This window comes from Gopherus evgoodei, unplaced genomic scaffold, assembly GCF_007399415.2.
Source record: "Gopherus evgoodei ecotype Sinaloan lineage unplaced genomic scaffold, rGopEvg1_v1.p scaffold_32_arrow_ctg1, whole genome shotgun sequence".
In the NCBI taxonomy this organism is placed as follows: Eukaryota; Metazoa; Chordata; order Testudines; family Testudinidae; genus Gopherus; species Gopherus evgoodei.
In genome coordinates this window covers 5921364-5974770 of record NW_022059994.1, presented here as the reverse complement: position 1 = coordinate 5974770, position 53407 = coordinate 5921364, and the positions used below count along the sequence as shown (strand labels likewise).

General features: G+C 51.1%; 1 protein-coding gene and 1 pseudogene across 1 annotated transcript; both read right to left on the bottom strand.

The window, feature by feature from the left end:
• Window positions 1–4208: 4208 nt before the first annotated feature.
• Window positions 4209–37248, bottom strand: LOC115640862 (annotated as a pseudogene).
• LOC115640870 (killer cell lectin-like receptor subfamily B member 1B allele C) lies at window positions 26481–32311 on the bottom strand. Its single transcript, XM_030543948.1, has 5 exons — window positions 31936–32311; window positions 31091–31231; window positions 28838–28992; window positions 27532–27644; window positions 26481–26807 (listed from the first exon to the last, which is right to left on the bottom strand). Exons 1-5 carry the CDS (start codon window positions 32060–32062, stop codon window positions 26684–26686), a joined length of 660 nt encoding a protein of 219 aa, XP_030399808.1. The 5' UTR covers window positions 32063–32311; the 3' UTR covers window positions 26481–26683.
• Window positions 37249–53407: the final 16159 nt, after the last annotated feature.

Sequence of the window (53407 nt, the reverse complement as noted above, 5' to 3'; positions counted from 1 at the left end):
CCCGGCTGCTTTGCTGATTCTGCTAGTGAGCTCAGCGTCAAGATCTACATGGCTGGTAACAGTAGCCAACGTAGCAAAACTGGTCCTCACCATCCAGACGAATACCCCCTAAGGTGATATCTGGAACTGGCTCTGGGGCGTGATAATTGTCTTCTTCAAGCTCTTTGCTAGCCCTGAGATTTTGCATGAATCAGAGCACTTCGTAATAAGATGTTGCAGGACATCAACACGGTGAGCCACACGGGCTGCATCTTCTGCAAACAGCAGGTCCCTTCTGATGATCTCCTTCACCTTCATCTGAGCTCTGCCCCGTGCAGTGTTAAACCCCCCTCCCTCCTGTCTGGAACAATGAGAGGATATTGTTGCAGGACTTTCATTCTAACTGTCCAAGCCAGTGGTTTCATGTGCTCTGCGGACCCTGGGGATCCACAGACCATGTCTAAGATTTACTAAAGGGTCCGCACCTCCATTTGAAATGCCGTAGGACTCTGCAAATGAAGAAAGGTTGCAAACCAATGGTTTAAGCCAGGGGCTCTCAAACTGGGGGTTGGGACCCCTCAAGGGGTTGCAAGGTTATTACATGGGGGGTTGTGAGCTGTCAGTCTCCATCCCAAACCCCACTGCCAGCGTTTATAATGTGCTAAATATATAAACAGGTGTTTTTAATTCATAAGGGGGGGGGTCACACTCAGTGGCTTGCTGTGTGGATGGGGTCACCAGTACAAAAGTTTGAGAATCACTGGTCTAAACCATGGGGCTTAGGGCATTTGCATCTTATTATTTCTGTTTCACAGTGACTAGAGCACCCTTTCGTTCTGCTTCTTTTTTCTAGGTGACCCCTGGACTGTCCCGCGGTAGACGCACAGTGTGATCCAGGGACCCCTTAATGTCACCTGGCAAAAGGGCCAGCGAGGGTGCCTGGGGTGTGAGGTCTCACGTTCAAGTGCATGTCACACTGGTCACTAATGTCATTGTGAAACACACGTACGACTGGTGTGCAAGCAGTTCTGTGTAAACACCGACCATCATGGTCCCAGTGTCTGTGTCTGGGAGGGTGGTCACCAGCAAATGTGTGAACCAGGTTTTCTGTCAGACAAAGGATGTTTCTCTCTCTCTCTGGCTGTTTACAGGTAAATTAAATGTCAGATGGTTCACCATGGGGCTCCTGTCTCGCATCTGAACCAAATGCGGGGGGAACCACACAGAGAGAAAAGTAACAGGATGGAACAGTGTCAGTTACGCTGCTTCTACCTCCATTTATAACTGGAAATTAAACCTCGTTGCTGTATCAGGACCATAAATGACCTGTTGCTACTGCAGTCCCTGGGTGTGTAGAAATTGGTCCCAGCTTCTGAGTAAATTCTCTGAGTGATGACATTTGGTCTGTAATAACGTGTATGTACCGTGTCTGTCTCACTTGTGCCTGAATTCTGTTTATATTTATATGTAATATATTAACTGACCTTTTTTTGGGGGGGAGGGGTGTTAAGTAGCATGGGGGAAACTCTTTTTGTCTTGTAGGATTTGCAGGATCTAAGGTTTTCCTGAATCTACCTCACCCTCACCCAACAAATGTGCTGTTTTTTCAGATGCTACTTGGTAGTGTGCGAATCCTCACCTGACTCCTGGAGATGTGCCTGTCCTGCAGCAGTCCCTGCATTCAGAGCTGTGTGTTTATTGCCGCTGAGTGTCCCAGTGGAGGTGTGACAGCTGCTGTCTCGGCTGACGCTCCAGGAGTTGAGCCGGGGAATGTACAGAACAAGACACATGAGTTGCCCTGGGCTGGAGCTGCAGGGCCAGGCGTTGTAGCGACGGGTGTAACAGATGTAGATCCTCTGTGGAGCAGATGCAGGCAGCGATCTGTGACCCGCACTGACCAATGGGTTACAGAGTCACTAATGGATCTGGGCAGAAATTTTTCAATTGGCCGTTTTTCCTGTCGGGAAAATGGTGATTCATCAAAATCAAGACATTCTGCAGGGAGATGTCTATTTTGACAAAAGTTTGGATGGAAACGTACCTGGTTGCCAGCCTTCCTGATTCCTCAGCAGCCCACCTGATGGCCTTCTTAGGAGCCTGAGTTGTCAGACTCCCAGGTCCTCAGTATCCTTACAGATGGGGAACTGGGTCTCCCAGTGCTTCCTATCTGTTTGCAAGTTTGCCCCCAGTGCTATGCCAGGGAGCTGGAGAGGTGGGACTAGAAGTTTTTGCAAAATTCTTCCAAAATTGAATTTTTTTAAAACAATCCCTCTCATGGAAAGTATTGCATAGCCGGCCATTAATTCCTATTTTGAACACACACACACACACACACACACACACACACACACACACACACACACACACACACACACACACACACACACACACACACACACACATTCTCTCTCTCTCTCTCTCTCTCTCTCTCTCTCTCTCTCTCTCTCTCTCTGCAGGAAATGTTTATGCTACCATGGCCAGTGTGGAGCTGGCATAAGGGCACTGCACGTACCCTGTTTCCAGCCCCATGGTGTAGGGCCTGGATTGAGGACGTGGCCGGAATGCACTGTGCTCCACCTATTCTGTGCTACCTAAGGCCAATAGAGAACAGACTGTAGGTTAGAGCAGCCTTGAAGCTGCTCCGATCTACACCAGGCAGAGCTCTGCACAGACCCAGAATAGGGGAAGCAGAAAGGGGGCTTAAAACTACTTAAATCTCAGCCTGAGCTGAGGAACATGGTAACCGGGGCTCAAGCCCTGTATCTCCAAAGGGGAGGTGTCGACGCATCCAGATGTGTTTACAAATCATGGTACAATACTGACTATGTGCTGTGGTGCAGACAGCAGAGGGAGCCAGAGTTCACTTCACTGTCACCAGCTCCCCAGCTGCAGTAAATCGGCCAAATCTCCAGCTGGTAGGAGCCAAAGGAGCTGGGTCAGTTAATGGTGGCTGGGGCTAGGGCAGAGGTCCCTAAACTTTTTCAGTCATGCCCCCCTTCCCCGCTCCTTACCTGGTCCCTGCCCCGCTGGGATTGGGGCTGCAGCCAGGAGCAGAGCTGGGGCCGGGAGCCAGTGGCGAGGGCGGGGCTGGGGGTGAGGAGAGCTGGGGGCAGAGTGGGGCTGGGTCGCACTCACACTCTGCACCACATGGGGGCTGGCCAGGCCCCCCTAAATGTTCCTCTGTGCCCCCCTTAGGGGGGCCCACCGCACAGTTTGGGGAGCACTGGGCTATGACTTGGTAATTGTAACTATAATGAGCATTGAAGAGATGCATTTCACACATGCAGTGGAATTGTGCCAGGTGTCTTTTATCGCCTGAGGAAAGCGATAGCCGCTCTTTTGTGGTCAGCTGCGCTCCAGAGGTGTCGAAGATCAACTGCTAACTTAGAATCACACTTTAAGATGAGGGAGGTTTATTTTAACCTACTACCTCAGGTGGTCAGAGCTGTCTCTCCTTACAAAGATGTTGAAGAAATTGCAGCTTTTTCAGAGAACTACAAGGAAGATTTGGGCTCTTCTGTCATACATGCTAGGCAGTGGGTGATATTAGAGAGGTCGTCCTACTTCGCTTATCACCCACAAGGTTCAGGGGAGACCTGTTCACAATCTGCGCGGGAAGAGGATTCTAGTCGAGATCTCGAGTTGGACAAACTGAGCCAGAAGATGATCCCCTGGCTGGAAGCTGGAGCAAGACAAATTCAGACTGCAAATACGCTGCCCCCTTTTTAACAGCGAGTGGAGCCACTTAATGAAGGATGTGGCGAATTCGCCATCAGGTGAGTGGTTTGACTCAACGAGTGGATTGGCCTAAGAGTTGTCGCTCAGCCACACGGATTGGGCTCTGGGCTGGCATCACCAGAGGAGAGTCTCTGGCCTGTGTTACGCAGGAGATCAGACGAAATCATCGGAACGGTCCTTTCTGGCCTAAAAAATATACGTTTTTTTTCCTTCCGTTTCTGGAATTTATATTTATTTTGGTTACTTTGCTCAACTGCACTTTGTATAATGGACAAAATCTGCACCATAGTCCAATGCTCCTGTTTGTTCTCATCACAGCATATGAAGGATGCACAATCATTTTTTAAAAACACAAAAAGTGATAGAGGACTTAGGTATGACACTGGTTTCCTCATTTCCCTGGGGATGCTCAATCTGTAGTGTAGATGCACCCTCTGTTTTACACTCCTGTTGTAATCACTTGGCCTCAGTTCCCCCATTTATTAAATGTAGAATGTTTGCTCTATCCATGTAGGCTTTGATTTTCAGAGGAGCCTAAGAGTTGAATTTCATTGGGATTTGAACACCTGACACTCTTAGGGTCCTTGGAATCTCAGACTATGATTGTAAATTCTCTGGGGCAGGGAGTGTCTCACACTGTATCTGTGCAGCGCCCAGCACAACGGGGCCCTGATCTCAGCTGGGGCAGGGACTGTCTCTCCCTGTGTGTCTATGCAGCACCCGGCAGAAGGGAGCCCTGGTCAGAGCGCTGCCATAATGCATATAACGTCATCCCAGGAATCAAATTATTTTTATACACTGAAAACAATTTTAGAAGCGAAATGATTTTATAATTTTGTAAATCCAGAACCCTTCCAAAGGGCCTGATCCCCAGCTGGTATAAATCAGGAGAAGCTCCACTGGAGTCAATGGGGCCAGAGCCCAGCTGGTTGATATCAGCCATAGCTCCATTTGAATCAGTGGGCCCAGACCCCCGGCTGGTGTGAATCAGTCTTGCCCCGCTGACTTTACTGGAGCGGCCCAGATTTCCCCCAGCTGGGAATTTGTTAGTGGTAATAAAGACAGACACACTCGATGTTATACATTCCACCTGTTCAAACAGAGGCCACCAATCCAGCCAGTTAAATGAGCACAGCTTCCTTTTGGCAAATCCATTTATAGTCAATGTTGCAGATTTCAGACTTGATCTGAGTCTTCTTGACTGCAGCACAGCTGTTCTCTTCTGCAGGACCCGATACCGCGAATCTAAGGAGCGAAGAAGACAGTCACTATCAGTGTGTTCAGAGGTGGGGCAGAGCAGCTTTTCTCCTTCCTTCCAGCGTGCTTGGGTTCCAGCCATCGTCTCTCGTCTTTCCCTAGCTAGGCTAATACGTAGAGCAAGTTGTTATGTTTTGGAGAGATGTACATGGTACAGAAACGTGCGGGGAAGTGTTTAACGAAGGTGCTCCTTCAGAAAGGCCAACCTTTAGAGCCCTGCAAATCTTCCGCTTTTGAAACGTACATGAAAAGTTGAGTCAGTTTCAAATTTCAGTTAAAAAATGGGGAAGTTTTGATGAAATTTGTGTGGCTTTTTTTCCTAGGATTAGGGGGTTTGACCCACTATTAAGGTAATTGAAACTTTCTCAGTTTTGAAACTGATCAGATTTTGAATTCTGAAATCTCAAATGTTGATTTAAAAAACAAGAAAAGATTTTAAAAATGGTTTCCTCTGTTGTAAGCAGTTCCACAGGCGCCATGGGTGCTCCGGGGCTGTAGCACCTATGGAAAAAAAATAGTGGGTGCTCAGCACCCACCCACCACCCTCCAATCAGCTGTTCAGCGCCAGGCAGGAGATGCTGTGGGGAGAGGGCGAAGCGTGGGCAGGAAGAGGCAGAGTGAGGGTGGGGCCATGGGGGGAGGGGCAGAGTGGGGGCAAGGCCTCGGGGTGCAGCAAGGGTGGAACACCCACTCAGAAAGAAGAAAGTCGGCACCTGTGACCAGGTCTGCCAAGGACTGATGAGCCTAGTGTTGCCAACCCTCCAGGAACTGAAGTTTAATCTTTAATTATAGATGATGTCATGTGAGTAAACCTCCAGGAATTCATCTAACCAAAGTTGGCAACTCTAAATGAGCCTGTGCAAACAGAGACCTTAATGCGTTTATGTATTTGCTTAGCTTTCCTCCTCTGGGTACTGCCATTCACTCCAATAAAAAGAACAGGAGGACTTGTGGCACCTTAGAGACTAACATTTATTTGAGCATAAGTTTTCGTGGGCTACAGCCCACTTCATCGGACGCATAGAATGGAACATATAGTAAGGAGATATATAAACGTACAGAGAACATGAAAAGGTGGGAGTTGCCCAACCAACTCTAAGAGGCTAATTAATTAAGATGAACTATTGTCAGCAGGAGGAAAAAAAGCTTTTGTAGTGATAATCAAGGTGGCCATTTAAGACAGTTTGACAAGAAGCTGTGAGGATACTTAACATGGGGGGAATAGATTCAGTGTGTGTAATGGCTTAGCCATTCCCAGTCTCTATTTAAGCCTAAATTGATAGTATCTAGTTTGCAAATCAGTTCAAGATCAGCAGTTTCTAATTGGAGTCTGGTTTTGAAGTTTTCTGTTGCAAAATTGCCACGTTTAGGTCTGTTACTGAGAGGCCAGAGAGACTGAAGTGTTTGCCTACCGGTTTTTGAATGTTATGATTCCTGATGTCAGATTTGTGTCCGTTTATTCTTTTGCATAGAGACTGTCCGGTTTGGCCAATGTACATGGCAGAGGGGCGGTGCTGGCACATGATGGCATATATCACGTTGGTAGATGTGCAGGTGAATGAGCCCCTGATGGCGTGGCTGATGTGATTAGGTCCTATGATGGTGTCACTTGAATAGAGATGTGGACAGATTTGGTATTGGGCTTTGTTGCAAGGATAGGTTCCTGGGTTAGTGTTTTTGTTCTGTGGTGTGTGATTACTGGTCAGTATTTGCTTCAGGTTGGGGGGCTGTCTGTAAGCGAGGACTGGTCTGTCTCCCAAGATCTGGGAGAGTGAGGGATCACTCCAATGAGACTTAAAGTTAAACCCATGTGTGTTTGCAAGATTGACTTTTATACTGTAAAATTAATGGATGAAATCCTTCAACAGCAGATTTACCATTGACTTTAATGAGGATTTCATTCTATATACTTATTGCAGACTGATGTCAAATACTAATCAGGAATCACTCACAGCGTTTGATTTAATGGGGAACCATCCACCCAGGTCCACTTCCTCCCTGGGGTCCAATCCACACCAGATTTTGATTTCCTGGAATATTCTGTATGAACTCCTGTGAAATGGACACGAGATCAGAGAGAACAGAACATGCAAATGAGACCTGATCTCTAGTTTGGGTTTTGATCATTAATATCAGTGACAAATCAGGACTAGCTGAAACAAAGAGGCAAAGTAAGAAAAACACTGGTTGAGACGTTAGCATTTGATTTAAGGATTCTTACTTTTGTGTATTCTGATGTTACAAAACTTGACCTTTCTGAATCTCAACATTTACCATCAAATAATTATGGTCGGACCTCCCTGACCAGTATCTGTCCCCGCCCCATGATTTCCCACAACCATGGAAATGTTAAGCAACAAAAATGGTGGGGAAAGTACTTATAAGCCATAATTCTGCACCCCTAAACATTTACATTGATAGAAATCTTAAATTATTAAAAATAAATGGAGACTATTTCACTTTAAAATTTTCCAGTGAAAAATAGAAACATTGTGAATGAAAATGTTGCTTTCAAAAGTCTGACAGAAAAATAAAAAGAGGGCATCTTGACCTGCGCTCATTAACGAGGACACAACTATGGTGAAGTTTAGCACGTTCCTTACCAGCTCCCCTCGGTCCTGGATCACGAGCAGGTGAGATCCCCTCCGTGAGCAGTCATCACGGCCCCAGCTCCAGTACTGATTCTCTTCCGACAGCCAGTAGCACTTGTCCCTGTGCAGTGCCCAGTGCCTGGGGCAGAGTTTGCACCTGGAGCCCTCTGAGGGGGGAAATGGAACAGTTCTCAATAACGGGTCTGATCATGCCACCAGCTCTGACCGGCTTCCCCCGTAGAGCCGCATGGAGCCTTCCCACCCAGTGTGTTAGTGAGACAACGTGCAGCGCATTGGCACAGCTCCGGGGAGCGTGGCAACATCATAACAGCATTGGGTGCTCTGTGTCAATGCTGACCCCAATACCTCTGTGTAGTGCAGGTTAGTGGAACGGGGGGCTCAGGAGGGGGCACTCTCCCTTCACAGCCATTAGTGGCTCCAATGCCCTGTCGTGGAAATTGACCACCAGTCAGTGGAGTTGATCAGACAGCCTGAGGCTCCTTTATTGATTAATCATAGATTACAAGCATATATGCAGGGAGAGACGACAGGACCTCTAGCAAGAGGGAAGTCGCTCTACCTTACAGCAATAATACCTGGGTTTATAAAGCTTAAAACTGCAAATTACCATATGAGCTTATACATCCGAGGATACCATATTTGGTTAATACAATGACATTTTTTAACCATCTGCAAAAACTTTTACCATTACTATACCGGTTATGAGCTAATTTGCAAGCCTGCTTTTTGCAACTTCCCCTTTATACGGGTTTTTGTTAATGTCAGGACTTTGACACCTGGTTTTCGCCTACTTGCAGTGTCAGCAGCTATGTTCCTAAGCAAATTTGAGGAACTTGGGCCCAAAATGCACATTTGGCCAAGTTTATTAGAGGTTATTTTTCTGTGTGCACAAGCTGCTTGATAAACTATAGTAGCCTAGCAATTGTTAATTCATTTTGGCAGTGATGGATGGGGTTTTTAAGGGACTTTATGTCAGTTTAACCCCTTATAGCAGCATTCTGTGATTTAGCAGCATTAAGTAACATAATAGTAGCGTATAATACAGTGAAATCAGAAAGTGAGCCTCAGGAGGGTTAGTATAAAATCAATGTTTTTACTTTGCTATATGTTAGTGTGATTGAGGCCTAAGGCCTTGATATGATTATTAACTTGATTAAGACCCAGCCTTGGGGCCTGGGGTCGGCTTTCTTTATCAGCCCCAGTGTGGCACTGGGGGGCGCTGTGTTAGGTGATCAGAGGCTCAATAGGGGGCACTCTCCCCTTGCAGGCACTGCTGACCCCACTGCACCAGTGCAGTGCTAGGGGGCGCTGTGCTGCAGGGCTCAGTACGGAGTATGCTAATGTCAGTCACTGCTGGCCCTGATCTCAGCTGGGGCAGGGCCTGCCTCTCCCTGTGTGTCTGTGCAGCGCCAGGCACAACAGGGCCCTGATCTCAGCTGGGGCAGGGCCTGCCTCTCCCTGTGTGTCAGTGCAGCGCCCGGCACACGGGGCCCTGATCTCAGCTGGGGCAGGGACTGTCTCTCCCTGTGTGTCTGTGCAGCACCTGGCACAACGGGGCCCTGATCTCAGCTGGGGCAGGGACTGTCTCTCCCTGTGTGTCTGTGCAGCGCCCGGCACAACGGGGCCCTGATCGCAGCTGGGGCAGGGCCTGCCTCTCCCTGTGTGTCTGTGCAGCGCCCGGCACAATGGGACCCTGATCTTAGCTGGGGCAGGGACTGTCTCTCACTGTGTGTCTGTGCAGCACCTGGCACAATGGAGCCCTGATCTCAGCTGGGGCAGGGCCTGCCTCTCCCTGTCTGTCTGTGCAGCGCCCGGCACAATGGGACCCTGATCTTAGCTGGGGCAGGGACTGTCTCTCGCTGTGTGTCTGTGCAGCGCCTGGCACAACAGGGCCCTGATCTCAGCTGGGGCAGGGCCTGTCTCTCGCTGTGTGTCTGTGCAGTGCCTGGCACAACGGGGCCCTGATCTCAGCTATGGCAGGGCCTGCCTCTCCCTGTGTGTCTGTGCAGCGCCCGGCACAACGGGGCCCTGATCTCATCTTGGGCAGGGCCTGTCTCGCTGTGTGTCTGTGCAGCGCCTGGCACAACGGGGCCCTGATCTCAGCTGGGGCAGGGCCTGCCTCTTGCTGTGTGTCTGTGCAGCGCCCGGGACAACGGGGCCCTGATCTCATCTGGGGCAAGGCGTGGCTCTCGCTGTGTGTCTGTGCAGCACCTGGCACAACGGGGCCCTGATCTCAGCTGGGGCAGGGACTGTCTCTTGCTGTGTGTCTGTGCAGCGCCCGGCACAACGGGGCCCTGATCTCAGCTGGGGCAGGACCTGTCTCTCGCTGTGTGTCCGTGCAGCGCCCGGCACAACAGGGTCCTGATCTCAGCTGGGGCAGGGCCTGCCTCTCGCTGTGTGTCTGTGCAGCCCCCGGCACAATGGGGCCCTGATCTCAGCTGGGGCAGGGCCTGTTTCTTGCTGTGTGTCTGTGCAGTGCCTGGCACAACGGGGCCCTGATCTCAGCTGGGGCAGGGCCTGCCTCTTGCTGTGTGTCTGTGCAGCACCCGGCACAACAGGGCCCTGATCTCAGCTGGGGCAGGACCTGTCTCTCCCTGTGTGTCTGTGCAGTGCCTGGCACAATGGGGCCCTGATCTCAGCTGGGGCAGGGCCTGTCTCTCGCTGTGTGTCTGTGCAGTGCCTGGCACAACGGGGCCCTGATCTCAGCTATGGCAGTGCCTGCCTCTCCCTGTGTGTCTGTGCAGCGCCCGGCACAATGGGGCCCTGATCTCATCTGGGGCAGGGCCTGTCTCTCGCTGTGTGTCTGTGCAGCGCCTGGCACAACGGGGCCCTGATCTCAGCTGGGGCAGGGCCTGCCTCTTGCTGTGTGTCTGTGCAGCGCCCGGGACAACGGGGCCCTGATCTCATCTGGGGCAAGGCGTGGCTCTCGCTGTGTGTCTGTGCAGCACCTGGCACAACGGGGCCCTGATCTCAGCTGGGGCAGGGACTGTCTCTTGCTGTGTGTCTGTGCAGCGCCCGGCACAACGGGGCCCTGATCTCAGCTGGGGCAGGGCCTGCCTCTTGCTGTGTGTCTGTGCAGCGCCCGGCACAATGGGACCCTGATCTTAGCTGGGGCAGGGACTGTCTCTCGCTGTGTGTCTGTGCAGCGCCTGGCACAACAGGGCCCTGATCTCAGCTGGGGCAGGGCCTGTCTCTCGCTGTGTGTCTGTGCAGTGCCTGGCACAACGGGGCCCTGATCTCAGCTATGGCAGGGCCTGCCTCTCCCTGTGTGTCTTTGCAGCGCCCGGCACAACGGGGCCCTGATCTCATCTGGGGCAGGGCCTGTCTCTCGCTGTGTGTCTGTGCAGCGCCTGGCACAACGGGCCCCTGATCTCAGCTGGGGCAGGGCCTGCCTCTTGCTGTGTGTCTGTGCAGCGCCCGGCACAACGGGGCCCTGATCTCATCTTGGGCAGGGCCTGTCTCGCTGTGTGTCTGTGCAGCGCGTGGCACAACGGGGCCCTGATCTCAGCTGGGGCAGGGCCTGCCTCTTGCTGTGTGTCTGTGCAGCGCCCGGGACAACGGGGCCCTGATCTCATCTGGGGCAAGGCGTGGCTCTCGCTGTGTGTCTGTGCAGCACCTGGCACAACGGGGCCCTGATCTCAGCTGGGGCAGGGACTGTCTCTTGCTGTGTGTCTGTGCAGCGCCCGGCACAACGGGGCCCTGATCTCAGCTGGGGCAGGACCTGTCTCTCGCTGTGTGTCCGTGCAGCGCCCGGCACAACAGGGTCCTGATCTCAGCTGGGGCAGGGCCTGCCTCTCGCTGTGTGTCTGTGCAGCCCCCGGCACAATGGGGCCCTGATCTCAGCTGGGGCAGGGCCTGTTTCTTGCTGTGTGTCTGTGCAGTGCCTGGCACAACGGGGCCCTGATCTCAGCTGGGGCAGGGCCTGCCTCTTGCTGTGTGTCTGTGCAGCACCCGGCACAACAGGGCCCTGATCTCAGCTGGGGCAGGACCTGTCTCTCCCTGTGTGTCTGTGCAGTGCCTGGCACAATGGGGCCCTGATCTCAGCTGGGGCAGGGCCTGTCTCTCGCTGTGTGTCTGTGCAGTGCCTGGCACAACGGGGCCCTGATCTCAGCTATGGCAGTGCCTGCCTCTCCCTGTGTGTCTGTGCAGCGCCCGGCACAATGGGGCCCTGATCTCATCTGGGGCAGGGCCTGTCTCTCGCTGTGTGTCTGTGCAGCGCCTGGCACAACGGGGCCCTGATCTCAGCTGGGGCAGGGCCTGCCTCTTGCTGTGTGTCTGTGCAGCGCCCGGGACAACGGGGCCCTGATCTCATCTGGGGCAAGGCGTGGCTCTCGCTGTGTGTCTGTGCAGCACCTGGCACAACGGGGCCCTGATCTCAGCTGGGGCAGGGACTGTCTCTTGCTGTGTGTCTGTGCAGCGCCCGGCACAACGGGGCCCTGATCTCAGCTGGGGCAGGGCCTGCCTCTTGCTGTGTGTCTGTGCAGCGCCCGGCACAATGGGACCCTGATCTTAGCTGGGGCAGGGACTGTCTCTCGCTGTGTGTCTGTGCAGCGCCTGGCACAACAGGGCCCTGATCTCAGCTGGGGCAGGGCCTGTCTCTCGCTGTGTGTCTGTGCAGTGCCTGGCACAACGGGGCCCTGATCTCAGCTATGGCAGGGCCTGCCTCTCCCTGTGTGTCTGTGCAGCGCCCGGCACAACGGGGCCCTGATCTCATCTGGGGCAGGGCCTGTCTCTTGCTGTGTGTCTGTGCAGCGCCCGGCACAACGGGGCCCTGATCTCATCTGGGGCAGGGCCTGTCTCTCGCTGTGTGTCTGTGCAGCGCCTGGCACAACGGGCCCCTGATCTCAGCTGGGGCAGGGCCTGCCTCTTGCTGTGTGTCTGTGCAGCGCCCGGGACAACGGGGCCCTGATCTCATCTGGGGCAAGGCGTGGCTCTCGCTGTGTGTCTGTGCAGCACCTGGCACAACGGGGCCCTGATCTCAGCTGGGGCAGGGACTGTCTCTTGCTGTGTGTCTCTGCAGCGCCCGGCACAACGGGGCCCTGATCTCAGCTGGGGCAGGGCCTGCCTCTTGCTGTGTGTCTGTGCAGCGCCCGGCACAATGGGACCCTGATCTTAGCTGGGGCAGGGACTGTCTCTCGCTGTGTGTCTGTGCAGCGCCTGGCACAACAGGGCCCTGATCTCAGCTGGGGCAGGGCCTGTCTCTCGCTGTGTGTCTGTGCAGTGCCTGGCACAACGGGGCCCTGATCTCAGCTATGGCAGGGCCTGCCTCTCCCTGTGTGTCTGTGCAGCGCCCGGCACAACGGGGCCCTGATCTCATCTGGGGCAGGGCCTGTCTCTTGCTGTGTGTCTGTGCAGCACCCGGCACAACAGGGCCCTGATCTCAGCTGGGGCAGGACCTGTCTCTCCCTGTGTGTCTGTGCAGTGCCTGGCACAATGGGGCCCTGATCTCAGCTGGGGCAGGGCCTGTCTCTCGCTGTGTGTCTGTGCAGTGCCTGGCACAACGGGGCCCTGATCTCAGCTGGGGCAGGGACTGTCTCTTGCTGTGTGTCTGTGCAGCGCCCGGCACAACAGGGTCCTGATCTCAGCTGGGGCAGGACCTGTCTCTCGCTGTGTGTCCGTGCAGCGCCCGGCACAACAGGGTCCTGATCTCAGCTGGGGCAGGGCCTGCCTCTCGCTGTGTGTCTGTGCAGCCCCCGGCACAATGGGGCCCTGATCTCAGCTGGGGCAGGGCCTGTTTCTTGCTGTGTGTCTGTGCAGCACCCGGCACAACAGGGCCCTGATCTCAGCTGGGGCAGGACCTGTCTCTCCCTGTGTGTCTGTGCAGTGCCTGGCACAATGGGGCCCTGATCTCAGCTGGGGCAGGGCCTGTCTCTCGCTGTGTGTCTGTGCAGCGCCGGGGACAACGGGGCCCTGATCTCAGCTGGGGCAAGGCGTGGCTCTCGCTGTGTGTCTGTGCAACACCTGGCACAACGGGGCCCTGATCTCAGCTGGGGCAGGGCCTGTCTCTCGCTGTGTGTCTGTGCAGCGCCTGGCACAACGGGGCCCTGATCTCAGCTGGGGCAGGGCCTGCCTCTCGCTGTGTGTCTGTGCAGCGCCGGGGACAACGGGGCCCTGATCTCAGCTGGGGCAGGGCCTGTCTCTCGCTGTGTGTCTGTGCAGCGCCCGGCACAACGGGGCCCTGATCTCAGCTGGGGCAGGACCTGTCTCTCCCTGTGTGTCTGTGCAACACCTGGCACAACGGGGCCCTGATCTCAGCTGGGGCAGGGCCTGTCTCTCGCTGTGTGTCTGTGCAGCGCCGGGGACAACGGGGCCCTGATCTCAGCTGGGGCAGGGCCTGCCTCTTGCTGTGTGTCTGTGCAGTGCCTGGCACAACGGGGCCCTGATCTCAGCTGGGGCAGGGCCTGCCTCTTGCTGTGTGTCTGTGCAGTGCCTGGCACAACGGGGCCCTGATCTCAGCTATGGCAGGGCCTGCCTCTCCCTGTGTGTCTGTGCAGCGCCCGGCACAACGGGGCCCTGATCTCATCTGGGGCAGGGCCTGTCTCTCGCTGTGTGTCTGTGCAGTGCCTGGCACATCGGGGCCCTGATCTCAGCTGGGGCAGGGCCTGCCTCTTGCTGTGTGTCTGTGCAGTGCCTGGCACAACGGGGCCCTGATCTCAGCTATGGCAGGGCCTGCCTCTCCCTGTGTGTCTGTGCAGCGCCCGGCACAACGGGGCCCTGATCTCATCTGGGGCAGGGCCTGTCTCTCGCTGTGTGTCTGTGCAGCGCCTGGCACAACGGGGCCCTGATCTCAGCTGGGGCAGGGCCTGCCTCTTGCTGTGTGTCTGTGCAGCGCCGGGGACAACGGGGCCCTGATCTCATCTGGGGCAAGGCGTGGCTCTCGCTGTGTGTCTGTGCAGCACCTGGCACAACGGGGCCCTGATCTCAGCTGGGGCAGGGACTGTCTCTCCCTGTGTGTCTGTGCAGCGCCTGGCACAACAGGGCCCTGATCTCAGCTGGGGCAGGGCCTGTCTCTCGCTGTGTGTCTGTGCAGCGCCTGGCACAACGGGGCCCTGATCTCAGCTGGGGCAGGGACTGTCTCTCCCTGTGTGTCTGTGCAGCGCCTGGCACAACAGGGCCCTGATCTCAGCTGGGGCAGGGCCTGTCTCTCGCTGTGTGTCTGTGCAGTGCCTGGCACAACGGGGCCCTGATCTCAGCTATGGCAGGGCCTGCCTCTCCCTGTGTGTCTGTGCAGCGCCCGGCACAACGGGGCCCTGATCTCATCTGGGGCAGGGCCTGTCTCTCGCTGTGTGTCTGTGCAGCGCCTGGCACAACGGGGCCCTGATCTCAGCTGGGGCAGGGCCTGCCTCTTGCTGTGTGTCTGTGCAGCGCCCGGGACAACGGGGCCCTGATCTCATCTGGGGCAAGGCGTGGCTCTCGCTGTGTGTCTGTGCAGCACCTGGCACAACGGGGCCCTGATCTCAGCTGGGGCAGGGACTGTCTCTTGCTGTGTGTCTGTGCAGCGCCCGGCACAACGGGGCCCTGATCTCAGCTGGGGCAGGGCCTGTCTCTCGCTGTGTGTCTGTGCAGCGCCTGGCACAACGGGGCCCTGATCTCAGCTGGGGCAGGGCCTGCCTCTTGCTGTGTGTCTGTGCAGCGCCCGGCACAATGGGGCCCTGATCTCAGCTGGGGCAGGGCCTGCCTCTCGCTGTGTGTCTGTGCAGCGCCCGGCACAATGGGGCCCTGATCTCAGCTGGGGCAGGGCCTGTTTCTTGCTGTGTGTCTGTGCAGTGCCTGGCACAACGGGGCCCTGATCTCAGCTGGGGCATGGCCTGCCTCTTGCTGTGTGTCTGTGCAGCACCCGGCACAACAGGGCCCTGATCTCAGCTGGGGCAGGGACTGTCTCTCCCTGTGTGTCTGTGCAGTGCCCGCCACAAGGGCGCCCTGATCTCAGCTGGGGCAGGGACTGTCTCTCCTTGTGTGTCTGTGCAGTGCCTGGCACAATGGGGCCCTGATCTCTCTCGCTGTGTGTCTGTGCAGTGCCTGGCACAGTGTGACCCTGATCTCAGTTAGTGCCTCTAGGTGCTACGCATGTAATACACCTATCAATCAAAGAACTATAAAATCTTATTATGCTATTATGGCTCCAGCTGCCTATACAGGGCTCTGACCACCCTGACTGGCCATGAGCTGTCACAGCTGAGGCTGTAGATTCGTAGCAATATTATAGACAGGGGTTGGCAACCTTTCAGAAGTGCTGTGCCGAGTCTTCATTTATTCACTCTAACTTAAGGTTTCACATGCCAGTAATACATTTTAATGTTTGCAGAAGGTCTCTTTCTAAAAGTCTATAACATAGAATTAAATTATTGTATGTAAAGTAAATAAGGTTTTAAAAATGTTTAAGAAGGTTCATTTAAAATTAAATTAAAATGCAGAGCCCCTCGGACCGGTGGCCAGGACCCAGGCAGGGTGAGTGCCACTGAAAATCAGCTCGCGTGCCGCCTTCAGCACACGTGCCATAGGTTGCCTACCCCTGTTATAGAGGCTCATGAAAGGAGGGATGGGATAGAGAGGATGTGGGAATGAAGGTGTCTTGGCTTTATGTAAACGTCCGGGTATGTAACAGTGAGGGTGAGTGATGGGTTGGATACAGGATGCGTGGGGTTACCTGCTGAGCTGTTTTCCACCCCACACAAATTTCGCTTCAGGCAAGATCGGAAACCCTCCAATGTACGTTTGCATGCTGGTGTGTTTTGATTTATCTGCTGGATGGCTGCTGTCGGGTGAGTCTGGGATGGGCACTGGACAACTTAAAGATAAATAGAAGCGAAAAATTGGAAAAGACAAGGCCAGATTCCAGCTGGGGTAGATCAGCCGTAACTCCACCCACAGGCGCTGATTTCTGGTTTTCCCAGTGGATGCTTCACCCCCGCTCTGTCCTGAGCCCCCGCCCTTGCTCCGCCTCTCCCCGAGGCCCTGCCCTCATCCCGACTCTCCCCCCCGAGGCCCCGTCCTTGCTACGCTCTTCTTGCCCCTGCTTCACTCCATTCTCCATCCTCTCTCCCTTCCTTGCCCCATTGTCCCCTGCCCCAGCCCCCTTCCCCTGCCCTCCAAACAGCTGATTGGGAGCCATACCAAACCACTATGGCTGGTGGGTGCTGAGCACCCCCTATTTTTTTTCTGTCTGCTTGAGGCCCGGAGCACCCCTGGCATAGGCGCCTATGGCTCTATTGGTGTCAGTGGGCCGGATCCCAGCTGGTGTGACTTGGCCATAGCACCGTTGGAGTTGATGGGCAGATCCCCAGGCAATGTAAATCAATGACACTAAGGCAATTTATAGCAACTGAGAATCTGGCACAGTTGTCCCAGAATCACAACTTTCAAGGCTAGAAGAGACCATTAGGATCATCTAGTCTGACCTCCTGTATCACCCAGGCCAGAGGCCGCCGCTCAGCGATTCTCGCATTAAGCCCCAACAAGCTGTTTTGAGTTCCCGGTGCGTTGCTGGGCCGCAGCCCAAAACCCATAGCCAGGGGCTACTCACCCAGGACAGCCAACATTATCACAGCTCCCAGCAGGACGATGTTCCCGGCCCAGCCCACCCGATGCCAAAACGGGCACTGTGGACAAGCTGCAAGAATCAAGGGGGGAAAGGCAGAGCCGGTTTGCATGCACCGGGGAGATAACTGCCTGTGGTGCACCCACACCCATTGACATCTGCAAGGCGACATCTCTGCCCTTTAACGCTCTGGCCTGGCCTGTTTGCAGTTCTCACCTGTCAGTGGAAAGAAGCCCCCTTGTTTGACTGTGGCTAGCTGAGCAAATTGCATGCAAAAGTCTCTGAGAAGGAGGTGGATCTGACACTGCTCTTCTCAGCTCAACAGATCAGGAAACCCACTGCCGGAAGTGTGTGTGAGGTGGGAGGTAAAAGTGTTATAATGCATCTGATGAAGTGGGCTATAGCCCACGAAAGCTTGTACCCAAGGAATAATACTAGAAGGAACTAGAGTCGGTAATAGAATTCTGTCCTCCTAAGGAACTCACCTGGCTCTGTTTCTGTAGCAGCCGAGTGCCTCATCATAACCCGGGAAATATTTACCCTCCCTGCGCTGCTCTGAGACACAGCAGCGCAGTTATCCCCACCTTGTGTAGATACCAAGGCCAGAAGGAACCTTTGTGTTCCATCTAGTCTGACCCCTAGGATAGCACAGGTCAGATACCTGCCTCAAAGTAATACCTGCAGTGGTGCTGTCAGAAAAACATCTCAGCTTGAGTGAAAACCGGTCAGTGATGGAGAATCCCCCGTGACCCTTTGTAAATTGTTCCACAGGTTAACTACTCTCCCTGTTGTAAATGTACCCGTATTTCCAGCCTGAATTTCTCTAGCTTCAAGTTCCAGCCATTGGGTTGTGTTAGACCTTGGCTGGACTGCAGAGCCCGTCATCAAATATTTGTACTGACAGCCTGGGATCAAGTTACCCCGTCTCCTTCTCTTTGTTAAGCTGACGAGATGGAGTTCCTGGAGTCTCTCACTGTAACGCAGGTTTTCTAACCATTTAATCGTTCTCGTGGCTCTTACCTGACCCCTCTCTAGTTCATTAACCTCCTTCGTGATCTGTGCGCGCCAGCACTGGCCGCAGAGCCCAGCAGCGGTTGTATCGCTGACAGATACAGAGGTAACAGAACTCTGCCCTGTCTCTCTACGCCTGGTTTACAGGTGGGAAACTGAGGCAGCGAGTGATGGAGGGCCAGCTTTCCTAAGGTATTTAGGCACCTAAAAACCAGGCTGGGGTGTGATTTTTTTTTAAAAGCCTCTAAGTTCCACTGAAGCCAACACGTTCAGCTCCACTACCTGTGGAAGTCTGACCCTACGCGCCTAGCTCAAGGCAACACGGGGAGTGTGCAAAAAAGGACCTAACCCCAGGTCCTCCGAGTTCTGGGCAAGTGTCCTTCCCCCCGTCCCCCAGGCCTCAGTGACCCTGTTCCAAATCCGGAGTGACTCCACTGCAATGAATTGTATCAGGGCTGGATTCTAATCTCAGTGACCAGAGGTAAAGCCAGAGCAACCCCACTGAAGTCAATGGAGTTAGGACCAAATTCTGATCTCTGTGACCCTGATGTAAATCTGGGGTTAATGCACTGAAGCCAGTGAAGCTGTGCCCGCCTACACCTGGTGCATTGCTAGACCTGCTATTTATCAACATTATAGTAGTAAAAATGGAATCCCAGCCTCCCAAAATCCACCCCCCTGATAAACCGCCACAAAGTGAAGTGCACTCACTGCAATGCTGAGCCAAGGCTGACGTGTCGCTGGGCGGGGAACCTGCCAGCCAGTTTACATAATCATAGACTTCTCCATCAGCCATGGCCAGCAAAGGCAAGAGCTGTGTGTGAAGGCAGCGTCCTAGCTGTGTGTGAGCTAAGACCAACACGCCTCCACCAGGAAATACTGGATCTGTTGAAGTCTGCCACCTTCTGACCATTGCATGGGCATTGACGAATGGCTGAATAATTTGTACCTTCTGCCCTAGTTGCTCTTTTCAAAAATGCCAGGAGAGTTGAGTGCTCGACTTGACTCCGACCCAATGCAGATCCTAACTCAGTTAGGCAGCAAATTCCAATCTGGAGCCATGCAGAGCCAGAGCAAGCGGTCCTGTGTGTAGATCCTGCCCCTCTGCTTTTGTCTGTGCTCGGAGAATAAATGGTCTTTGAGGGGGCTGCCCACGGTGGTTAACTGTCAAAAGCCTTTGTAGCTATTTTAGCTGAAGAGGAGGAAATGAGCTCGAAAAGAGAGTGGGTGGGGCAGTTTTCCATCACAAAGTTTCACTAACATGATTTTTCGGTTTGTTTCGTTTTGGTTTTTCTGTTTTGTTTTGGCAGAAAGCAGCTGCTTTCCTCCAAAAGTTTGGAATGTTCGTCCCCCAACTAACAATCCCCCACAGGGAAAGAAAAGGTTGCAATTGGGGGGTGGAGCTGTGGGTGGTAAAAGATTTTGTGTGGGGAGGATGCAGAAGAAGCAGAAAGTTTCCACTGAAAATGTTGATTAAAATGGTAACACAAAAACCACTTCCCATCAACATTTTTTGTGGGGGGAAAAACCAGCATTTCCCGATGTTTGAAATCCAGCTTCTCTGGCCTGGTTTAACTGTGTAGTCCAAGGGGAGGAAGTTGGTGTTTTTATTATTAATTATTTGCCTTGGGGCAGTTGTTTCATTCTATGTGTAGCTAGACAGACTTGCCCTCCCTTAGCACCCTAAAAATAGAAGCGTGGGTGTTGTCTCAGGCTCCCAGCTCATGGCCAGGCCCGCCTGCCTTCCCCCTGGTCTGAGCTCAAGGCACTAGCCCAAGTCACAGCACCGTCCCAGCCACCCTGCCAGTTTTTGTATGCTAGCGCCTGTGACTCTAGCCCGAATCTTTTCACAAGTAGCCCTGCTACGTGGGAGCAGAGCATGGCAATGACCTGCTCTGAATGCACGTGCTCCCCAACTGGCCTTCAAACCTCCCTGCTCATTGACTGGCTGGAAAAGTCACCCCCCTGTCACTGAAGTGCAGAAGACCTTTCCACAGCAGAAGACCTTTCCAGCCCACCCCACTGCTCTGAAGGTGATGCTACGCCCCGGTGACCTAGAGCGAGGTTTAGAACCTAGCATGAAAACATCTGGAGAACATGGCTGTGTAGAATGATTAATCGTTCCACAGATTTGAAGCTTATTAGGTCATCTTGTCTAACATCCATAATGCAGGCCAGAGATTATCTGTAATGCCACAGCAAGTCCATGGCAGCTGTTTGAGACAGGTGTCTTTTAGGAAGATGCCTTAATTTGATGATACTTGACAATGCTTTCCTCCAGAGTGAATAGATACAGCCCCCAACGACAGGCCTCTATAGATCTGTGTGAAAGTGTAAAACATTTTGGGGTTGAAAAAAAGAGCCTTTTCAAAACCAGACATTTTTACCCCAAAATGTTCTTTTGATGGGTTTTTTAAAAAAACAAAATATTGAATTATTTGCCATTTTTCCTTTCCCTCCTGTGACAAAATTGGGGATTTTCTTAGTGTTTCACAGGAATACGGTGCGTGCCTCAGTTTCCCCTGTGTTCTTCATGTTTAACGAGGTGATGGGAGAGGGTTTGTTGGTGCAGAGGACCCTCCAAGTGTGACCTCGCCTAGAAGCGAGGACTCCGGACAGCGGCCTGGAGATGGGGTACCCTAGCAACTGGTGACCTGGAGCACAAGTTCTGTGAGTCCATGACACCCACCTTTTCTCCTCCTTTTTTCTCCAGTGGCAAAAGGGAAAAGATCAGGGGGAGGGTGGAAAGAGGAAATAACCCACAAACACACAACCCCCCCGAAAAATGGGGAAAAATGAAAAAGTTCTAAAAGAAAATTCTGATGAAAATTTCCAAACACACAAAAAATTAAATAAATGAAACATTTAAAAACTTTAAAAATAAAAGATCCGTAGAGTCTAAGGCCAGAATAGACTACTGTGATCATAGTCCTGGGGTAGTCAATTATTTCTTGTCAAAGTCCCAATTTCTTGGTCAAGGTCTAGTCCATGTCCAGACGCCAGAGAAAAGAATAAAATAAATAATAATAATAAATTAAGTAAATAAAAAGATGTCAACGTTCATTCAAAAGCATCTGGTGGTCCGGCTCTGGCCTGTGGTCGGTTGTTGACTATCCCAATTTAGTCTGACCATATAACGCGAGCCAGTGAACTCCACGGAGTTCATGCCTCTTTGAACTATAGCCGGGCTTTCAGAAAAAGATCCAATCTTGAGTCAAGAATTTGGAAACTTTTGTCCATTTTTTCACAACCAGCCGTAAGCCCTTAACATGCAAACTGAACCTGGTCCCATTGCATTGTGGGTCACTTTTGCTCAGGATTGTGGGAGAAATCTGTCCAATTTGGGGAATTGTGGGAAGAGGGAATAATCCACGTGGCTGCAGGGAGGATTCCCAACGGGATTTATTCTTATGTTACCGTAGCACTGCCCCAACCCTAAGCCATTGCTGCTCTACGTACAAATGGTCAGTATTTAGCGTGGGCAGAGTTGCCTAGCCAAGCGATGGCATCTTCAGTGGCGCGATGCAGTTCTAGGCCACCGCTAACCTAGTCGTCAGGCATTCATCAACAACGTGTGTCATCGGCTGTGTCGCACCGCAGCTACACAAAGGGCTGTCACGAAGGCCCCAATGACACTGGTTGGCTGCACAGAGACCTTGCCCTGGAATCTGCTCAACAGGGACCATTGGCGACAGGGCAGGTCAAACCCAGGTGGGCAGATTGTGGGGTCGGCGATGAGGGCCTGGTTGGGGATTATAACAGATCCATTCCTCTCGCCAGAGTGTTTCCACCCTAACATCCTGCCATGGCAGATGAGACCATAATGGGCGACGTGACGGTTTTTAAAGGTCATTGTGCAGCGGCAGGCTTGGGCTGGCGCGTACTTTCTCCAGCAACTTGCGAGTGGTGACCTCTCATCTGATATGAGGCGGAGCGATATTGTTCAGGACTGAGAGCCACGGGAGTGGAGTCGGACGGAGGGTGCTGGAGCTGAGGCACAAGGCGGCAGGTAACTGCGTATCCACCAGTTTGGTGCATTATGATCGACTCCATACTGTTGTGCCGCACTCCGCCACCGAATACGAGGGGGCAAGATCCTGGTAAGTGGCTTTCTGTCAATGTTTTCAGCCTGCGCCCTGCCCAATCAGCACACGGCTGTGGCCCATGTGACATCCTCAGGGTCATACAGGAGGTATATATAGTGTGTGGACGCAGCCCACATAACACATAGGGGAGCTGCATATGCAGCCCACAGTGGTAGCTAGGTTGAGCACCTGCTTCTGTCCCAAAGAGCTTCCAACGAAAAGGCCAGACAGAGAGTGGGAGAGGAAACAGAGGTGAACTGACTTGCCGAAAGTCACCCAGATGGCCAAGGTGGGACACAAATCTAGGTCTACTGAATCCCAGTCCGGTGCTGCCCGACCCACTGGACCACACTGCCGCTATGCGATGAGTGTGTGTCTCTGTGAGGCAGAAGCATAGAGCCAGGAGTACCTCAGCGCCCATCACACGGCATCATCTCACACTGCAGCACAAGGATCTTTCTGCAGCCGGCCGAGCAGTGATTCAGGGACGCAGAGGAAGACCTCCGGTCCTGGAAGAGATCCGTGGACCAAGAAAGACGGAGGACTGGTCTGCATGGAAAACTTCTGGCAGGATAGCAGTGTCTCTCAGGGGTGTGGGAAAGGAGACAGTGCTAGGTCGATGGAAGAATTCTTCCACATCCCTATGTGTCACCTCTCTGGAGGATCTCTCCCATTCCTGTCCACGCTGCAATGCTGCAGCCGTGCCGCCGTAGCATTGTAAGTGTAGCCCTCGCCAGGCAGCGTGACTGTCACATTGTTACTTAAACAGACAAAACGGGGGCTGCTAGAACTCGCCCCAGCAGCATCAGGGTTTGCAAACTGAGCTGCAGCACGTCACACCTCCACGAGCGGCCTCAGTGTCTGGGGGCCTTGCAGGAAACTGTCTTCAGGCAAGAATGTCTTTGCTAGGTGAGCAGCTTCCAGCAGTCCTTTGCACCCACATGTTATCAGCTCTGGCTCGTCAGTCCACCCCTGTTCTCCCCCTGCTGTGTCCCACTTCCTCAGGTTCTTCTCGGTGTATCTCAGAACAGGGCTTCCTGCTGTTGGAGGCTGGGGGCTGCAGACCGGTTTCATGGAGATGTGTCCTTGTTTTGGGCCACACGGGACCACTAGGTCATCTAGCCTAAAATCCGGTATAATGCAATTTCCAGAGACCTGCCGATAGTGGGGGGAGCAGAGAGAGGGCGGCGGCTTTGGCAGGCGTTACTGAGCATGCTCAGTCATCAGATCATAAGAATGGCCATAGTGGGTCAGACTAAAGGTCCATCTAGCCCAGTGTCCCGTCTTCCAACAGTGGCCAATGCCAGGTGCTTCAGAGGAAAAGAACGGAACCGGTAATCATCCAGTGATCCAGCCCCTGTCTGTGTGAGCATACTCAGTACAAACCAAGCAGCAAATCTGGGGATGAGGGCACGTAACCCTGCATGCTCCCTCCCACCCCCCCATGCATCACCTCTGGTAATATCTTTTATTGGATCTGTTGGAGAGAGAGAGACAAGCCTTTGAGGTCCACCGAGCTCTGCTGCCTGTCTGGGAAAGGTCCTCAGAGTGTCACAGCTCAAAACAAGGTGGAAGAGATGGAGAAGCATAAGGAGTTACCAAGAAACCACTCCAAATAACACAAGCCAGAGAATCTCACGATGTTACCCCTGTACTAAGCCCAGTGACTTGTGTCTGACTAAAAGCCTCTTCCTGAAAGGCATCAAGAGATGGAGCATCCACCACTTCCCTGGGGGTTTCTTCCAATGATTAATCACCCTCACATGTGCCATGTTTTTAACTGGGATTTGGCTCTTGTTCTGCCTTTCTTGGCTACATTAAAGCACCTTCAATACCCAGTATTTTATCCCCATAAAGATATTCATTTAGTATCTATTTAATGCCAGGTACAGCCTGTTAGAGCCAGTCAGGAAACGGAGGAGGAAGGGTTCCGAGGAATAATTTTGACAACAATGGAAAAAAAAATCTTTTGACAGAGTTTTTAAAGGAAAACTGAAGACTGGTTTTCCTAGCGCAAAACTGAAACTTTCAAGAAATGTGACCATTTAAAAAACGTTGGCATAACGATGACACCATAGCCTCATACCTTAGTTGCAACATATGCCAATGCATGGAGTTTTCCATTGTCGGAACTCCACACCGTGAGGTTAGCTACACTGATGGATGCATTATTCCGTGTCTTCACTACGTCTGCAATGAGCGTTCGGTTGGAATAGCTGTGTCAGTCAGCGATGTGTGCTCTTCAGAAGAACGGCCACACTGGGTCAGACCAAAGGTCCATCTAGCCTCAGTATCCTGTCTTCTGACAGGGCCCAGTGCCAGATGCTTCAGAGGGAATGAACAGAACAGGGCAATTTAGTGACTGATCCATCCCGTCGTCCAGTCCCAGCTTCTGGCAGTCAGAGCCAGGGACACTCAGAGCATGGGGTTGCATCCTGGACCATCTTGGCTAACAGTCATGGAGAGACCCATCCATCATCCATCTAGGGAAGTTGTGGAATCTCCATCTCTAGGGAAGTTGTGGAATCTCCATCTCTGGAGATATTTAAGAGTAGGTTAGATAAATGTCTATTAGGGATGGTCTAGACAATATTTGGTCCTGCCATGAGGGCAGGGGACTGGAATCGATGACCTCCCGAGGTCCCTTCCAGTCCTGGAGTCTATGAGTCTATGAGTCTATCATGAGATTCTCATTCTATTTTTTCACACCTCTTAACTGATATAGCTACACCAGCCTGAATTTACAAGCTAGTCTACACTAGTGGGTTCGAGTGGAGGTGGGGATAGAAATCAGGATAGAAATTTCCCCATTGCTAAATCCTATGTAAAGTGCTTTGAGCCCTATAGCCTGAAATTACCCTGAAATGCAAGGATATGACTGTCCAATGGTGGTGTTCTTAAATCGCTCTCTCCGTGAACAAAAGAGGCGTCTAACTGGGACTAGTGACCAGATGCTGGCTTAAGGAGTTCCAGTCATTGCACAGACTAAAAGGGTTAAATACATCATAGCTGTTTCTATTTACACACCAGTATGGTTGTGTATTTTATTACAACACTGGCCACGGTTCCTCCACTGGTGCACAGGTAGACCTTGCCCCCTGGAGGTGACAAGCAGATAAAACAGTGACTGAATCCTGCAATAATTCTCTCCAGTGGAGGTAAAGCTGAATTGTCCTGCTCTGAGTTTTGTGCTATACAACGTGATTAGTGAATTTTCTTGTCACTTTAGTGCACTGCTGGGGAGGTGGGTAGGGGATGGAGAAATGGAACCAAATTCACTGGGGTTTGAAATGACATGGCTATAAATAGTAAGACATCATTTTCTGAAAATGTTTGGCCTACATTTTTTTTCTAGAGTAGAACAACTTTTCAACCAAATCAAACATGTTTCCAGCAAATTTTTGCTTTGGTCAAATTTTTCTGGCTTTTTCCTTGAAACAACAGAAAACAAAAGCCAGTTTCCCACAAAAATTGTGTATGTGGGGGGGTTCTTTGAAAAAGTGGAAATCAGACATTTTTGAGGTGAAACTTTTTTCCATTTTCAATAAAAATGTTCCATTTTCAGTTACAAAAAAGTTCAGATTTTGAAAACTGAAGAGGAGAATCAAAATTTTTTTTCTGAAAATGGAAAACATTTTTACAGAAAAAAAAATCTGTTCCTGAGCAGGGACTGTCTCTCGCTGTGTGTCTGTGCAGCGCCCAGCACCACGGGGCCCTGATCTCAGCTGGGGCAGGGACTGTCTCTCCCTGTGTGTCTGTGCAGCGCCCGGCACAATGAGGCCCTGATCTCAGCTGGGGCAGGGACTGTCTCTCGCTGTGTGTGTGTGCAGCACCCAGCACAACAGGGCCCTGATCTCAGATGGGGCAGGGACTGTCTCTCCCTGTGTGTCTGTGCAGCGCCCGGCACAATGGGGCCCTGATCTCAGCTGGAGCAGGACTGTCTCTCCCTTTGTGTCTGTGCAGCGCCCGGCACAACGGGGCCCTGATCTCAGCTGGGGTAGGGCCTGCCTCTCCCTGTGTGTCTGTGCAGCATCCAGCACTACGGGGCCCTGATCTCAGCTGGGGCAGGGACTGTCTCTCGCTGTGTGTCTGTGCAGTGCCCGGTACAATGGAGCCCTGATCTCAGCTGGGGCCTCTAGGCATGACCATCATGTTTACAATAATGTCACAGGAATCTTTTAATACTCTGAAGACAGTATTAGAAGCACTGTGTGAAAAAATTATACATTTATTTATTTTTTAAATAATCAAAGGGCCAGATTCCCAGCGGGTGTGAACTAGCCGTAACTCCATTGGAGTCAAAGGGCCAAGACCCCCAATGGATGTAAAAAATCAGCATTGCGCCATTCACTTTATCGGCGTTACCCAGATTTACGCTGCCTGAGGCTTTGTTAGCTGAAATAGAGATGAGGACACAGGATGTTCTGCATTCCATATATGCAGACAGAGGCCAATCCATCCATTTAAATGAGCACAGCTTCCTTTTGGCAAATCCATTTATAGTGAGTGTTGCAGATTTCAGACTTGATCTGAGTCTTCTTTACTGCAGCACAGCTGTTCTCTTCCGCAGGACCCGATACCGTGAACCTGTGAAAGGAGTGAAGGAGACAGTCACAAGCAGTGGGTTCAGAAATGGGGAAGAGGATCTATCCAGCATGCTGGGGTACCAGCCATCATCTCTAGTCTTTCCCTAGATAGGCTAATAGATGAAAGGAGTTGATACGTTACGTCCAGACCTGGTGGAGAGGTGATTAATCAGAGTGCTAGTGCAGAGAAGACAATCTTTAGAACCATGCAAATGTTCCTCTTTTGAAACATACATGAAAAGTTGAGTCAATTTCAAATTTCAGTGAAAAAACAGGAAGTTTTGATAAATTTTGAGCAGGTTTTTGACCTAGTTTTTGGACCAACTGTGCAGGCAGTTGGGACTTTCTCAGTTTTGAAATTGATCAGCTTTTGAATTTTGAAATCTCCGATGTTGACCAAAAGATTAGATTGAAAAAATCCTGTTTCTCCCCATTTTGTAACTAGTTCTGCCCAGGAGTGTGGGACGATGCAAACAGAGACCCGGATCCTGCAAACATTTATGCACTTGTTTTGATTTCCTCCCATGCATACTGCCATTCACTTCTGAGACTTAACCCCAGATGTGTTTGCAGGATTGAGGCCCTGACACTGTAAGATGTAATGGATGAAATCTTTGCCCCATGGAGGTCAACAGCAGATTTTCCATTGACTTTAATGGGGCCCAGGGTTTTACACTATGTATTTATTGCAGACTGATGTCAAATACTAATCAAGAATCACTCACAGCATTTGATTTAACGGGGAACCATCCACCCAGGTCCACATCCTCCCTGAGGAGGTGATGCTGAGTCCAATCCACACCGGATTTTGATTTCCTGTAAGATTCTGTGCGAACTCCTGTGAAATGGACACAGGGTCAGAGAGAACTGAACATTGTAGAATTCTCTGGCTCCTTTGCTCACGATGCAAATGAGACCTGATCTCTAGTATTTGAGTTTTGATCATTAATACTGGTGACAAGTCAGAACCAGATGAAAGTCCGATTAGAAGTAAACATAACAAACAATGTATAGCATTAATTAATAACTGAATCAGTCCTGTTCCCCTCCACCAAGATTTTGATGATTTTTGGTTATCATTTTCGGTGAACATCAGTAAACATTCTCCATTTTTTTTAATGACAATTTTTAAAATTTTGTGTTGTTTTTTTTTAAACACAGCTCTAATGAATAATTAATAGCATTTCAACCCTGGGCAAACATGTCAGCTGTTACCCGCCCACTGCACCCCCTTTCCATATAGGATTCTGTACTGAGTGAACAAACCCTGTGCAACGTTGTTATACAGCTGTTACCCAACTGCACCACGCCAGAAGTAGCCGCATCCCGGTGATAGCTGAACAATCCCTGTCTCCAGTTTGTACCTAATCATTTTAACATGGTAAAATGTTTTTGGATCTACTATTAATGTATTTATTTATATAAAAATTTAATTGTTCCAAGCCTAAATATATAGGCTTGGGACGATTCGATTTTTATCGGCAAATGTTGACTTCACCGTACACACACAAACTGATGAAAAATATTTCCACTGACAATAATTAAAATTTACAGAGAGGCAAAGAAAGAAAAATGTTATTTGAGAACTTAGCATTTGATTTAAGGATTCTTACTTTGTATATGTTGACTGTTACAAAACTGAACCTCTTTGAATCTCAACATCTACTGTCATTAATTAATTATGGTCTGACCTCGCTTCCCAGTGTCTGACCCCGCCCCATGATTTCCAACAACTGAAAATTTACAGCAATAAAAATTGATTAAAAAATACTTCAAATCCATAATTCTGCACAACTGAAAATGTAAATTGTTTAAAAAAACGATTAAAAATAAATGGAGAATATCTGTCGAAATTCTGAAAAAAACTAACATTTTTTCACAGGAAAAATTTAAAGTGAAATGAACAGAAAAATTGTGAATGAAAATTTTACTTTCAAAAGTTTGTTGCTGGAAAAATAAAAGAGGGCTTCATGACCTGCTCTCATTGACAAGGACACAAATATGTTAGGTGAAGTGTAACACATTCTTTACCAGCTCCTCCCGGTCCTGGATCACTAGAAGGTCAGATCCCCTCTGTGAGCAGTCATCACGGCTCAAGCGCCAGTATTTATTCTCTTTAGAAACCCAGTAGCACTTGTCCATGTGTAGCACCCAGTGCCTGGGGCAGAGTTTGCACTCGGAGCCCTCTGGACGGGGAAATGGAACAGTTATTAAAATAATGGATCTGATTGTTCTAACCTGCTCCACCAGCAGAGACACACAGAGCCTTCACACTCAATGTTTTAGTGAGACGAAGTGCAGCACATTGGCAGAACTCTGGGGGGCGCGGTAAGACCATAACACCATGGGGTGCTCAGAGTAAGTGCTGGTTCCAATACCCCAGTGTGATGCAAGGGGTCACTGTGCTACAAGTTAGCAGAGCAGAAGGATCAGCAGGGCGCGCTGTCCCTGCACAATCAGTGCTGGCCCCAATGCCCCTTTGTGGCGCTGTGGGGGCAGGCGGGGGGCTGTGTTCAGTTATCAGGGTAGAGGCTCAATAATGTGCTCTCACCTTGCAGTAGGGTGACCAGATGTCCCGATTTTATAGGGACAGGCCCGATATTTGGGGCTTTTTCTTATATAGGCTCCTATTACCCCCTACTCCCATCCCGATTTCTCATGCTCGCTATCTGATCAGCCTACCTTGCAGCCACTGCTGACCCCAGTGCACCAGTGCAGTGCTGGGGACGCTGTGCTGCAGGACTCAGTAGGGAGTATGCTAATGTCAGTCAATGCTGGCCCTGATCTCAGCTGGGGCAGGGCCTGCCTCTCGCTGTGTGTCTGTGCAACGCCTGGCACAACGGGGCCCTGATCTCAGCTGGGGCAGGGATTGTCTCTCCCTGTGTGTCTGCACAGCGCCCGGTACAACGGGGCCCTGATCTCAGCTGGGGCAGGGACTGTCTGTCGCTGTGTTTCTGTGCAGCACCCGGCACAACGGGGCCCTGATCTCAGCTGGGGCAGGGCCTGCCTCTCCCTGTGTGTCTGTGCAGCGCCTGGCACAACGGGGCCCTGATCTCAGCTGGGGCAGGGCCTGCCTCTCGCTGTGTGTCTGTGCAGCGCCTGGCACAACGGGGCCCTGATCTCAGCTGGGGAAGGGCCTGCCTCTCGCTGTGTGTCTGTGCAGCGCCTGGCAGAACGGGGCCCTGATCTCAGCTGGGGCAGGGCCTGCTCTCCCTGTGTGTCTGTGCAGCACCTGGCACAACGGGGCCCTGATCTCAGCTGGGGCAGGGACTGTCTCTCGCTGTGTGTCTGTGCAGCACCCAGCACAACGGGGGCCTGATCTCAGCTGGGGCAGGGCCTGTCTCTCCTTGTGTGTCTGTGCAGCGCCCAGCACAACAGGGCCCTGATCTCAGCTGGGGCAGGGACTGTCTCTCGCTGTGTGTCTGTGCAGCACCTGGCACAACGGGGCCCTGATCTCAGCTGGGGCAGGGCCTGTCTCTCCTTGTGTGTCTGTGCAGCGCCCAGCACAATGGGGCCTTGATCTCAGCTGGAGCAGGGCCTGCCTCTCGCTGTGTTTCTGTGCAGCGCCTGGCACAACGGGGCCCTGATCTCAGCTGGGGCAGGGCCTGTCTCTCCTTGTGTGTCTGTGCAGCACCCAGCACAACGGGGCCCTGATCTCAGCTGGGGAAGGGACTGTCTCTCCCTGTGTGTCTGTGCCGCACCTGGCACAACGGGGCCCTGATCTCAGCTGGGGAAGGGCCTGTCTCTCCCTGTGTGTCTGTGCAGCACCTGGCACAATGGAGCCCTGATCTCAGCTGGGGCAGGGCCTGCCTCTCCCTGTGTGTCTGTGCAGCACCCGGCACAATGGGGCCCTGATCTTAGCCGGGGCAGGGCCTGCCTCTCGCTGTGTGTCTGTGCAGCGCCCGGCACAACGGGGCCCTGATCTCAGCTGGGGCAGGGCCTGTCTCTCGCTGTGTGTCTGTGCAGCGCCTGGCACAACGGGACCCTGATCTCAGTGCCTCTAGATGCTACACATGTAATACACATATCAGCTAAAGAACTATAAAATCGTAATGCACTATTATCGCGAAAGCTGCCTGTATCTTTCAAAGCTCAGATCACCCTGGCTGGCTGGTAGCAGTCACTGTTGAGGCTGTAGTTTCCTGGCGATATTAAAGAGGCTCATGAAAGGAGGGATGGGATAGAAGAGGTGGGAACAAAGGTGTCTCGGCTTTATGTAAACATCCGGGTATGTAACAGTGAGGGTGAGTGATGGGTTGGATACAGGATGCGTGGGGGGGTTACCTGCTGAGCTGTTTTCCACCACACACAAATTTCGTTTCAGGCAAGATCGGAAACCCTCCAATGTACGGTTGCACGCTGGTGTGTTTTCATTTTTCTGCGGGACGGCTGCCGTCGGGCGAGTCTGGGATGGGCACTGGCCAACTTCAAGATAAATAGAAACAAACAATTGGAAAAGACAAGGCCAGATTCCAGCTGGGGTAGATCAGCCGTAACTCCATCCACAGATGCTGATTTTTGGTTTTCCCAGAGGGTGATACACCCCTGCTCTGTCCTGAGGCCCCATCCTTGCTCCGCCTCTCCCCCGAGGCCCTGCCCTCTCTATGCCTCTTCATGCCCCTGCTTCACCCCCTTCTCCATCCCCTCTCCCTTCCTCGCCCCACTGTCCCCTGCCCCATCCCCCTTCTCCTGCCCTCCAAACAGCTGATCAGCAGCCAGCCCTGGGGCCACGCCAAACCACTGTGGCTGGTGGGTGCTGAGCACCCCCAATTTTTTCTTTCTTTCTATGCTTGAGGTCTGGAGCACCCCTGACGTTAGTGCCTCTGGCTCCATTGGTGTCATTGGGCCAGAACCCAGCTAGTGTGACTCAGCCATAGTGCCGTTGGAGTCGATGGGCAGATCAATGACACTAAGGCAATTTATAGCAACTGAGAATCTGGCACAGTTGTCCCAGAATCACAACTTTCAAGGCTAGAAGAGACCATTAGGATCATCTAGTCTGACCTCCTGTATCACCCAGGCCAGAGGCCGCCGCTCGGCGATTCTCGCATAGAGCCCCAACAAGGTGTGTTGAGTTCCCGGTGTGTTGCTGGGCCGCAGCCCAAAACCCACTGCCGGGGGCTACTCACCCAGGACAGCCAACACTATCACAGCTCCCAGCAGGACGATGTTCCCGGCCCAGCCCACCCGATGCCAAAGCGGGCACTGTGGACAAGCTGCAAGAATCAAGGGGGGAAATGCAGAGCCGGTTTGCATGCACCAGGGGAGATAACTGCCTGTGGTGCACCCACACCCATTGACATCTGCAAGGCGACATCTCTGCCCTTTAACACACTGGCCTGGCCTGTTTGCAGTTCTCACTCCTCAGTGGAAAGAAGCCCCCTTGTTTGACTGTGGCTAGCTGAGCAAATTGCATGCAAAAGTCTCTGAGAAGGAGGTGGATCTGACACTGCTCTTCTCAGCTCAGCAGATCAGGAAACCCGCTGCTGGAAGTGTGTGTGTGTGTGGGGGGAGATGAACGTGTGTTAATGATCATACAGAGATACAGTAAGCTGGTGTAAACCATCAGCTCTGAGTGGATCTCTAAACTGAGGCTGGCCGGGACGATACCAATCATCTCAACTCATCTCCTGCAACAGACGGGGCTGGGAATTTCACCCAGGATTTCCAGCCCCCAGCCCAGCAATACGTGGTGGGATGAAAGCGAGACACAGAACACATCGCTCAGTGACACACCTTGCAGAAGGTGTCATCTCTTAGGGATCCCTTTGTGCTGCCCGATTTAGAGAGGGGGAGGAGCTGTCAGACCCAGTGCAGAGAGACCAACGCTCGCCTTGGTTGTGAAGCCTACAAAAAAAACTTGACAATGGCTAGGCTGAGGGTGCAGCCACCACAGCTCCTCACAGCTTCCATTATGGGCTCGTCATTCTCCCTATCCGTTTGTCCGTCAGCTTCTGTCGTCTCTTGCCTTAGGCCCAGATTAGAAATGCAATAGGGCAGGGCACTGCCTTTTTATCCCAGGTTTGTGCAGCACCCAGCACAACGGCGTCCTGGTAAACGACCGGGGCTGCTAGAGGCCACGAAAATACAAATAATAATTAAGTGACTTGATCGAGGTCACACAGGGAGTCAGTGGCAGAGCCAAGAACCAAAACCAGGTTTCTCACGTGCTAGTCTGGTAGCCTAGCAACAAGGACATCGAGCCAAAAGAGGCTCTTGCACTGATAGACTGGAGTGGGACTGCCTCGGGGTGGTGACTCAGCGAAAACCCTGCTCCCTCGGTGGTTCAGAGCCACAGCTGATGGGTTTAGGCACTAAAAATTCGTTGCTGTTTTTTTATCCCCTCCAGGAGTCAGCCCGACTCTAGAAGGAACTGGAGTCGGTAACAGAAGTCTGTCCTCTTAAGAAACTCACCTGGCTCCGTTTCTGTAGTTTCTGGGTTGTGATGGTTCCTCATCATAACCCTGGAAATATTTATCCTCTCTGCACTGCTCTGAGACAGGGCAGTGCTGTTATCCCCACCTTGCGTAGATACCAAGCATAGGCACCGACTCAGTGGGTGCTCCACAGGGCTGGAGCACCCCCAGGGAAAAATTAGTGGGTGCTCTGCACCCACTGGCAGCCAAGCTTCTCTCTCCCCCCGCATGCCGCACCTCCTCCTCCACCTACCTCTCAGCTCTTCCCGCCTTGCTGCCACCAAACAGCTGTTTGGCAGCATGCTGGAAGGGAGGGGGAGGCGTGGGAATGTGGTGCGCTCAGGGGAGGAGGCGGGGAAGAGGCACAGCCGGGGTGAGGATTTGGGGAAGGGGCTGGAATGGGGGTGGGGCTGCGGTGGGAGGGGGGCTGGGACCAGGGCAAGAGAGGGGTCGAACACCCACTGGTGGAAGCAGAAATCGGTGCCTATGATACCAAGGCCAGAAGGGACCATTGTGATCATCTAGTCTGACCTCTAGGATAGCACAGGCCAGAGACCTGCCCCAGAGTAATACCTGCAGCGGTGCTGTCAGAAAAACATCCCAGCTTGAGTTAAAAAATGGTCAGTGATGGAGAATCCCCCATGACCCTTTGTAAATTGTTGCACGGGTTCACTACTCTCCCTGTTATAAATGTACCCGTATTTCCAGCCTGAATTTCTCTAGCTTCAAGTTCCAGCCATGGGGTTGTGTTAGACCTTGGCTGAACTGCAGAGCCCGTCATCAAATATTTGAACTGACAGCCTGGGATCAAGTCACCCCGTCTCCTTTTCTTTGTTACGCTGACGAGATGCAGCTCCTGGAATCTCTCACTGTAATGCAGGTTTTCTAACCGTTTAATCGTTCTCATGGCTCTTCCCTGACCCCTCTCTAGTAAATTAACCTCCTTCGTGATCTGTGCGCACCAGCATTGGCCGCAGAGCCTAGCAGCGGTTGTACCAGTGACAGATACAGAGGTAACAGAACTCTGCCCTGTCTCTCTACGCCTGCTTACAGGTGGGAAACTGAGGCAGTGAGTGATGGAGGGCCAGCTTTCCTAAGGTATTTAGGCACCTAAAAAAACAGCCAGATGTGATTTTTTTTAAAGCCTCTAAGTCCCTCTGAAGCCAACTTGCTCAGGGACCTAAGCACCTGTGGAAGTCTGACCCTACGTGCCTAGCTCAAGATGAGACAGGGAGTGTGCAAAAAAGGACCTAACTCCAGGTCCTCCAAGCTCTGAGCAAGTATTCTCCCCACCCCCCCGCACCCCGGGGCCCAATGTAATGGCACAGGAGGGCAGAGCTGTACAATATACTGTGACCAACTCGGTCTTGCTCTCACTATGCCCACGGCCTGCGTGAAATCATTTTCTGTGCCAAGTAAAGCTGCAGTCACTCAGCGCTGGGGTCAGATTTTCCTCAGTACCCCCAATCCGGGCTCGATGTCTCAGGAGACAGCTGTCCAGATGGCCCCAGTCCAACAGCAACTCCGGCTGTGAGGGTTTAGGGGCAGATTTCCAGAGATTAGCCCCCAATGCGCTGGGTTCCCCTGGAACCTAGCCACTGAGTTGGGTGCCCACTCGAAAGTCGAGAGCCCCTGCAAATTTGATCCCCGTTGCGGTGCTGAGCATTGTGGGAAAATGAATAAGTCAATCAAGGCGTAAAGGCCAGATGCTCAGCTGGTGCAAATCAGCAAAGCCCTGTAGACGGCAGTGGCATCACCATGATTTACACCAGGGGCCAACCTGGGTCTTAGACTGACCCTGGTATGTAATCATTCAGAGACACTGTCTCATTTACCCGTGCAGCAGCGAGTCAAAGCCTTACGCTGACCTTCTCCTACGGGCTAGAGCAGTGGTTCCCAAACTTTAACAACCCATGAACCCCTCTCACTAAAATGTCAAGTCTCGCGACCCCCCTCATAAAAGTGAAAATTTCCAGGGATTTTCTCCTTTACCTGAGTATAAATTACAAAAGCAGTGATCTGGGAAATATAAAATGTGTTCTTATGACATGCTTATTGCACACTTTATTAATCATTACAGTATTTTTATTACATTATGAAAATGGCAACACTCTTCCAAGACCTCCTTTCATAGCTTGTATCACTTTGACTAAGCCCGTTCTAAGACAAGGCTCCTATGTTTCATCAAGGACTATCAGATGTGAAACAGTGGGAAGGTATTTAGGAAGCCAACTCAAAGAGTTCCTCCTACACAAGCATTCACGTCTTGAGTAGTCCAGGCAAACAACACACATTACAACAAAGCTTAAACTTGTTCTTCATAATAATTTTACGAACAATACTAGCTGCCTATTTAATTTTAAAGACAGCAAAAAATATCCCCCTCTCTTTCCATTTCTTCTAAGGAGTCCTGACATTTCAATCTCCTCAGTGTGATAGAGACACTCGCTTTGATCTGCTTAGCTCTTGGAAGTCCAGGGGCTCCGGGCTGCTGGCTCTGTGCTGCCCAGGGTCCCTCGGGACAGCTCTGTGCACCATTAGGGATTTTTTTCCAGAGACCCCCTGTAACATTTCACAAAGCCCCAAGGGTTCCCAAACCCCAGTTTGGGAACCACTGGGCTAGAGGAACCTAAACCGAGACCCCCAGCTGATTCAAATCAGCTGAAATTAGAGTGACCAGACAGCAAGTGTGAAAAATCGGGACGGGGTGGGGGGGGTAATAGAACCTTTTTTAAAAGAAAAAGACCCAAAAATCAGGACTGTCCCTATAAAATCGGGACATCTGGTCACCCCAGCTGAAATGCCACCATGGAGCTGATGTGTACATGTTGATTCTCTAGCCATGCATAGTGATGCCCAGACAAAAATCTGTGTGAAGGTGGAAAGAAGGTGGCATGTAATTGGTAAAAGCTTTCCAGGGGTGTTATAATCATCCTACCACCAAGCGCTGCCCCAAAATTGAGAGTTAGGGTTACCCTGAAAAGGAATCCAGGTCTGGAAATGCACAATTAAGGCAGTGACAACTTAAATCTGCCCTGTAGTGATGCCATGAAATACAGATACAATTAGGATGAACACATTTTAGCATTTTGGATGCTGGGTTGATGAAGCTGATTTGAAAGAGACATTAGATTGTCTTCAGGTTATTTTCTTTCATAGAGTCAGGGCTGATTTCAGATCTCAGTGACCCTGTCCCAAATCTGGAGTGACTCCACTGCAATGAATTGTACCAGGGTTGGATTCAGATCTCAGTTACCTTGTTCCAAATCCAGTGACTCCACTGCAACGAATGGGATCAGGGCTGGATTTTCACCTCAGTGACCAGAGGCAAATCCAGAGCAACCCCACTGAAGTCGGTGGAGTTAGGACCAAATTCTGATCTCTGTGACCCTGGTGTAAATCCGGAGTTAATGCAGTGAAGTCATTGAAGTTGTGCCCACTTACACCAGATGGGGATCTGACCCCTGGTGCATTGCTAGACCTGCTATTTATCAACATTACAGTAGCAAAAATGGAATCCCAGCCTCCCAAAATCCACCCCCCTGAAAAAAACACCACAAAGTGAAGTGCACTCACTGTGATGATCAGCCGGGGCCGACCTGTCGCTGGGCAGGGAGCCTGCCGGGTGGGTGAGATAAGTGTAGATTACTCCCCCCTCAGCCATAGCCAGCAAAGGTGACAGGCAGGGAGCTGGGTGTGAAGGCACCGTCCTTGTGTCTGAGATAAGATGACCGACACCTCTTCTATCAGGAAATATTGTCTCTGTTGAAATATCCCCACTTCTGACCACTGCATGGGCTTTGGCGAATGGCTGAATAATTTGTACCTTCTGACCCAGCTGCTCTTCGAGGGTTGGGTGCTCGACCCTACTCAGATTCGATGGAGATTCTAACTCAGGCAGGCAGCGAATCCCACCCTGGAGCACCAGGCAGAGCCAGTGCAGACAGTCGTGTGTTTACCTCCTGCCCCTCTGCTTTTCTCTGTGCTTGGAGAATAAATGGTCTTTGAGGAGGCTGTCCACAGCAGCCACCTGTCAAAAGCCTGTGTTGCTTTCTTAGCTCAAGAGGCGGAAATGAGCTCGAAAAAAGGGTGGGTGGACAGTTTTCTAACAAAACGTTTTCTTGGGGGGTTTCACTCAAATGACATTTTTTGCAGAAAGCAGCCACTTTCCCAGAAAAGTTTGGAACGTTCGTCCCCCAACTAAACCCCCACACACACCCAAAAAGGAAAGGCTTTGGTCAGAGGGTTTGGTGGGGCGGTTGCAGAAGAAGTGGAAAGTTTCCACTGGAAATGTTGGTGAAACTGGCGGGAAAGAAAAAATCATTTCCCTCAACGTTGTCCATGGAAAAACAACCAGCATTTCCCAGTGGTTGAAATCAAACTTTCCTGGCACAGTTCAATGGCATGGTCCAAGGAGCGGGAAATTGGTGGTTTTAATATTCATTGTTTGCATAAGAACCTTGGAGCAGTTGTTTCATTATATGTGTGACGAGGCTTGCCTTTCCTTCACTGCAGCTAGCACCTTAAAAATAGCAGTGTGGATGTTGCCTCAGGCGAGCAGCTCAAGTCCAGGTCTGTCGTGTGCCTTCCCTCAGGTCTTGGCTGAGGGGACTGGCCCAAGTCACTAGCACTGTCCCAGCCACCCTGCCATTTTTTTGCATGCTAGCTCCAGGGAAGTCTTTACACAAGCAGCCCTAAGTGGATGCAGAGCCTGGCAATGAACTACTCTCCTGCACATGCCCCAAGCTGTTCCTCAAACCTCCCGGCTCATTGACTAGAAGCTGGTGAAAAAAGGTCGCGCACACACACACACACTCTCCCCGCCTCGCCCCCCCGGCAATGAAGTTTTTCTTTCCGCTGCAGAAGACCTTTCCAGCCCACCCACTGCTCTGAATGTGGTGCTACTCCCCGGTGACCTACCCTGAGGTTTAGAACCCAGCATCAAAACAGCTGGCGAATGTGGCTGTGAAAAGTGATTAATAGTTTCATAGATTTAAAGGTCATTAGAGCATCTTGTCTAACCCCAGATAACAGCAGTACTGCAGATGTCGAGTCCACAGCAGCTATTTGAGCTAGAGCAGGGGTTCTCCAACTGGGGGTTAGGCCTCCTCAGAGGGTTGCGAAGTGATTACACGGAGACGTCACGAGCTGTCAGCCTCCACCCCAAACCCAGCATTTATAATAGTGTGAATTATAAAAAGAAGTGTTTTAATTTATGAAGAGGGTCACACTCAGAGGCTTGCTGTGTGAAAGGGGTCCTCACATAACAGAGCGCTTCACTGCTCGTCCCAAAAATCAGTCAGAGACCACTTAATATGCAAGCACCAGTGCCCACCACCGTGTATATACAGTCCCTTCCAGCCAGCTCCCTGGGAGACACATAGCTTCTTCAGCCAGTTGTGCACTGCCACCACAAGCTCCTCCCTTCCTTGTCCCACCTTCTGCTTCCTTCCTGCCAGCTTTATTTAGCCTCCTGGCTAACAACACCCGCAAGTGTTTTTCCCTAAGCCCTTTGGCCAGCCACACCCAGCCAGTACCAATTAATACCCCTTAATTGGAGCTGGGCTAACAGAGGCCTGGCCCGAACCTTTTTGGCCAGCACCCTGCTACACTGGGGCGGGGGGGGGGATAGCTCAGTGATTTGAGCATTGGGCTGCTTAAACTCAGGGTTGTGAGTTCATTTCTTGAGGGGGCCATTAGGGATCTGGTGCCAAAATCAGTACTGGGTCCTGCCTAGTGAAGGCAGCAGGCTAGACCCAATGACCATTCAGGGTCCTTTCCAGTTCTAGGAGATAGAGTGTTTGTTTGTTTTTTTAAATGGAGATATCCTAACTCATTGGCTCTCAAAGTTTTACATTGGGGTGTATCTTTTCAAAAGTTTAATGATCCTTGGCAATACTTCCCTCCATGGTGTATAGATGTATTGCACAAGGACGGGCCCCTATAGACTTGTCAAAAGTGAAAGTGTTATGCATTTGGGGGTTGAAAAAAATGGCCTTTTCAAAACCAGCTCTTTTCACCCAGAAATGTACTGAGGGTTTTTTGAAAAACAAAATATTTAGTTATTTATCATTTTTCCTCTCCCCCATCCTCTTCTTTCCTCTCCTCTTGTTTTTTTTCCCATGGCAAAAGGAAAAAGATCAGGGGGATGGGGGGAAAGAAGACAAAAATCCACACAATCCTCTCCCTGAAAAATGGGGAAAAAATTGAAAATGAAAAAGTTCTAAAAAATTTCTGATGAAAATTTCCACTCACAAAAAAAAATTGAATAAATGAAACATTGAAAAACTTCCAACTGAAGCAGGGTCCATCGATTCTAAGGCCAATTGGCACCCCTGTGATCATCGAGCCCAGGGGTTGTCAATTATTTTTTGTCCACATCCCAATTTCTTGGTCACAGTCTACCCAAGGTCCAAACCCCAGAGAAAATAATTTTAAAACACCCCAACAACAATGATAATAAATAAGTAAAAAACAAAAACATTTCAGGGTCCGTTCAAAGGCATCTGGTGGTCTGGATTTGGTCTGCGGTCAGGCTACCCCTGACCTATGTAACACAAGCCATAGAACTTCCCGAGTTAGTTCCTGTTTGAACTACAGCCGGGCTTTCAGAAAAAGAACCAGCCTTGATTCAAGAACGTGGAAGCTTTCGTCCATTTTTCAACCAGCTGTAAGCCCTTATCATGCAATCCGATCCTTGCCCCCATTGCATTGTGGGTCATTTTTGCTCAGGATTGTGGGAGAAATCCCTCTGACCCGGGGAATTGTGGGAAGAGGGAATAATCCCCAAAGCTGCATGGAAGAGTCCCACCAGGATTTATTACCTTACCGTAGCACCAACATGGTCTCATTGCTGCTCTACATACAAATGCTAAGCGACCTTCTGTGAGCGGTTCTCAACCTGCGGCCTACGGGCTGCTTAGGGCCCAATCAGCACACAGCTGTGGCCCATGTGACAGCCTCAGGGCCATACATGTAGTATATATACAGTGTGGATGGGATTGCGGCCACATAACACAGAGAGCTGCGTATGCATCCACTATGGGAAATAGGTTGAGAACTGTTTCTGTCCTGAAGAGATTGCAACTAAACAAACAAGACAATGGGTGGGAGAGGAAACAGCTGAACTGACTTGCTGAAAGTCACCCAGATGGCAGAGCTAGGACACAAATCTAAGTCTGGTGAATTTGTCTGATGCTGCCATACCCATCGGACCACACTGCTGCTATATTAGGCGCTTATCCATCCATGAGACAGACGCGCAGACCAGGGAGTATTTGAGAGCCCACTGCATGGCATACGTTGTGCAGAGAAAGAGCAGAGATTTGGGGAAGCAGAGAATGTGCTCCGGCCCCGGAAGAGAGCTGTGGACCAAGAAAGAAGGCAGGCTGGTCTGCACTGAAAACTTATGGCAGCATCGCTGCATGTCTCAGGGGGGAAATCCAGGCCCCTGAGAGATGCAGCTGTACCGACCTAACCCCTAGAGTAGACCGTGCTAGGTCCACAGAAGAATTCTTCAACAGTCCTACGTACCACGTCCTGGGAGAACCCCTCCCGTTGCCATAGTGAGAGTCCAGCGTTTTAACTGTAGCCATCACAGGGCTGTGTGAATGTCCCATTGTTAGGTACTGTGAAAGACCCAGACCAGTGGGGTACAGGAGTCTGGTAGAGGGCAAATATACTGGTCACTGGATGAGTAGTTTTCTGTTCCCTGAGTGACCAGAGCAGGGGCTGTGCTAGAGTAATTAGGAACCTGCTAGAACCAATTAAGGCAGACAGGCTAATTAGATCATCTGCAGCCAATCAAGGCAGGTTAATCAGGGCACCTGGGTTTAAAAAGGAGCTCACTCCAGTCAGGGAGGGGAGAACCAGAGGAGCGAAAGTTCATGTGAGGAGCTGGAGCAAGAGACACAAGGAGCTGAGAGGGAGAGGCTGTGCTGCTGGAGGACTAAGGAGTACAAGTGTTATCAGACACCAGGAGGAAGGTCCTGTGGTGAGGACAAAGAAGGTGTTTGGAGGAGGCCATGGGGAAGTAGCCCAGGGAGTTGTAGCTGTCATGCAGCTGTTACAGGAGGCACTATAGACAGCTGCAATCCACGGGGCCCTGGGCTGGAACCCGGAGTAGAGGACGGGCCTGGGTTCCCCCAAACCTCCCAACTCCTGATCAGATACAGGAGGAGTTGACCCAGACTGTGGGGAAGATCACTGAGGTGAGCAAATCTGCCAATAAGCGCAGGACCCACCAAGGTAGAGGAGGAACTTTGTCACAGTACGCAGACAAAACGGGGGCTGCTGGAGCTAGCCTCAGGGGCATCAGGGTTCGCAAACTGAGCTGCAGCAGGTCACACCTCTGCAAGCAGCCTCACGGTCACGCTGGCCCACAGGAAACCATCTTCGGGCAAGAACGCAGCTGCTAGCCGAGCAGCCTGAGCAGCCCTTTGCACCCACATGTTTTCATCTCCTGCTCATCAGTCCACCCCTGCACTTCCCCAGCTGCTGAGATTCCTACGGTGTCACAGACCAGGGCTGCCTGCTGCTGGGGGGCAGGGCTACAGAGTGATTTGCTGTAGGCGTGTCATAGTCGGCTGGGCCCACTGGATTGACATTCTGTATAAGATGATGTCCTGAGACAACCCGTATCTGCCCATAGTGGGGGGAACAGAGCGAGGGCGGTGGCTTCAGCAGATGTTACTGAGCATGCTCAGTCCTCGGGAGTGTGCAGAACAAGCCAAGCAGCAAATCTGGAGGGAGGGGGCACGTGACCCCCCCACACACGTACCACAGTTACCAACTTTCCCATGGTAAATAAGCACCTCGACTTTCACAATCAGCCCAAAATCAAGCTAATCCCATCTCAAAATAAGGCCCAAACAAGCCAAACCCTAAGAACCCCCAACACTCTGTGTGACTAGATCCCCGCAGCATGCAGGCTGGGACTGGGGTGGGCCTGCTGTGCACCCCTGACTCTCTCCCCTCCTTGCCCCTGCTGGGCCCTTGTCCCCAATGCCCCCCATTGCCCCTGCTTCCCTCCCCCCCATTGCCCCTGCTTCCCAGGAGCCGATCAAAAAAAAGAAACATGCATCCCTGACCATCTTGGCTAACAGCCATTGATGGACCTGTCCTCCGTGCACGTATCTAATTCTTTTACTCACACCCTTAACCGATGTAGCTAGGTCAACTCTGGCTTTTACGAGCTAGTCGACACTTCTCGGAGCTGGAGTACATCAGTGCAGACATTTACTACATTGATAGGACAGGTTCTTCCTCCTTTCCGAGCAGCAGTAGCTAGGTCAGTGGACAAATGCTGCCATCGACTAGTTAAATCTGTCAAATCGCTCTCTCCATGAGCAAAGGCGGCATCTAGCTGGGAATAGTGACCAGATACACAGAATACAAGGGTTAAATACAATCATAGCTGCTTATGTTTACACACACGGTTGTGTATTTTATTACAACTCTGGCCACGCTCCCGCCATTGGTGCATAGTCAGACCCTGCCCCCTAGGGGTGACAAGCAGATAAAACAGTGACTGAATTCTGCAAGGATTCTCTCCAGCGGAGTAAAGCTGAATTGTCCTGCTCCAAGTTTTGTGCTGTACAATGTGCTTAGTGAATTTTCTTGTCACTTTAGCATGCAGCTGGGGATGGGGAGGAGGGCAGGGGATGGAGAAAAGGAACGACATTCACTGGAGTTATGAAATGACACCACTATAAATAGCAGACCTTTTAAGACTTTTTTTTTTGTCTAACATTTTTTTCCAGTGAAGAAAGATTTTCAACCCAAGCAAGCATGTTCAAAGCAAATTTTTGCTTTAGTTAAAATTTGCTGGGTTTTTGTTGAAATGACAGAAAACAAAAGCCAAACAGTTTCCCACAAAAATTGTTTTTTTCCCCCTTGAAAAAGTGGAAATCAGACATTTTTTAGGAAAAAAAATTCCATTTTCAATACAAAAAATATTCAGGTTTTGAAAACTGAAGAGAATCATTTTTTTTCTGAAAACAGAAAATACTTTTACAGAAAAAATTCTGTTCCTGAGCACAACGGGGCCCTGATCTCAGCTGAGGTAGGGACTGTCTCGCTGTGTGTCTGTGCAGCACCTGGCATAACAGGGCTCTGATCTCAGCTGGGGCAGGGACTGTCTCTCCCTGTGTGTTTGTGCAGCGCTTGGCACAATGGGGCCTGATCTCAGCTGGGGCAGGGCCTGTCTCTCGCTGTGTGTCTGTGCAGCGCCTGGCACAATGGGGCCCTGATCTCAGCTGGGGCAGGGCCTGTCTCTCGCTGTGTGTCTGTGCAGCGCCTGGCACAATAGGGCCCTGATCTCAGCTGGGGCAGGGCCTGTCTCTCGCTGTGTGTCTGTGCAGCGCCTGGCACAATAGGGCCCTGATCTCAGCTGGGTTCACATTAAAGCAGGTGCTGAAATCCTACTGATTGAATATTAGGCATATACTTAAACACTTTACTGAGTAACTGGATTCAAGCACTTGAGATTGTGGTAGAACTGGGAATAGAACCCAGAACTTCGGATTTCTCTTTATCCACTGAGGACGGGACAAGAAGTTATGGATTCAAATTGCAGGAAGGGAGGTTTTGGATGGACATTAGGAAAAACTTCCTAACTGTCAGGGGAGTTAAGCACTGGAACAAATTACCTAGGGAGGCTGTGGAGTCTCCATCACTGGAGAGTGTTGAGAACAGGTTAGACACACACCTGTCAGGTATGGTCTAACTCAGTGTCTTTCAATGACTAGCCCGTCGTGGACCTGCATCGGTCCCTGAGATGACCCTGACACAGTTTAGGAAGGCTGCAAGCCAGTCCCTGGCATCAAAAAAGGTTGAGGAACAACCGGTCTAGATAATACTTAGACCTGCCTCAGTGAAGAGGACTGGACTCGATGACCTAGTGAGGTCCCTTCCAGACATACATTTCTATGATTTCTATCCTACTTCCACTGCAATACAAAACTAAAACTATGAAGAGTGCATAGCTTCCTCCTCTGTTATTGGTAATGTGGCAGACAGGCACCCCAGCACCCCTTTGTGGCGGGGGTAGGATGGGGTGCCGGTGCCTCATCATTCTCAAGTCCTTACATTCACCTCCCTGCAGGCAGTCAATGACAGCCTCTTCACCTTCCTCCCTACTATCACCCCTGTCTGGCATGGTAGCATGACCTAGCAGTCGTAGTCTATATAACTTCCCTTACGAGCAGGGTAGCACAGCCTAGCGGCCAGAGTCCATATAAGATCCCTCACAGTTTGGAGGATGAGGGGGATTCAGACCCACCCTCTCCACCAAGCCCAAACCCAGGGCCCTGGTAGTGGCAAGCTCTCCTTGCCCCTCACTCAGCAGGGATCTGCCTGCAACACACAAAGCTTCCCCACAGCTCTAACACTGTTTGTCTCTAAAGTTCCCCTGGGTCACTTCCTACTATAAATACGAGTTCATCTGGGGCAAGGGGTCCTCTGGTCTGTTTCTCCCCTGTGACATCCCCAGTCGGGGTCCCAGGTAGTGCCTCAGCTTGGCTGACTCGTGGATCCTGACGCGCAGGCTCTCCCTTCTCAGGCGCAGGCAGCATGCATCCTCCTTCTCCAGTGGTCAGTCCAGACTGAGCTGGTCTGCAGGCTTTTATACCTGTTTTCTAGCTGGAGCATGCCCAGCAGAGCCTCCGGGGCGTGGCTCTGCTAGGAAGGAAGGGTTAACCCCTGCTGTACTAGTGTGGGGCCGCTCTGCCCCATCACAGGTAATGACTGCTTGGATGTTATAACGCTTCCCACAGATAGATTAGTCAATTGCCACTTGTCTAAATATAGTGTGACCGTGAAACACCTTTTTCTGCCCACCACAAGCTACCCTAGGGCTGCCTTGTTTACTTCTCGCTTTGTCATCAGAATTTCTGACTGTCTCAGGGTTCTTTTAAACAGGCAGCCAGGCACTACACTGATAAGTGGTCAAGAAAATTCTCTCAGTCAACTTAGCATCTATCTATTTACAGCTACTTCCAGTCAGTCTAAATCCAATCCTAATCTGTTTAAATCTATTTCATTTCAATTTAATCCTAATAAGGACAACTCTAAGCCTAAATTGTCCATTATATCCAGCTTATCTAAATCTAAAGAAATTTGCAGATTACACAAAAACTGAGAAGTGGTAAATAATTAAAAGATGTCACTGGTTCAGGGCGATCTAGATTGCTTGGTAAACTGGGTGCAACAAACAATCTGTGTTTGAATATGGCTAAATGTTAATGTGCACATCTAGGGACCGAGAACATAGGCCAGACTTACAGAATGGGGGACTCTCTCCTGGGGAGCAGGGACTCTGAAAAAGATTTGGCATTTGCCATGAATAATTGGGTGAACATGAACTCCCATTAATACATTTTAATCAAAAGTTAATCCATTTAAACACAATGTATTTCAGTGTAATCTGTCAAATGGAGTTATATTCTGTTTTAAATGAATCTATTTAAATCTAATTCTAATCAAATCCATTAAAATCTAATCTAAATGCATCTACTACTAATCTATAATCGGTTTAAATCTAAATATAATCTATCAAAACCCAATATGATTCGTTCTGATTATTTATCGCTATATCTAAATCTAATCTAAGCATTTATTCTATGTTCACCACCCTGCTGCCGGATTCAGAGCCCAGCTCGGAATGGTATTTACTAGTTAATTGTGTTTCTTGCGCCATCTGCCTGTGTCATAGAAGACTACAGGATACATGTGATTAAAACATTAAGGCATATAAACAGGTTTCAGAGTAGCAGCCGTGTTAGTCTGTATCCGCAAAGAGAACAGGAGTACTTGTGGGCACCTTAGAGACTAACAAAAAAATGAAAGTTTATGCTCAAATAAATTTATAGACTCATAGACAGCCACACGTACTCCTTTTCTTTTTAAGGCATATAAGTGTCCTCCTCTTTATGATGAAAGCTGCCAGAACTGGATGGTAAGAGCTTTATCATCTTGTTCAAGGGGATATTTCATGATTCTGTCTCTATCCCTGCATCCGAGGAACATAAAGTAAATACAACTTAGGCAGAATAACCAAGAGAACAGGAAATGTAGGCTTTCACCCAGTGCCCCTTGAAGTCACTGAAAGGCTCCTGTTGCTTGCTCCGGGATACAGGACAATCCTTTGGTACATATGCGTAAGAAACAGATTCACTCTGAAACTTACTTGGCAGGTTCAGACTGATCTCAGCCCACTCCAGGGCAATGTTCTCTGAGAACAAAACCCCTACAGTGATTTTATACCAGCGAAGTCAGGGAAGACTCTGTAGAATTAAAACCACTGTTGAAACCTCGTCGGTAGCTGTTGAGTGGCGAGCTGAAATCTGTGAAAAAATCCACTAACGTTGAGTATGTCTACACAGCAAAAGCTGTGTTTGGGCTATCCGAACTAAGCTAGCCTGAATCCAGCTAGGGTGGGTGTCATGGGGTATACCAGACCCTCTGAAGCCCCTGCTGAAGGCCTCACGGTCCTGCCACACTGTGGCCCAGAAAAGGGCAGTGGAGAGAGTCCTCCAATCTGCCTAGAGTGGCTATGTGGGACACAGCCAATCAGGGCCAAGCAGGCTAGTATAAAAGGAGCAGAAGGGCCAGAGTGAGTTCAGTTCCTTGCTGGAGCTGGAGGAGGGTGGATGGTGGAGCTGCAGGTCCTCAGACAGGGCAGTGCTGCCAGAGTGAGAAGGAACTCTGGGCTTGTTGCTGGGACTTCATCATGACAAGGTCCCAAGGTCAGGGCGGGGATGTTATGGGGCTGCAGGAGAATGGTCCAGGGAATTAGACCAGTGATGCAGCATAGCTAAAGGGATACAGCAGATGGCTGCTATCTACAGGGTCCCTGGGCTGGGACCTGGAGTAATGAGAAGGCTCGGACCCCCCCCTCACCCTCTCACACCGCATTAGCCCTGGGGGAAGTGGCCTGACTTTGAGGCACCCCAGAAGGGGAACTGAGCCCTTTAGTGGCCCAGCAGGAGAGCTGAGGCCTGAAACGAGGTGAGGACATTAACTCTAAGGGGAAGCCCTGGAGTATGGCCCGATACCAGGGCTGGGACCATTGCTAGACCACCATTGCTAAGGCCAAAGAACGGCTACAGGGGAAAGGAAGCCCTGGAGTATGGCCCGATACCAGGGCTGGGACCATTGCTAGACCACCATTGCTAAGGCCAAAGAACGGCTACAGGGAAAGAAAGCTCAGGCCCACATACACTCCACCAGGAGGCACTCACGAGAGGTGATTGCGCCCCATCACAGTGGGTAACAATAACAATTAAGATAGTCCAGCACAGCCTTCAGTGCTGGCTAGAGAGCCCGAGCTAGGCCCTGGGTGTGTACTCTGCTTCTAGCTTATGCTGAAGCCTGGGCTGTCACCCTTTTCACTGCTAGCGTTACTCATTCTAACTGGATTCAGGGCAAATGGAACTAGAGGTGCTGGGGGTGCTGCCGCACCACCTGGCTTGAAGAGGTTTCCATCAGTTTGATTCAATGGCCCCCCTTGTACAAATTATTCCAGTGCCGGGGGATGATGTGTTTCTGCTCCTGATTGCTGGACAGATTTTCATTGGTGCTACACCGCAGACCACTGGACAAATTCGGTCCAGAAAAATTGGAGACAGCAAAGACAGCGTTTCCAGAACAGAAATGGAAATCCACTGGGGACCCATGGAATGGATCCTTAAATGCTGGGATTGCAATGGTATGCCCATTCGTGGACCGCTGCTTCTGGTCCTGGAGGACCAGCATGGTGTGGTGGGACCACCCTGTCTTGGAAACCTGGGATGACAACCAGTGGTTGCAGAACTTCAGAATGAGAAAGCAGACCTTCATCGAGTTGAGCAAGGAGCTCACACCAGCCCTCCAGTGCCAGACCCCTTATTTTTGCTGATGCATATCAATGCAGAAGCAGTTGGCTATCACTCTTTGAAAGCTGGCAACACTCAACAGATACCGGTTGGCTACAAACCAGTTTGGAATTACAAAGTCACCTGGTGGTGGTGATTAGACAGGTGTGCCAGGCTTTTACCGCTGTGAGCTATCCACGGGGGGCTGGAAGTCTTTGAAATTATGGCAAGATTTCAGTGGACAATTTTTTCCAAACTGTGTGAGGGCCATTGATGGAACACACATCCCTGTACTTTGCCCACTGAAAAGGGCCAGTCAATTTGTGAACTGAAATGGACACTATTCATGGTTCTCCAAGGCTTTAGTGGACCACAGGGATCAGTTCAGGAACACCAACCTTGGACTCATGAGAAGTCCAGGATGCTCAGGAGGTTAGGATTGTACCACATGGGAAAAAGGGGACATTATTCCCCATAAATAATGCAATTATGCATGGAGCTTCTGTGCCAACATTTATTTTGGGAGACCCCCCTCATACCTGCTCCTACCGTGGCTCATGAAGCCATACTCTGACAATACCAACCCAAGAGAAAGGGAATTCAACTACAGACTGCGTAGCTGCCGAATAGGAGTAGAGCACCCCTTTGGGCATCTGAAAGCCTGTTGGCGATGCCTCCGGATCCATCTGATTGCCAATGTGACCAATCCAGATCATCCCAGCATGCTGTGCTTAGCAAAATGCAGATGAAGCTAAATGGGAATATTTCCACAATGAGTAGGCACAGGACAGAATTTCTTTCCAAAGCCATACCCCACCTGTATGCACACTGCTCCTGGTTCCTAATGGTCCAGGGGAATTCATGATGCTGTGTGTTTGAACATCATGGAAGAGTGGGGAGCTGAGCTAGCAGGTGACTTGGGACTGTGGCAAGGCACAGTATTGTGATGCTGTGGTGGTGCTGAAAAAGCTCAATAGATCCTTGAAGCACACTTGTGTAACAACTTACTTTGGTGGGTTTCAATCCCCTGCAGCTGCCGGTAATGTACTAAGTGAAAGCAGACCGATGTGGGAGGCCCTCACGGTTAACACCACTGGATGTGGTTTTGTGCTAAGAGAGCTGTTGATGTACTTTAACATCATAATGTTTTTGTTGCATGTTCACTGTTCTGTTTTGAGGTGGTTTATGGGGAGCATTTTAAGTATTATTGAAGTAATTAAAAAACAGTTCTGTAAAGGTTGGTGAGTGACTTCACACACTCCTTCCTCACCATTATGTCTGACCAAGACCTTGTTTACGCTACAGGTTACTTTGGTACACATTATGTCAGGAATAATCCACACCCTGGAGGGACACAAGTTATACTGACATAAGTGCTGGTGTGGACAGTGCTATGTCGGTGGAAGAGCTTCTCCCACCAACATAGCTACCCCTCTTGCAGAGAAGGAGTTATTAAATCAATGGGCAAGCTCTCACCCATCGGCTTAGTGTTTCCGCCACAAGCACTACAGTGGTACAGTTGCACCAATGCAGCTGCTGCAATGTAGATGTAGCCATGATTGCCTACAGCTCTTACGAAGTGCTGGGCGTGACTACTCCCAGAGTGTGACTACTCCCACGCGTGCGTGTGGTAACTATTTGGTGGGCGGGGAGAGGGGAGCCGTAAAAGCACTGCTCGGTATCTGATATCTTCATTGTTTCTTTACTTTTGCTTTCTTTGTCTATGTCATCAGTGCATTGTCGGGATGGCCCTGGAGGACTAGCGATATCCATGACCTGGTACATTCCCCTTCCCCCTGTCCTTGCTGCATGGTAGAACACGTAGAAGGCCAGGCTTCGGCAGAGGCCTGAACATACCCACACCCCTTATGTGTGCTCGCGTCCTTCAGGAGCTCAGATCTGGCTAATCAAGGGTTAGGGCACAACAATGCATAAGTAACTGTGTACAGTCACAAGTGTATATGCACCCTTATTGTATCATTGTATACTACTACTTACCCCTCTTCTACCAGTAGGGGTCAGCATTTGTCTATATGTTGTTCCTACACTAGATAGTATCTCTTTTTGTGTCAAGCTAGGTATCCCATGACTGCCACCAGAGTTCAGCACCCATCCATAGTTTAGACCTTGTATAGAACCACTATCCCTCATTGTAATAAGCAGGCTACCATATTTCCTGCCATTAGTGTTCAGTGTGTGCCCAATCCCATTCTTTGCTGCTACTACAGAAATACAGTCCCTCATCGTAACAAGTCGCCTATCCTACTAGTAGATTCCAGCATCTGTTCATATTAAGCTGAGCCAGTCATTTTTATTTATTTTTTTAGTGAATCTTGTCCACAAATTGGCATTTTTCAGAAACAAAACTTGTGATGTAAACATTTTGATTTTTCCTGAAATGTTTGTTTTTGACAAACATTTTTCAGCTATCATTTTCATTTTCTGAGGCTAATTTTGATTGGTTGGCTTTGCTGGGAATGGGGGTGGGGGAAGAATGTTTTCAAAATGAGAAATTTTCAAAAATCCATATAAAATTTACAGATTTCCAAAAGTGGAAAAATGTGTCTCTTTGAAAAACTAGCCGGAGAAGCTCATTTTTCAAGCTTTTCGCCAAAACATTATTTGTAAAGTGCTTTGAATGCCAAAGACAGCATGTGAGCGTTGATTATTAGTGTTTTTCAACCAGCTCTAGAACTAAATATTTGCAGGATTAACCTGTTAACTATTGCTTCTCTTCTGACTCCAGTATCCCACTGCTCACACCAGGTTCATTCCTCTGATGAAGAGCAGTAGAATCCAGCGCTTTACAGGTCATCTTCCCATTGGAAGAAAAACCAGCGATGTAGAATCGATGTAATTTCTTAGTGTAAATTGTTTGTTTACACTATGTACAATAGTCCTTGAACAGGTATGTCACAAATGGCACACAGGCAATCCCCTCCTTTGGTATTCTCAGCCCAAACACCAATGCTCAGTTCAGCCCCCAAAATAGACTTTCTACTATTACTCTGGGTTTTTACATTGGGGACCCATTACGGTAGGCAATCTTATTTCATTTCTGGGCACTCATGTAATAAACATTAAGAATAGAAAGAATTTTTGAGAAGCTAGAAATGAGCGACGGGATGGATCACTTGATGATGACCTGTTCTGCTCATTCCCTCTGGGGCACCTGGCACTGGCCACTGTCGGAAGACAGGAGACTGGGCTGGATGCAGAGGTGAAAGTAACTGGAAGGACTTGCCGGTACTCTGAAATCCTGAGGAGGGGCGTGGCCTCCATCGGAAGAGGCGACGCCTTTAAATCCCCAGGCCCTTTAAATCAGAATTTAAAGGGCCCAGGGCTAGGGCTGTGATAGCAGCAGCTGGGAGCCCCAAGCTCTTTAAATCACCCCTTGAACTCCCAGCTGCAGAGGTGGCTGGGAGCCCTGGGGTTCAGGAGCAATTTAAATAGAGGGATTTAAAGGGCCCGGGGCTCTAGCTGCTGCTAGCGCAGCAGAGCCCCAGGCCCTTTAAATTGCCGATGGAGCCCCAGGGCTCCAGCAGCAGGGCCCGGGGCTCCGGCTGCCACTACCCTCCAGGGCCCTTTAAATCATCTCCAGAGCCCTGGGGTGGCGGCACCAGGGCTCCAGGGGCTATTTAAAGGGCCCAGGGTGGTAGAGGCAGCAGGAGCCCTGAACCCTTTCAATAGCCACCAGAGCCCTGCTGCCGCTACCCCGGGGCTCCAGCAGCAGGGCTACGGAGATGATTTAAAGGGCTTGAACCCTGTAAATTGTCCTGGAGCCCTGGGGTAGAGGCAGTGGGGCTCCAGCAGTGATTTAAAGGACCTGGGGTGGTAGCAGCGGCAGGAGCCCTGGGTCCTTTAAATCACCACCCCAGTCCCACAGCCGCTACCCCAGGGCTCTGGCAGCGGGGCTCTGGGCTCCAGCCCTTTAAATTGCTGCCTCAGGAAGCCGGTCCACCCCAGTATGGTGCACCAGCTCTTGCCGGCAGGGGTGGTAGGTTTGTAGAATTTTTGGTGGTGCCCTGAACCTGCCCCTGCCCAAAGTCTGCCCCCTCAAACTCCACCCCCCCACCTGCCCCAGACTCTGGGAGAGAGTTTGGGTGAGGGAGGAGGTCTGGGGTGCAGGCCCTGAGCTGGGGCAGAGGACTGGGGTGCAGGGTGCAGGCTCTGGGAGGGAGTTTGAGGATGGGAGGGACTGTGGAGGGAGGGGGTGCAGGTTCTGGGAGGGAGTTTGGGAATAAGAGGGGGTGTGGAGGGAGGGGGTGCAGGGGTGAGGGCTGTGGGGTGAGGCTGGGGTGGATTTGGGATGTGGCTGGGACGAGGGGTTTGGGGTGTGGGAGGGGACTCAGGGCTGAAGCAGAGGGTTAGGGTGCAGGGGGATGAGGGCTCTGGCTGGGGCTGGAGATGAGGGGTTTGGGGTGTTGGAGAGGCTCAGGGCTAGGACAGAGAGTTGGGGTGTGGGAGATGCGGGCTCTGGCTGGGGGTGTGGGCTCTGGGGTGGGTCTGGGCTGGGGATGAGTTTGCGGTGCAGGCAGGCTCCCCTGGGACTGGAACCAGAGAGAAGGACTCCCCCCAGCTCTCTCCCTGCTGGCAGCAGAGAGCTCTGGGGTAGGGACCCCCTTCTCCCCTCCCCGGCAGCACATTCACTCCCCCACTGCCACTGCACATGCTCCTAGGGCCCCTGTCAGGTCCAGGAATCCCCCTCACCTCTCCTGTGCTGGGTGCCATGCCATGGGGGGGTCTGCCATCACATGTGCGCCTCCTCCCCTGGTGCTGCCCCTCACTGTAGCTTCACTGGGGCTGCCCCTTGCCCAGCGTGAAGCAAGATCAGTGACTGCGGGGAGGGGGGCAGCCATACCGGTGGAGGGTCCCACTGGAAAATGAAAGGGTCCGAGGGGGAATGGCAGCCTGCCCTGGCAGTTGTGAGGGGGGGCACTAGGACCCTGTGGCGGCAAGTAATGCAGGCAGGCAGCATGGAACTGCAGGGGACGGGGAGAGACAAATGCTCTGTTCCAGGACCCAGGGAGGTGCATGGGGGCAGCAAAGAGGGGCTGGGGCACACTCAGGGGAGGTGCAGGGAAGCAGTAGGTGGGGCGGGGGGGGGAGACCCAACCCTGAACATTCGTGGAGCTGGGCTCCTGGACCCTCAATTTTGCTGGAGCCAGGAGGCAGAGTCAGAGAGGGAGAGAATGCTCTATTTTCTTGCCTGTAGCTACTGCACTTTTTCTTACCGGTCCTCCGTACCGGCCCGTACCCGCTTACTTTCACCTCTGGCTGGCTGGACCTTTGGTCTGACCCAGTATGGCCGTTCTTATGTTCGTATGAAGAAT

Coding starts and splice junctions, on each gene's coding strand:
- LOC115640870 (XM_030543948.1), bottom strand. CDS start 32,062: ATGCAAACCGGCTCTGCATTTCCCCCCTTGATTCTTGCAGCTTGTCCA. Junction 31,232..31,935: donor GATAGTGTTGGCTGTCCTGG/GTGAGTAGCCCC, acceptor TTTATCTTGAAG/TTGGCCAGTGCCCATCCCAG. Junction 27,645..28,837: donor TCCAGGACCGGGAGGAGCTG/GTAAAGAATGTG, acceptor TCCATTTCACAG/GAGTTCGCACAGAATCTTAC.